This window comes from Ziziphus jujuba, chromosome 7, assembly GCF_031755915.1.
Source record: "Ziziphus jujuba cultivar Dongzao chromosome 7, ASM3175591v1".
Taxonomy (NCBI): Eukaryota; Viridiplantae; Streptophyta; class Magnoliopsida; order Rosales; family Rhamnaceae; genus Ziziphus; species Ziziphus jujuba.
The window spans coordinates 15,189,469-15,261,557 of NC_083385.1; the positions used below are offsets into that span (position 1 = coordinate 15,189,469).

Genomic DNA, 72,089 nt, shown 5'->3' on the forward strand with positions numbered 1-72,089 from the left:
AATTTTAAAAATGAACAATTTAATAATAACCATTTAATTTTGTTTTGTATTTTTTAGAGGATAATCGTTTAATTAACTTTCTTTTTTTTTTAATCAAAAATTATTATTCATTTAATATTTGAAGTTCTTGTTTGCAACCTTTTTGTAGTTTAGGGGGGTTATTTGTAAAATTATGGGATTATTATTAATTGACTAATAGTGTAGTAGGATTTTGTATATTTTACCCTTGAGAATATCACCATGAAATACTAAGTTTTAAACCTTTAATTAAACTGACATTGAATGTACGGAGAGATCACAATCACAATTATATAGAAGGCTATGCACGTGTTATTTTTTATATGTCTGTGTTATTTATTTATTTATTTTTAAACACTATAAAGGTTTTTTTTTTTTTTTTTTTTTTTTGGCAGCAAGCCATGATGACCTCTCCTCTATCCAAATTTTTAAACCATTGCACCTCAATGTAACTAATTGCTATTTCTAAGAATAAAAGAGAAAGGATTATACTATAAAAGAAACCTGCTAGATATTTAGTATCTTCTCAAAGTGGTCCTCCGCTAGCAAAGCTTAGATTTACTCTGTATTCTTCTCCCCACGTATTGCCATTGAATTAAGAATCACTTTCAAACAAGCAATTAATTCTCAAAACCCAATTCTAAATTAAAGCTCCTACGCTCTCTTATTAAAGAATCAATATAGACGTGTTAGTTAAATACAAGTAATCAAACTTTTCTAAGCTGCATTTATTGTTTTTCTTGGAGGGAAACATGTTTGGACTAAACAAATGAGTAGGTAGTAGGATACACAAATAGAAACCTAACTTTTCATATATATATATATATATATATATATTTTTCCCGTATTCATCTTTGCAGACCATTGGTATAATATTATATCATTTAAAAGCATTAGTAAAAAAGAATATATATGAAAGCATATATTGTTAGCAAAAAAATTAAAAAAAAAATGAAAAAAGAAAAAATGAAAAAAACCATAGAAGGGACATTATTTAGGTCTAACTAAAATAGTTTCTATGTTTATCTTTTCTGAGATGCAAGTCAACCGTTGGTCCACATCAAATTGCTATGATATGAATAAAGATACTTTGTGCAAGTGATTAGGAAAAGAAGAGGTTAATAATTTAGTGTTATCCTAACCTTTAGAGCGTTAGGTAAGCTGTTCACATGTGAAAAGCTACAGCGTAATTAGTACAAGTTCATGGGATGTTATATATACATATGGACATGCCAACGACGGATATTATCCTTCAAGTCTAATCTGTATGCTTTATATCCTTCTTAGGAGCATACATTTCCATATGATCATTATCACAATTTTCTATCTCTGTTTTTATTATTTTTTTTATATAATAGTATATTTTTAATAATACAGTTTTATATATAAAGAAAACCTTTGTACATACAAATCTTACGCTTTATTTGAATCAATAAATATAGTAATAACAGATATATATATAGCGTTTTTTTTTTTTTTTCCTTGCTCTGAAACAGATATATAGTTTATTGATCGGTACAAAGGGGGATGGGGGTACTATGCATGTCAGTAGCACAGTTTATTAATGATATATAAGTAAACATTTTAATTATATCATTTTAATAAATTTCCAATTGAATAATATTGAAGCCTATAGTTTTCATTATGATAAGTACTAATCAACGATTAATTAATATTTAGATCAGTCAAATAATTAAATAACACTTGACAATAAATAGAAAGATTTTATTTTAATTTTATAAGAGCATATTATTTTATTTTATTTTATTTTTTTGCTTCCATAATTTTATAAGAACTTTTATTACAAATCTGTTGCAACAAAAAAAAAAAAAAAAAGTCTATTTTACGTCACTATTAATCACCAACCCAAAACTTAACCTTGTTAGCCTATGTTATGTCTTTTAGCAAAATAAAACAAAATAAAAAAAAATAAATTAGCAGAAGGGAAAAAACAAGGCCTATGTCATGTTTCATTAGGTGGGGCAAAATTCAAAACCCCTTTTCAAAAACTTGCTTACACACGCACCAACAAAAAATGTTAGGAAATTTCTTCGATAGCGATGCTGTTTACATTCGTGTCCACGATTTTCTTTGTTGCCAAAGAAAAAAAAAAAAAAAAAAAAAAAAAAAAAAAAAAAAAAAGGAAAACGTCCACGTTCACAAATGGAAAATCCACCAAAAATAAAATAAAATAAAATACTGAAATGGCAGAAAGCGAAACCTACAAAGTAGTCTCAATAAGAGCTTTAGTAAGTGGAAAATAATAATAATAATTTGGCCCAAAAAATAAAATAAAAGAAAAAATAGCCCACGTCCTGCGTCACCATTGCCACGAAACTTACATTATAAATACCACCAACCTCTCTTCGCTGCTGCCACACCAATTCAGTTCTCACACAACATCACTTTCATTCTCTCATTTCTTCTCTCTTCCCCACTTCTTATCACTTTTTCATTTATTTATTTTTTTTAAACGAATTAAAATGGGGAAAGCAGAAGGACAAGAGCATCCAATTCCGGCCACCGGATTAGCAGCCCGAGATTCTTCTGGTGTTCTCTCTCCCTTCAATTTCTCCCGGAGGTTCGTCTTTACAAATTCATAATCATTTCAAAGTGTTTATTCTGATTTACATGTTTAATGTATCCATACGAGCTTTATTCGAAAGCCGATTTTTTTTTTTTTTTTTTGGAAATTTTGTTGTTTGTCTTTCATCTGATTGGCTGTTTGTTTTCCTTTTTATTAATTTTTTAATTCTTTTTGTCAGTTGAACCGGAATATTCCCCTTTTGTGTCAGAAATGCCCACACTTTATGGACTTTAGACTTTATTTATGTTCTAAAGACTTCATTTATGTTTTAGGATTCTAAAATATATATATGTGCGCGTGTGTTTTACCTAAAAAATATATATATATATATATAGTTTGTCTATGATACGGATAGTTTTTATGTACACTATAATATTAATGATAATTTTTTATAATATTGATGATAATTTTTTAAACAATCATCGTTAATACTATAAAAAACTATCTTTAATATTGTAATTTTTATACATATAGAATTTCTGTATATATATATATATATATAGGTGTGTGTATATATATATTATTTTTTAATTTATATAAAAAAATATTTATATATATGTGTATATTATATTTTATTAGTTTCCTTAATTCCTTTTCACATTTTTTTAATATAAAATAAAAATTTGTTGGATTTCAGGGAAACAGGAGAGAAGGACGTAAGATTCCGAGTGTTGTACTGTGGGATATGCCACACGGACTTGCACATGGCCAAGAACGATTGGGGCAATTCTATTTACCCTCTTGTCCCCGGGTACGTGTCTCTGACTCTTCCTACCCCTCTAAATCTATTTAATTACATCGATATTAAAATAATTTATACTTTTTATTCATTAAACAGGTAAATTATGATTGAAAATAATTCAATAAAACCTAAAAGCTAATACATGTAAACACATAATTTACCTCGTTTTAGCGGTCAATTAGCAAAAAGAGCCACTAAAAAAGGGGCAAAACTCAAGCCAACCCATTTAAAAAGATAATCCAAACTGTTTTAAATAATTTGGATTATTATTATTTTTTTTTATATAAACGGTTGGATTGTGTTATAATTATTAGAAAACCATTTGTTTGAATAGGATGTAAAAACCAAATTTAGAAATCAGAACATATTTGGAGACTTTTCTTTTTTATTATGTGAACTGGATGTTATGTTACAATTTAGTTGTTTCAAAACAAATACATAGGCTAAAATGATAAATTTGTATCTGGTTATAGGCTAAAATTTTAAAAGAGTCTTATTTGAGATTAGTTACAAATAAAAAAAAATAATCCCTAAACCCAAATCAATTAACCAAACCCACACCAAACTGAATATATTTAATTTGGTTTGGTTGATTTTAAAACTAATAATGATTTGAATTGGATTATTATATTAGATAAATCATAATTTAAATTGGATAATTATATTAGATAAATTCAAAATATTTGAATTAGATTTTAATTCAAAATTTAATCATTCCAATCTATACCCAACTAGAAAGAACTAATACTAGGAAGAAAAGTACGACGTAAATTTTTTTATAATATAAAACTAATGGCCACTTACTATACCATTATTATTATTATTATGACTATTATTATTTTAAGAATTATTGTACCACTATTTTTTTGTGCGGTTGTGGCAGCTCCTTTTTGAACAAACATTATCATAAAACTGACTTATATGAGTCATACAGTTAATATTTATTTATTTATTTTTCCAACTTGGTTGTAATAACTACCATAAAGACTTGGCCCCTTTTTTTTTTTTTTTTTTTTTGGGTCGAGCTAAAGACTTGATTGTTGACTGGAAAGTACCCAGTTCTTATTGTACGAGGAACTTAAATATTAGTTATGGGGCACTATTCGCGTTGACCAAGGTCCAAGTAATTAACATTGATTTAACAAAAGATAAAAAATTGTTAACATTGACTTTGACAATATGATCTATTTCACCTCTATAATTTCTAGCTACGGAGAATTTTCCAGGATATATTGGCACCTTTACAGATGTAATGTCTTATGTGTATCATTTTTGTGAATTTACACAAAGTTAGCTTGATTGGATTCCCGTGACAACTTTCTAAAAGTTGTAACTACTAAAAACATTGAACTCAATTGGGCAAATGCAGGCATGAAATTGTTGGTGTGGTAACAGAGGTGGGTAACAAAGTCCAGAAGTTCAAAATTGGGGACAATGTTGGGGTGGGATGCATGGTTGGAGCTTGCCATTCCTGTGAAAACTGCAACAACAACCTTGAGAATTACTGCCCCAATATGATACTCACTTATAGCGCTAAGTACCATGATGGAACTGTCACCTATGGAGGTTACTCCGACCACATGGTGGCCGACGAGCACTACGTTGTCCGGATTCCGGACGGCCTACCTCTTGATGCAGGGGCTCCTCTGCTCTGTGCTGGGATTACAGTCTACAGTCCATTGAAGTACTATGGACTTGATAAACCCGGTACCAGTGTTGGTATCGTTGGCCTTGGTGGGCTAGGACATGTGGCTGTGAAATTCGCCAAAGCTATGGGGGCTAATGTTACCGTGATTAGTACCTCAATTAACAAGAAAGAGGAAGCTTTGAAAAAACTCGGTGCTGATTCATTCCTAGTGAGCCGCGATCAAGATCAGATGAAGGTTTGTGTTAGAATTTTAGAAACGATTTATGTTGGATGAATTTTGGGCGAATAGTTTTATTTCAAGTGGAATATATATATATATATATATATATATTTTTTTTTTTTTCTTAATGTATTTGTGTTTTTTACTGTGAAGGCTGCTATGGGTACATTCGATGGTATTATTGACACAGTTTCAGCAGTACATCCTTTACTTCCTTTGATTGGTCTATTGAAGTCTCATGGAAAGCTTATAATGGTTGGTGCACCAGAGAAGCCACTTGAGCTACCAGTTTTTCCTTTGCTCATGGGTCAGTATATACATAATTAAATCATACTCTATGTAAGATTGCTTATATAATACTATATAAGCACTTATGTAGCTTTTGTATGACAGAATATTATTAACAAAATCAAATTTTGGTATGGCAGGAAGGAAATTAGTAGCTGGTACTTGCTTTGGAGGTATGAAAGAAACACAAGAGATGATTGATTTTGCAGCCAAACACAACATAACAGCTGATATTGAGCTCATTCCTGTTGATTATGTCAGCACTGCCATGGAACGTCTTGCGCGAGCAGATGTTAAATACCGATTCGTTATCGATGTTGGAAACACGTTGAAATCGAGCTATTAATTTAGATTTTTTGTTTTGCTCATTTTGGTATCGACCATGATCATATCTAATCCAAGAATACAGTGATGTGAGTTTTATAGTTGGGTCTTTAATTTCGTTGTGTAGTATCTCTGTATTTTGTGAAAAATGGTTCACCATCTAAAGCAATAATATGAACAAACGATAAATGTGATGTGCACTTTCTAGAAAAAGAAATAGAAGATTAAAATATTTTATAAATACATTTCCCAGAGGTACCTTGGACCATCAGACAAAGTTATAAAAAAGGGACTTGTTAAAAAATGAGTGGCTGTAAAAATAGTTGGTAAAAGAGGTTTTAAAAGGATAAAAATCAACCACAAGTTAAGTCGGTTAAACTCCACGAAACCGACTCTACCACTCTGTAAATATGTATGAGCCAACTCTTTTACCTATTCCTTTTACCAGCCCGTTTGCCCGTCTCCTCTTGCAACATATATTTTCTAAATTCTATCTTAGTTGTCTCCCACTAAGTCATCTGCCAAATAAATCCAAAAACATCCACGTGTGTCTTACCTGATTTGCTCAATCAAACCAAAAGATATATTATCCTAATAGTCAATAGCCGAAAAATTATCGATAAGTAAAGGATCAAGGTTTAAATCACCCAATTAACAACAACAACAACAACAACAACAAACAAATAAATTAATTAAATTAAATTAAATTGTTTGATGTGAGATGATATATTTTCTTTTTGATCCTTTTGGTAATTAATAAAACTTGTATATGTTGCAACTGCATAATCTGATTCAGAATTAACACTATGTTTTTGCACCGTGGAAGAGTTTTTCTCTCGGCTGCCATATAACTGTTATAAAGAAAATGGGGCAAGTGAATAAGCAGCCAATTGTTTACACTTGGGAGTTAATGGCCCCACTATCCATCAGACTTCTGTCACCTTTTTAGTAGCAATTGAAGGATTAAAATCGTCAACCACTTTGCTCGTTCCACACCAGTGTGACTGTGTGACCTGACTAATTTTCATATAGAGAGCCCTTTGCTTCTTTCACAAAGCTACCAACCAAGATTGATGTTCTAAATTTCCACATGACATGGCTTAATCTGTCTCAATCGGTCCATATGCCCTGTTCTGTCCGAAATTTCTTGGCTAATTAAGAAAATTAGTGTAGTTTGCGTTGTCTGCCCTGCCTATCCGCTTGCCTTTACTACCTTGCCGTGCCCATACTATTGCTAGATTGACAATCAAAACTGAACTAAGGCTCGTTCCATTAAAAATTTCTCCTAAAGCTTGAAAGAAATGTGGATTAGCACAGAAAGCTTGGCAGGAAGTATTTGATTTTTAAAATGGAACAAAACTCAAATTTCTGTAAATCATTAAATTGGGAGACTCTTAATTAATTTGAAGGGAATAAAAAAAAGGTCTCTAAGGATGGTTCAAAACCCTATTTTAGATAGATAGGAAAAAGGTAGATGTTAAATATCTATTGCTCATCCAAATTGACAACACACATTCATACAAAATAATAAATAAATAAATAAAAAGTGTCTTGCCCTTGAGTTTGTCTTCCTATTTACGTGCCTATTACCCATATATAGTACTGGATACCGATTCCCCATCCATATTCAAATTAAAATGTTACAAGCAAGCAGAAATTTGTTATCTTTCCATTGATTAACTACACAGCCACTAGGCTTTTAATCTGCCATTATTTTCTTGTACAATAATTCTAAATCACTGCACACACAATATAAAATATATAAATAAATAAAAATAAATATATGAAGAACACTACGATGGGAACAAAGACATCCTTTTGCTTTTAAATGTAAAAACAAATTTTAGGTTGTTTCAGAGAATATTGATTTAAAGTTTTGGAGAAATTACATTTGATTCTCTTAGATTTATCAATATTCACTTACACCCTTATAGGGAAGTATATGATTATAATTTGAAAGGTGAAAATATGACGAAGAAGGAAATAGAGTATTCTCAAACTAGCAAGGAAGTAGATGGTGGTTTTTGAAAGAAATACCTTTTCAGTTTTGAAAAGTTATATTTTCAGCTCTCAAACATTAAATGTTTCAATTTAGACCTTTAAGTTTCAATTTGTTTCATTTTTGCCCTATTGGATTTTGGGCAAATGATGACACTACACAAAAAAAAATAAAAATAAAAAAAATAAAAAAATTACTTATAACTACAAATTTCCAAGTAACAAATAAAAACTTGTCAGTGTATACAAGTTAATTGTGACAAAAATACTATTTGAGATCAGAGAATGTTGAATTTGCTATAGCTCCATATGAGGCTAAGCATGGCATGCATACCTGTCCAGCCTTGAAGTAGAATATGGTGGAATTGAGGCTGTGATTACAGAGGATAATGATCCAGTGGCATATGGTTGCCAAGCTGTAAAACCTCAACAACTCCCCTGATTGACTTATTTTTCATTATTAAAATTATTGTTTGTGTTTTATTTTGATTTTCATTGTTTCGAAGCATATTATCTTTAAGATGAATCAATGTGGCAATGGTGAAGATATAATTCTAGACAACATTTTTGACTTCATGGCTCTTAAACCTTCCTTTCAAAATTTTGATAAGGAATTGTTTACATGTGAGTTCACCGCATCACTTTGAGCTTCTTTTCGTTTGTGCTGCTTTAAAAAGTGAATGCATCAGTTAAAGCAGTAACAAAATTTTACACCATGAAAAAATTATCTCGGAAAATGAAGTTGGAATATATACCAAATAATCATACCATGCATTGTTCTTCCACTTATCTAGATTCTCATCTAGTCCCAACTTGCGCCAGCAGTTTTTCTTTTTCTGAAATTTGCATTTTTCTTTTGGAAAAATGAAATATGTTCCAAGTATCTCATCTATTTCTATAATCAAGAGAACAAAACAGCCTCAGTGACTTTTGTAAGAATAAAAATGTATTTGAATCTGCCAATTACAGGTATTTATATATCTTAGCTGGATGTGATTTTCTTCTCTGTTCTTGGGATTGGTATTGCAAAAGCTTTTGCCTTGGTGGATATTTGCAGGTTTTATAAATTTTGAATCTAGCGCCTGAAGGTTACTCTAAATCACTCATAGCAGCAGCGTCAGTTTTCCAACATGCTCAAATGTCTGTTCGTATAGATAAGGCGAGGACTATCTAATTAGAAATTGGAATACATAAAAATATTCTTCGATATAAACACATATTTGCAATTGGGAAATCTAAACAGAGGTCTTTGTATCTTCAATTTTTACATGAAGAATTGGTTTTATGGTTTTCTGTTATAATCAAGTTACATTTACATCAGATCTAGAAATTTTGGTCAAGGGGCCAGCTTAAAATGCTAATGTTTTAGCGAAGTCAACATCTATGTACTCCACCGCTAATGGGTTGAGTTTGAGACACATTAACTTGGATAGAAGGAAAAATATTATACTCCATACATTATTTATTTATTTATTTATCTATTTTATGTTAGAGGTAAAAGATATAAACTCAGAATCATTATTAAAAAAAAAAACCATAGCTTTGCCATTGGTTGTTGCCACAAGAACAAAAAAATCTTTTTCCATATAATAAGTTAAAAATATTCTTCAATTAAATAAATACAATAAAAGTAGTATTCATAGGTCTAGCCTACCATTACAATGCACCTCGAAGTCTAAAGTTCAAATCTTGAATTGGATTAATATCCCCTTTCTTCTAAGTTGTAAAATAATAATAATAATAATAATAATAATAAAACAAATATGAACATTAGTAAATCAAAATTAATTAAGATATACATTTAATGTTAATAGCACAATTATAAACAAAAACTAAATAAAATAAAATAAAAACAACAACTTGAAGTTCTATTGAAATGAAAATATAATATTAATTGCAAAGTTAAAAGGGTCAAGCAAATATATATATATATGAAATGAATTGTCAAAAGTTTATTACATAAATTTAAATTTAAATTAAATATGCAAATACAAAACTACAACATTTATTAACTATTCCAGTATAAAATATCAAATATTTTACATTATTTTTATGATAACTAAGTGATTGAAAAGCCTAAACACAAAATTTTAGAATGTCAATATATATTATATTTTAGAACTTGATTGAATAGTTTTAAAGCCTAAAATTTAAAGTTTTATTTATGGTTCACGAACTTTTAAGATTTATTTTTTCTAAATAAAATTTTAATATTTTACTAAATTTATATTAAAATATATTGATTTTTAAATCCAATCAATAAAATGATCCAAAAGTTTATAATAAAGATATGATTATAAAATTATCAAATCAATTTGATTATAAAATTATCAAATAAATTTGATGTAAACCTAACTCTCAATAAATATATTAATAATAAGTATATAGTTTATTCAGTTCAAAAAATGATTTCTGTGCATGTTAGTTGCACAGTTTATAATGATAAGTAAACATTTTACTAATGTCATTATATATTTATATATATATATATATATATAACCAGACAGACTTCTATTAGGTCTATATATGTTAGTTGCATAGTTTATAATGATAAGTAAACAGTTTAGTAATGTCATTATATATATACATATATATATATAACAAAGCATTAGGTCTATATGATTGTTTCATCAGTAGGTATTCTGTTATAAATGTTCGATTGCATACTGAAATTTAAAATTTCATTTATAGTTCAAAGTATATCTACATGGCTCATTTTCTACTAATAAGAGTTTTAGTATGTTATTAAATTCATGTTAGATATTTTTTTTTTAATTTTTAAGTCATAATTATTGAAACGACTCAACAACTTATACAAGAGGATTTAATGATAAACTATCATATTGGTCTAATATAAACTTCACTCTATATGTATATACACAATGGGGCATGTAAGGATACCTTCAAACTTTGGAAGATGAGGATAAGTAAACTCAATTATTTAGAGCCATTAAATTATATATGTTTTGATATGACATGAATCCATTGATTTTATATGATTAAATTTATGTATTCTTAATTTAAAGAATTGAGGATATTTTCAATTGAACTAAATTATATATATATATATATATATATATATGCATATAGTCACACAAAATAATTAGTGTGTGGCTGATAATAAATGATTTGTTAAACAATATTAAAAAAAAAAAGAGCTGTAAAACACACACACACGCGCATATATATATATATATATATATATATATTGTAAAAGTATCTTCAATAAGAATGGAAAAATATTTTGTGCTTCAAAAACTTTTTCAATTACAATCACTTAAAATAATAAATAAATTTCCAATTGAATAATAGTGAAGTCTATGGTATTCATTTTGATAAGTACTAATCAACCATTAATAGATATTTAGATACGTTAAAATTCAATAAAAGAATTGAATAAGATTGTTTTTTAAATTTTATTATTTATTATTATTAATGACGATTATTTATCATTATTAAATTTTGTTATTTGAATTATTTTTATACTAAAATCTTAAAAGAATCATTTTAATAGTAAATTTTTAAATTATTATTGAATGTATAAATTTTACTAATACTTATTCATCAATAATAATAAATATTATTATTTTTATTATTATTATAATTAAGGCCATCCAAATAAAAATTTGAACTTTAAATCTCAAAACGTACTTTTAGTGATTTTAATAATAGGATAAGTCTAAGAGTACAAGAATTGAATAGGACTTCGCCATAAACTTTCAACTAGAACTGAATAAGACAACTTTCTAGAAGAGATCTTTGAAAAAAAAAAAAAAAAAACAAAAAAATTTTTGGCCCATTAGTCGTCTCACCCATTACGTCAGCATTACTTGGCAGACATTTGAGCCTTATTAAGCCTACGTTATGTGTATCTTCTCAACTAAAATTGGTCGGTAACACCTTTAAATTGGTATGATTTCGTTTGCTGCCCAAGGAAAAAGAAAAAAGTCGTGGCCTACAAATGCCAAATCCACGAAGAAAATGGAAAATATTGAGATGACAGAAATTGATTATCTCCGAAGGCAAAGTTGCTTTTAAAGTAGCAGCTCTCACCAATAGCTCACGCCATACGTCATCATTGCAAAGAAACTTGTATTATAAATACCACCAACCTCTCCACTGCTGCCGTTCCACTTCTCTCTCACATCACTCTGATCCATCTCATTCTCTTCCACATTCTATCTTCACCTTTTCTTGTCACATTTTTTTTTTCTGTTATATTTTATATATATATATATATATATATTATTTGCCAAAAAAAAGGAAAAAATGGTGAAAGCAGCAGAACAAGAGCATCCGATTCCAGCCACCGGATTAGCAGCCCGAGATTCTTCTGGTGTTCTCTCTCCCTTCAATTTCTCCCGGAGGTTCGTTTTTACAAATTCAAAATCATTTCAAAGTGTTTCTCACTAATGTGTATGTTTAATATTTCAAGCAAAAAGAAGAAAAAAAAAAAGAAAACCAAAAAATATGAACATTAATGTTACCAAAGGAGCTATGTATTTGCATTTCATATGTTATGTGCTTCAAAATAATATTTGCATTTATTAATATATTTTGTTGAACTTGAAGAGTAAAAATGGTGGATTTTTTTTTTTTTGGGTAAATAAAAATGGTGGAGTTGATATTGCAAAGTATTGCTGTAAACTGGGATGAGGATTGAGTTAATTATTTTCAATTGGTTTATAACCCTTTTCGAATCAGAAATGCCTGTACTTTTTGGCTTTACCACTTTTTTAGCTTTCATTTATATTTTGGGAATCTAAAATATTCTTTGATTTATTTGTTATTTTTTCATTTATAAATTTTCTAAAATATAAAAATAAAAATTTATTGGATTTCAGGGAAACAGGAGAGAGGGACGTAAGATTCCGGGTGTTGTACTGTGGGATATGCCATTCCGACTTGCACATGGCCAAAAACGAATGGGGCACTTCTATCTACCCTATTGTCCCGGGGTAATATATCTCTCTCTACACCTTTAATTCTTTTTAATTTTTACTCATTTTAGAGAAATTAAAATACTAAAATAAATAGTCACTTATCATATAATCCTTCTATATTTTTATTCCCTATATAGGTAAACTGTGCATGGCATAAGTAAATAAAATCACACACATATACATATACATACATACATACATATATATATATATACTTAGAGACATAATTCACCTAATTTTAGTGGCCTATAAACCTGTTTATTATGCTTTTTAAAAGAAGCGAGTCAACTAGAGTACCAAAAAGTAAGATTTTGTACAGAAAATGTCAAAATTAAAAAAAATTAAATGTTAAATTTCTTGATAATAGCCAAATATTTTGAAAAATAATTTATAAGATATTGATTTTTAAAAAAAAAATTAAATACCCAATTCTCAAAAATTAATTTGTCTTTAAATTTCAATTCTTCTGAAATGAAGCCTAATAGAAAACAAATCTTCACCTACCACCATATCACTGCTATTGTGCCAGCTTCTGTTTTGATAAATATTATCATAAACCGGTTTATTTGGACCGTATATTTGTTGAATGGAAAAAACAGTGCTATGTCTGCCCTGCTTATTGTACAAGGAACATAATTATTAATTATTGGCTACAATTTGGCTTTTTTTTAAAAATAAAAATAAAAAAAATAAAAATAAAAAAGGGGCCTCCCTATCCACGTGCTACTTGGGTTTGGGTGATTGTACCTTACGAGCCTCTCTTTTCAACTTGGGTACAATGTGCATTGACGTTAAGAATTAACGTCGACTTTAGTAATTTGATTTATTTTATTGTTTTCGATTTTTTAACTTACGGGAATTTTTCTGATAAAGATTCAGTGTTGGAATCAATCCAAATCCAATATTGAAAATAATAATAATAATAAGAATAATTCTTCCGAGAATTCTCTATGGTAGGCACCCTACGGATGTATATTATTTTTGTGAATTAATTAACACACAGCTTGATTGGGTTTCCCTTGATCACTTTCTAAGTCCTAACCACTATTCAATATTGTAACTCGACTGGGCAAAAATGCAGGCATGAAATTGTTGGTGTGGTGACAGAGGTGGGTAACAAAGTCCAAAAGTTCAAAGTTGGGGACAAAGTTGGTGTGGGATGCATGGTTGGAGCTTGCCATTCATGTGAAAGCTGCAAAAACAACCTTGAGAATTACTGCCCCAATATGATACTCACTTATAGTGCTAAGTACCATGATGGAACTATAACCTATGGAGGTTACTCCGACCACATGGTGGCCAATGAGCACTATGTAGTCAGAATTCCGGATGGCCTACCTCTTGATGCAGGGGCTCCTCTGCTCTGTGCTGGGATTACAGTCTACAGCCCATTGAAGTACTTTGGACTTGATAAACCCGGTATCAATGTTGGTATAGTTGGCCTTGGTGGACTAGGACATGTTGGCGTGAAATTCGCCAAGGCTATGGGGGCTAATGTTACTGTGATTAGTACCTCAATTAACAAGAAAGAGGAAGCTTTGGGAAAACTAGGCGCTGATTCATTTTTGGTGAGCCGCGATCAAGATCAGATGAAGGTATGCATTACAATTTTAGAAACAAATTGTGTTTGATGAATTTAGGGGGATAGTTTTACTTAATTGTGCAATTTTATTTTTCTTTATTATTATTATTTTTTTCCTTATGATGTCTTTGATTCTTGTTGGGAAGGCTGCTATTGGCACATTGGACGGTATCATTGACACTGTTTCGGCAGTACATCCTCTACCGCCTTTGATTGGTCTGTTGAAGTCTCATGGAAAGCTTGTTATGGTTGGTGCACCAGAGAAGCCACTTGAGCTACCAGTTTTTACTTTGATCGCTGGTCAGTATATATATATATATATAAGCATACTATATATCAGAGAATGCTACATAAGCATTTATGTAGTTTTTGTATGACAGAAAATTATTAACAAAATCTAATTATGGTATGGCAGGAAGGAAAATAGTAGCTGGTAGTGGCATTGGAGGCATGAAGGAAACACAAGAGATGATTGATTTTGCAGCCAAACACAACATAACAGCTGATATTGAGCTTATTCCTGCTGATTATGTCAACACTGCCATGGAGCGTCTTGCGCGAGCAGATGTTAAATACCGATTTGTTATTGACGTTGGAAGCACATTGAAATCTAGCTATTGATTAATGTTTAGATTTTGTTCATCTTGGTATTGACCATGACCAATTCCGAGACAAGAGTATGGAGATGAGTTTTATAGCTGTCCCTGTTTTCATTGTGTAGTATATAGTATTTGTATTTTGTGAAATATTGTTCAAACAACAATATGAACGAGAACCAGTGTGTGAGATTTTAGATTCAAATCAGCCAATAGTACTAATAATTAAAAAAAATCAATTTGTTTGCTGTCAGATGATATATATATATATATATATATATATATTTAACTGGGGCAGAGAGGAGATTCCTCGGCTGGAAAACGAGGGAGGGCATGGATTACCCATTTCCCCCATTATTAAAAAAAATAATAATAATATTGTAAATATTTTTTTAACCAAAAAATAAATATTTTTAAAAATATATTATATATTCATAAAATTTATTCATAATTATTAGTATAATTATTTAAGTATAAAAATATATAAAATATATTTCATTAACAATATATATAAATGAGACGGACGGCAGGGAGTATAATCTCTATCTTTGCATCGACAGCGACTCCAGTATGGGAATTTTTGTTCCGTTTCCTTGTCGATTCCCCATTTAATTAGAGATTTCCCCTTTCGTTAGAACAAAGATTGGAGAATATGGGGCAAGACCCATTAATCTTGCTACCAAATTTGGTGTTTTTGCCCCTGAAGAACTACTGAATCTAAGCATAAATCATTTGAAGCTGTTTTGTTTCATTTGTCTTAATTTTAATACCCATTCAGATACACAAACATAAAGTAATCGTCGAAATGGCATTAATTTACAAAATCAATAATTAATTTTTAAAAAGGAAGATAGAATTAATCTTCAAAAAAGTAGATAGCGTTTCTCAATCCATCAGCAAAGGAAGATTTTGGTCCTGATTTTAAACCATTAATACATATATATGTTGCAAATGAAAAAAAGAAAAAAAAAAAGAGAAAAGGCCCACTGTTCGAAAAACATGGTATCTTGGAAAAAGTTGGTCTACCACCAGAACTTTTGTGCCCAATTTCCTTGAGCGTTTCAAAACTTTCAATCTCTGAATAAATAGATATGAAACTTTGGGGAACGGAAAACAGAAAGTTGATGGATGTAAAAAGACTTTTTTACCCTTACATTAAAGTCACGTGCATATGCTAACTCTTTTAAAAATTTTGACAAAATATTGAAAAAGAGCCGGTAATATGATATTTTGATAAGTTCAAAATGTAAAATGTTAAAAAAAAAAAAAAAAATTAAAGGTGCTGCAAAATACTAATTTTTACAAAATTCAGATGGAGTATACTAATTTTTTAATATTTTATAAATATATTTTCTAAAAATATTTAGATCATTAAAGAAAATTATACAAAAAATATAATACACTGTATATTTTTAAGAATTTTTTTTTTATTACAACGGATACTTTTGTAGTTATATTTTTAAATCTATCTAATTGTCATTAAGAGAAATTTTTAAAAAAATGTAATGTAATATATCCATTATACAAAATAAAGTTGCTAAAAATGAATGGCTGTAAAAATAGTTAAAGTAACATAGGTTTCTAGAAAGGCAAAAATCAACCACAAGTTAAGTTGGTGAATTAAACCACACAAAAATCGACTCTACCACTCTATAGGTACGTACGAGCTTTTGCTTATGTAATTGTACTCAACCATTAGCTACTTTTACAAAAGTGATTTTCTTATTCCTTTTCCTAACCCGTTTACGCAATCTCCTCTTTGGAAAAATTTCTAGTACTCTTCGAGTACTGACCATTCAGGACTACTGGCAGTCTCTGACTGCCACATGTATCAAATTTCCACGTCAGAACCAGCTTCCTTTTCCTCTCCGTCTCTCCAAAACGCCGTTCGTCTACTGTATCTGTTTCTGAAACAAAACCCCACCCACCAAAGAGAGCAAAAAATATTCATGTCAAAAGGGTTCATTGTTTCCCTTCTTGCTCCTTCTCCATGTCTTGCCTTCACCAAAATAGGTTTCCAGTGGAAATTTTTAATCCTATGCATATATCGTCAATTACCTAACAGAAGAATATAAAAAAGTGATAAGTGTATTTCAAACAGCTTCCTCTTTGAATCAAACAGAATTGTAAATGGCATTAGATTCTGACGTGGAAATTGATACACGTGGTAGACAGAGAATGGCAGTAGTATTGAGTGGTCAGTACTCCGGGAGTACTAGAATTTTTCCCTCCTCTTGCAACATATATTTTCCAAATTCTATCTTACCAATTATCCGATGCCAGTTGTGTCCCTCTAAGTCTTCTTTCAATTAAATCCTAAAACATCCAAGTGTATCCTACCTATTTTGCCCAATCAAACCAAAAGCTATTTTATTCTAATAGTCAACAACCCAAAAACTATCAGTAAGAAAATATTCAGGTTTAAATCACACAATTTAAAAAAAAAAAAAAAAAAATCTGATTCAGAATTTACACGTGGGTTTTACACTGTGGAAGAGTTTTTTTTTTTTTTTTTTTTTTTCTGTTCATTTTCCAAAGTCAATGTGGTCCCTCTCGGCTGCCATATAATTGCCCGTACTATTACTAGATTGAGCACCAGACCTGAACTGAGGTTCCTTCCATTACAAATTTCTTCTAAAGCTTGAAAGAAATGCGGATTAGCACAGAAAATCTGGCAGGAAGTATTTGATATTTAAAATGGAACAAAACTCAAATTTCTGTATGTCATTAAAACAGGACTCTCTTTAATTTAAAGAAAAAAGATCTCTAAGGCTGGTTCACAGCCCTATTTTAGATAGATAGGGAAAAAGTAGATGTTAGATATCGATTCCTCATATCCATATTGACAATGCACATTATTAAAAAAAAAAAAAAAAAAAAAATTGCAAAAAAAAAAAAACAGTCAAAAAAAAAATAATAATAAAGTGTCTTACTTTTGAGTTTGTCTTTCTATTATTGTGCCTATTTATCCATATGAAGTATTCTATATCGATTCTTCATATATATTCAAATTAAAATGTTACGAACAGAAATTTGTTATCTTGCCATTTATTAACTCCACAGCCACTAGGCTTTTAATCTGCCATTATTTCCTCTACAATGATCCTGAAACACCACATGCACAATATAAAATACATAAATAAATAAATGAAAAACACTACAATGGGGACAAAAACATCCTTTTGCTTTTAAAGGTAAGAACAAATCTTAGGTTGTTTTAGGGAAACGGAATGTAAATTTTTGGAGAAATTACATTTGTATTCTATAAGCTTTATCTATATTTTAACTTGACATATTAGTTTAAAAATATTCACTTACACTTTTATAGGAATGTATATGATTTTATTTTGAATGGTGTAAATGTGATGATGAAGAAAATAGAGTCTTTTGTAACTAGCAAGGAAGTCGATGATGGTTTTTTAAAGAATTAATTGCACTTTAATACTTTTCTGTTCGGAAAAATTATATTTTTAATTTTCAAATTTGAAATATTTCACTTTAAATTTTTAAAATTTAATTTGTTTCATCTTTGTTGAATTGGATTTTTCAGCAAATGATGACACCACAAAAAAACTTACTTATAGCTACAAATTGCCTAGCAACAAATAAAAATTTGTTACTGTGTACAGGTTAAGTGTGACAAAAATAGTTTTGAGTTGAATTTGCTGTAGCTCCTTATGAGGCTACTGCACAGCATGGATGCCTGTCCAGCCTTGAAATAGAAAATGGTGGAATTGAGGCTGTGATTACGGAGGATAATGATCTAGAGGCATATGGTTGCCAAGCTGTAAGAACCTCCTCACAACTTTCATTTGATGCTGATGGAGGTCTAGTACTCTACCGATTGACTTATTTTTCATTATCATTGAAATTATTGGTTGTGTTTTATCGTGATTTTCATTGTTTCCAAGCTTTAAGATAGATCAATACGGCATTGATGAAGAGATAGATATAGACTAACATTTTTGACTTTATGGCTCTTAAACCTTCCTTTCAAAGTTTTAGTAAGGAATTGTTCTGTGAGGTGACCGCATCACTTTGAGTTTCCTTTTGTTTGTAGCTTTAAAAAGTGTAACCATCAGTTGAAGCAGTAACAAAGTTTTACACCATGAAGAAATTATCTTGGAAAATAATGTGGGTCAATATACCAAATAATCATATCATGCATTGTTCTTCCAATCATCTCATGTAGTCCCATCTTGCACCACCAGTTTTTCTTTTTCTGAAATTAATTTGCTTTTTTCATTGGAAAAATGAAAATATGTGCCAAGTATCTTATCTATTTCTATGGTCATGAGAACGAAACAGCCTCAGTGGCTTTTGTAAACATTTTTGGAATAAAAATCTACTTGAATCTGCCAATTACAGGTATTTATATTTCTTTGCTGGATGTGATTTTCTTCTTTGTTCCTGGGATTGGTATTGCAAAAGCTTTTGCCTTTGTTTGTAAGCATCGGAACTTAGAACTTGTAAGTATGCTCTCTTGTCTTCTATTGTAGTTCTCCTAATGTTGCTGATGTTTCTGACTGAGACATGTTGGTCGGATGTTTGCAGCTTTTATCAGTTTTGAAATTTGAGAAGGGAAATCATTCATCGCAGCAGTTTCAGTTTTCCAACACGCTCAAATGTCTGTACGTATAGATAAGGCGAGGACTATCTAATTAGAAATTGGAACACATAAATATATTCTCATATATAAACACATATGTGCAATTGGGAAATCTAAATAGAGGTCTTATATATATCTTCAATTTTTATATGTAGAATTCATTTTATGATTCAGATCTAGAAATTTTGGCCAGGGGCCAAGATTAAAATGCTAATGTTTTAGCGAAGTCAACATCTACATACTCCCCTACTAATGGGCTGAGTTTGAAGCACGTTAACTTGGATAGAGATAAAAATATTATAATAGAAGATACAAATTATACTCCATACATTATTTATTTATTTATTTATTTTTATGCTTGAAGTAAGAGATTTGAATTCCAAATTATTGTTAAAAAAACCATGGCTTTGCTATTGGTTGTTGCCTCCACAAATCAAATTTTAAATCTTAAAAAAAAATTTATTCCATATAATAAGTTAAAAGTATTCATTAATTAAAGAAATAAATAGAAGTAGCATTCCTGAGTCTAGCCTTGTGGTAAAACCACTAAAATGCACCTTCTACTCTAAAGTTCAAATCTTGACCTGAATGAAAATCCTCTCTCTTTCAAGTTGTAACCAAAAAAAAAAAAAAAAAAATTGTAAACATTACTAATTACTAAATTAATTAAGATATACATTTTATGTTAATAGCAAAATTAAAAATATAAAAATATACATAAAATAAAAAAACAACAACTTAAAATTCTATTGAAACAAAAATATAATATTAAGTGCAAAGTTAAAAAGGTCAAACACATATATATATGAAAAGAATTATCAAAAGTTTAATTCATAAAAAAATTTTTTTAATTAAAATGCAAATACAAAACTACAACATTTATTAACTATTTCATTATAAAATATCAAATATTTTACATTATTTTCATGATAAATAAGTGATTTAAAAGCTTAAAAATTAAATTTAGAAGGTCAATATATTATATTTTAGAATTTGATGTTATCTATTTACATTTTTTTTTTTTTTGGGGGCCAACTATAATTCCATTAAAAATATGTACATAAAATAAGAGGGGGATTTCAAAACTTTTGGGGGCCCCGGTCGCCCGCCCATTGGATCCACATCTGCGCATCAGCTCCTAAAATTCTATACAAAATCTAGGTACCTAAGCTGGGCGCGCTCTTATAAGGTGAATTTAATGGTTTTACTGTATATATATATTTTTTTTCAATCAATGAATTGTTTAAGAGTTTAAATTTAAAATTTTATATAGTTTATGAGATTTTTCATGTTTATTTTTTAAATAATATTTTAATATGTTATTAAATTCATATTAAACCATTTATTAATTTTTAAATTTAACCATTAAAATGATGCAAAAGTTTATGATGTCATTAAGTCAACCTCATTAATCCCAATTTTTAATAAATATATTAACTAAGTATAAGTTTATTCAGTACAAAAGGAGTGGTCTATTTTTTTCAAATAGAATTTTAATACATTATTAGATTTATATTATATATTTTTTTAATTTTTTAATTTTAAATATTGAAGCAATTCAATGGCATACAGTGGAGGAATTAATAATAAAGCTATTAAGTTAATCTGAAATGAACTTGACTCTCTCTCTCTCTCTCTCTCTCTCTCTCTCTCTCTCTCTCTCTCTCTCTCTCTCTCTCTCTCTCTATATATATATATATATATATATATATATATATATATATATATATATATATATATATATATATATATATATATCCATACACAATGAGGCTCATCTAAAGATATTTTCAACCTTGTAAATTCAGGATAAGTAGACTCGGTTATTTAGAGCCTATGATATATAATCCAATGCTTTTAGATGATCAAGATTATTTATATTCCACTTAAAAAATCAAGAATATCCTTAATTAAACTAAATTTTATATATATATATATATGCATACAGTTACACCAAATATTTACTGTGTGGCTAATAATAAATGATTTGTTAAACCGTATTGAAAAAAATAAAAAAATAAAAAAATAACTATAAAACCATATATATATATATTACAAAATTATCTTCAATTAGAATGGAAAAATATTTTGAGCTTGAAAAACTTTTTCAATTAAAAACACTTAAAATAATAAATAAATTTCCAGTTGAATAATATTGAAGTCTATGGTATTCATTTTGATAACGACTAATGAACCGTTAATAGATATTTAGAGCAGTCAAAATTCAATAAAAGACTTGAATAATTTTTTTTTTAAATATTTTTATTTATCATCACTAGTTCTATGTGACAAATCTTAAATGGGATATTAAATTTTATTATTTTTTAAACTAAAATTTTAAAAGTAAGGTTTTTAATCATAAGTATTTAAATTATTATTTGAGATATATAAATTTCACTTTACCAATAATTATAAATAGTCATTTTTTTTATTAGTATTACAACTCGGGATCATCCAAATAAAAATTCAAACTTTAAATCTCCAAATGTTGTTTTAGTGGTTTTAGTACTGGGCGAAGTCTAAGAGTACAAGATTTGAATAAGACTTTGCCATAAGTTTTGTACAAGAATTGAATTAGACGGAACTTTCTACAATAGATCTATTGCAACCAAAAAAATATGAGAAACTCCCATTAGTTGTCTCACTCAGTACGTCAGCATTAATTGGCCCCAAACTTAGCCTTATTAAGCCCATGTTATGCGTCCATATCTTCTCAACTAAAATTGGTAGGTTGGCCAAAATCCAAAACACCATTAAATTCATGTGATTTTTTTTTTGGCTACCCAAGAAAAAGAAAGGCCCACGTCTACAAATGGAAAATCTATCAGGAAAAAAGAAAATATCGAAATGACAGAAACGAGTAGCTCCGAAGGTAAAGTTATTTTCAGGGTAGAAGAAAAAATCACATATTCCTGAGACTTTATGACCAAAAAAAAATTATAGAGCGCACAGTAGGACCCATTTGATGTATTTTTTTTTCTGTGTTTGGAGACCATAAGGTCTCGAGTGCACCAAATTTTCATTTTAGGGTAAATATCATTATAACATAAGTTTAAGGAAAAAAATATCAGTACAAATTTTTTATATTTTGCTTTTGTTTCAATATAACCCCATCATTAAAGCTCTTATACAAAAAATTAGAATTTAACTCATTTACCCCTCCTTTGCCTTTTTTTATTTTTTATTTTTTTCATTTATATATATATATATATATATATGATTTCAAAGAACATTAAAAAAAAAAAACAAAAGAAAAAAGGAAACAAACACATACATAAATATATATATATATATATATATATATGGCAAGTCTATGATGCGGATCTGCATGTGGACAGACTTTATTATAGCATTACCCTATGTATATATATATACATATTTCTTCTAAAATTACCTAATATTTAAAATATTAGTGCTGAAATCCACCTTCTCCAGTTTATCTAAAAAAAATAAAGCAGTAAGTTATATATAATAATAATGATTAACTCAAATACAAATTCAAGAATTAAGTTTAATAGATTTGAAACTCTTTATTTTCTTAAAAAAAAAGGAAAAGTTAATTATGAGTTTGATCATCTTATTTTTATTTATTAATTTTCATAATTCTTTATCTTTTAAAATAGATAAAACAAAATTCATTAAAGAAAGGATAAATAGGTCAAATTTTATCTTTATCATTAAAAATTTTAAAAAATAATGCAACATCCGAAGAAAAATGAAATATAAAATAATATATTAATATTTTTCATAATAAAAATGTAATATTAAAAAAATAATAATATATAAAGTATTATATTGATATTTACTCTCGTTTTTAATGTAGCATCTCTCACTAATAGCTCATACCATACGTCATCATTGCCACGAAACTTGCATTATAAATACCACCAACCTCTCCACTGCTGTCATGCCAATTCTCTCTCACATCACTCTGATCGATCGCATTCCCTTCCGCATTCTATCTTCACCATTTCCTATTACATTTTTTCCTGTTATATATATATATATATATATATTTATTTATCTACCATAAAAAAAATGGTGAAAGCAGCAGAACAAGAACATCCAATTCCAGCCACCGGATTAGCAGCCCAAGATTCTTCTGGTGTTCTCTCTGTTAGAATTTGTGGATCTAAACATACATAATACATTCTATAAATCATAAATTACTAATCTTAAAATGTAGCCATTGATAAATTAAATATTTAATCCTACAAAATAGAAAACAATGTAAAGTAGTACCTATGGACACACTACTCTCAAACCACTTTTAGATATCTGAAAACTCTAATATTAAAATACCGTATGGTATATATTTGTTTGCTTACCCTAGACCTTTTATAGTCTCTGCAAATCACATTTATCCATTAATTTTAACACACACAAAATACTAATAATTTAATAATATAATAATAGTAGAAAAATATGGGTAAGTCAATGGGCTTATAAAGAGAGTTGGTACTCCAGTCCAATGGGCCAGCTGAAATCTTATATAGAGTGTATGACCAAGGGCCCTATTACAAAATATTAAAATAAGCCAGTCCCATTAATGGTATAAATATGGCCTGTAAGTGAGTAAGTGATTATATTAAGTCCACAATTATTAATTTATTTAACATTCTCCTACTTGGACTGCATAATCATCATCATATATATAATCCAAACTCACTTACTACAGAATCTCCCGAACCATAATGCCATTTCGTCTAAATACATAGCATACCGACAGGGCATAACAATATACTAGACTAGGCAGTAGAGATTCTCTCAGTAAATCTCCCAAAACATGATACAATTTCAACTGAGCACTTTGCATGCCATAAACTCAGTCTAGATAGTAGAGATATACCTAACCACGTGCAATCTCCCAACACACAAATACCATTTCATCCGAGCATATTGTGTATCGATAGGATACAATAATATACCCAAACTAGGTAGTAGGGACTCACGATGGCATTTATGGATCAACATACACATATACATAGACTAATAGTCTCAACAGGCCTGTAAATATAAGGAGCAATAATATGTGTAATAAAATATCTTATAAATATATAATGATCCACATGCATCAATGTATTAAAATAATAAATAATACTTAACATGGATATTACTGCAGAAAATATAACAAACTCCCACTGACCCACAGCAGTCTCAGCTGCCTAACAATCCCATATGGGACACATTCTCCTTAAATATGCCTACAGATAAGGCCTTAGTCAGTGGATCCGCCACCATGCTATAAGTAGGCATGTAAACTACAGTAATGACGCCTTCTTCAACTTTCTCCTTAACCACAAAATACTTAACATCAATGTACCTCGCACCAGGAATACCTTTTAAATTATTGGAGAAAGATACTGCTGCAGTATTATCACAATACATCATAATAGGCCTCTCAATGGAGTCAACCGCTCCCAAGTCACGAATAAAATTCCGAAGCCAAACTACATGATGAGGAGCCTCATAACATGCCACATACTCTGCTTTCATAGTCGAGGATGCTGTCACTGACTGTTTGGCATTGCGCCAAGATACAGCACCTCCGGCCATGATAAATATATATCCAGTGGTAGATTTCTTGTCATCCACATAGCCTTTATAATCTGCATCACTATAACCAACAACATCTAGGGAGTGGGTACGTCGATATGTCAACATATGATTTTTAGCACTCTGAAGATACCTAAAGACCATCTTAACTGCTTGGTAATGAACAGGACCAGGATTGCTCATAAATCTACCAAGCACGCCCACAGCAAAAGCTATATCGAGCCGTGTACATACTTGAGCATACATCAAACTACCCACTGCTGAAGAATAGCGAACATTTCTCATCGCCATCCTCTTTTTATCATTCTTGGAACATTGATCCTTAGAAAATATTTCACCCTTTGTGACCGGTACACTTCTAGGAGAACAATTATGCATATCAAATCTTTTAAGGATTCTATCAATTTAGGCTTTTTGAGACAATTGCAACACATAATTAGTCCTATCTCGAACAATCTTGATGCCCAAAACAAAAGAAGCCTCTCCAAGATCTTTCATATCAAAATGGTTGCACAACATCTGCTTTGTCTTAGCCAACATGTCAGTGTCATTAGTAGCCAGAAGTATGTCATCAACATACAACACCAGAAATATAAAACTGCTTCCACTGACCTTTATATATATGCATCTATCAACAACATTATCCTTAAAGCCATTTTGGATGACAACCTCATCAAACTTAAGATACCATTGCCTCGAAGCCTGCTTAAGACCATAAATTGACTTTTTAAGCTTACAAATCAGATTACCATTTCCTATTTGCTGAAAGCCAACTAGTTGAATTATATATATATATATATATCCTCATAAAAGTCACCATTCAGAAAAGCAATTCTGACATCCATCTTATGCAACTCTAGGTCATAATGTGCCATAATCACCATAATGATTCTAAAAGAATCCTTTGTAGATACAGGAGAGAATGTTTCTATGTCATCAATTCCTTCCTTCTAACTAAACCCTTTGGCTACAAGTCTAGCCTTATACCTCTCCACTTGACCATTAGAGTCTCTTTTAGTCTTAAAGACCATTTGCACCCTATAGGCTTGCTACCCAATGGTAACTCAACCAAATCCCAAATACCATTTGATGCCATGGATTTCATTTCATCTTCCATTGCATCCAACAAAAAATTTGAGTGCGAACTGCTTATGGCTTCCTTATAAGCGACTGGATCTGAATCATCACTTATATCAAAATCATGCTCTTACAAGTAAATCTCATAGTCATCAGGAATAGCTGACCTCCTAGTCCTTTGTGACCTTTTCAAAGGCACATTAACATATACAATAGTTGGAATATCTTGTTCCTCAATAAAGGATTCATCCTGACCAACTACTGGTTCATTAATTACTGGATTAATAATATCTCTATCAAGAACTAAAACACTGGGAATGAATACATTTTTTTCTCTAAATTAAGGCTCCCTTGGAGCATTACTATCATCAAACCCAAAATCATCTTCAAAATAAATAACCCGGTCTGACTCTACAATTCTGGTGGTGTGAGATGTACAAAAGAATCTTGAACCCCTAGATTCTATACAATAGTCAACAAAATACCCACTTATAGTTTTAGGATCCAAATTCTTAATTTGGGGATTATAAATTCTTACTTCAGCTTTGCAACTCCATACTTAAAAATGATGTAAATTAGGCTTGTTGTCCCTGACCACAACTCAAAAGGAGTCTTAGGAATGGATTTACTTGAAACTTGATTCAAAATATGAGCTACCGTCCTTAAAGCCTCTCCCCATAAGTAATCTGGCAAACTAGAATTTGCCAACATAGATCGCATCATATCCAACAAAGTACGATTTCTCCTCCTAGCAATGCCATTCTGCTAAGGCGTACCAGGCATTGTATATTGCGCATCAATACCACATTCATGTAAATATATTGCAAAAAGCCCTGGGTTCCGTCTAGTCTCATCATATCTGCCGTAAAATTCACCACCTCTATCAGACCTCACAGCCTTTATCTTCTTATTCTTTTAAAGCTCTCCTTAAAAGAACCTAAAGAATCTGACTTCTCACATATAAGCTCAAAATGTCCATAACAAGAAAAATCATCAATGAAGATAATAAAATACATATAACCACCTAAAGCCATTGGAGTGAAAGATCCACATATATCAGTATGGATTAATTTCAAAACATCTCCACTCCTTACTATCTTATCCTTTCTAACCTTGGAAGTTAGCTTCCCTTTCACACATTCTACACAAGTCGACAGATCGGAGAAATCAAAGTTGGCAAGTATTCCATCATTCACTAACATTTTCATCTTGTGCCTAGAAATATGTCCCAAACGCTTATGCCACAACATTGAGAAATTATCATTAACTCTTGGATGTTTAGAAGCAATAACAGGGTCAACAACAGAATTAATAGAAGAATTGAGACCATTACTAAATAAATCAACTCTATATAAATTGCCACATAAAGTTCCAAAACCAACAACTTTATCATCCTTCTACATCTCAACTTTATTATTCCCAAACAAAAAACTAAAACCTTGATTATCCAAAAGAGAAATAGATAATAAATTTCTCCTAATTGAGGGTATATATGAAACTTCTTGTAATTCTAAAACATATCCAGTAACAAGCTTCAACTTGATTGTTTCTATGATATCCACTTTCACTATTGAGCTATCTTCCATATAAACATGCTGCTCAAGATTGGTTGGCCCCCTTTGCCTTATCATCCTTTTCAATGAATTAGTAACATGAATTGTTGCTCCAGTATCTAACTTCAATAATATTGGTCTCAATCATTAAAATATTATCTTTTTTCTCTTGCTTTCCCTTTAAATTCTAACACTCTATCTTCTTGTGTCCAACTTTATTGTAGTAACCATACCATCCATTGAAGTACTCTTTCTGATAAGCATCATCATACTTAGTATTATTCAAAAGGTCCAAATAATGATGTTTCTCATTCATATCAAACTTGATAAATTTATTTCCTATCTTTTCAAGAAGTTCCTTTACAGTTTCCACCTTTGGAATACTCACATAAATTGATTCATCTATATAATTCTCCATCATCACCATGCAGCATTTATTAGAATGCCTCCAAACCTCATAAAGCTTCCTATCTGCTGCACTACTCTCATCAGTTGGTATCTCTGGTGGATCTATCTCTAAAGCCAAATCAAATTTCATAAATGTCAAATTCATAACTAAAGTCTTCTTCCACTTCTGATAGTTTGTCCCATCCAATTTCATCATGGCAGTCATAGGCAGAACATTCGGGGTGCTACTAACTGTGAAAATAGCAAGCACAATAAAACATTTAATACATATAAAACAATAACTATTTTCTAGCCCCTTAACACAAAACATAAAATATCAATATCGCTAGGATCTTTGTAGCACCAAAGATATCCTTACGCGGGCCAGGACAGTCAACCAAATAACCACAATCAAATGCATTAAACTAAATCACCGACAGGACAACTCAGAACCTGCAATATATGGCATTTAATTAACTTCCACTGCCATTCCAGGCGTCATAGAAAAGCAACTAAAACTACCGACAAGATAGCCTAGTTACCCGTATAGATCCTGGTTAATAAGTGGGAGAAAAATAGCATATTGGCAATTTCATGAAATAGGCAAATATAAAACATCCCATCCACTATGCCAACATAAATTACATTGGTACACATAATGCAGATAAAATAAGTCTCATGACAGGTGAGTACTTAAAATTCCACACTACTATACCAACTAGGCATAAAGCCTATTTAGGGAAAGCTATCACAATCAAAATTTTCATGCATAGATATTTAAATTTAATTTAATAAAATTGGAATGAAATAAATAAACAAATAAATAAATGAATAACATCCCCTTTTTTTTTTTTTTTGGTTAATAAGAGTGAACAATAGATAAACAAACAACTAACCAAATAAATAAATAAACAAAATAAAAATAAAAAAGGAAAAATTTTTTTTTTCTACTGACGTCAGCAAACGACACGTCGTGCTAACATCAGCACCAAGGCTCCAAACGGCATGCCGTTTCTTTCTTCTTCTTCACCCAACCGGGTCATGGGTGACCCAATTCCAGTCCAAACGGGTCACGCGACCCGCTAATTCGACCCACCTGGAAATTTCTTTTCCGGCAATTTTCTCAATTTTTTTTAATTCAAAAAACAAAAAAGGTTTCCAGTCCAATTAAAGATGTCAAAGAATACAATTCATGACAACAACCTATTTTTCCACCGTGCCCAGATCTTAATTCGAACCAAAACAAAAAATTCATATAATCTGCACAAACTCAATATAAACCCGATATTGCGCAAGAGAAAAGAAATTAATCAATAAAATTCAAAATTAAAATTTGGATCTCCAAACAATCAATAGCCGCCAGCACAAATGAATATCACATATTGGATTTCAGGAAACAAGCATGTAATAATAGAATCACGAGGACGAGAGAATAAATATAAAATAAATATCATGTCATCAATATACACGATCAAAGCTCAATGGCCGCATATCAATATAACAACAAATTTCAAAATAATTTATTATGCATATTAACCATGTGCTCTGATACCAATTGTTAGAATTTGTGAATCTAAACATACATAATAAATTCTATAAATCATAAATTACTAACCTTCAAACACAGCCATTGATAAATTAAATATTTAATCTTACAAAATAGAAAACAATGTAAAGTAGTGCCTATGGACACACTACTCTCAAACCACTCTCAGATCTCTAAAAATCCTAATATCAAAATACCGTATGGCATATATTTGTTTACTTGCCCTAGACCTTTTATAGTTTCTGCAAGTCACACTTACCCATTAATTTTAACACACAAAATACTAATAATTTAATAATATAATAATAGTAGAAAAATATGGGTAAGTCAATGGGCTTATAAAGAGAGTTGGTCCTCCAGTCCAATGGGACAACTGAAATCTTATAGAGAATGTGTGACCAAGGGCCCTACTACAAAATATTAAAATAAACCAGTCCCATTAATGACATAAATAGGCCCTGTAAGTAAGTAAGTGATTATGCTAAGTACACAATTATTAATTTATTTAACACTCTCTCCAGTCAATTTCTCCCGGAGGTTAGTTTTTGCAAATTGAAATCATTCCAAAATGTTTATCATTTATATGTATATATATATTTGATATTTCAAGCAAAACAACAAGAAGAAAAAAAAAAAAAGAAGAAGAAAACCAAAAATATATGGGCATTAACATTACAAAGGGAGCTATATATTTGTATTTGAGATCTGGATCCTTTGCTGGTTTTTTTAAATACTTGTTTATACTAACCTTTTAATTGCTACCATTCCTTTGAAATCCATCTAATATAATGGTTTGAATCAATACTACATCATTTAAAAGCACATAATTCTTACATTATCACTAAAACCTCAATTCATGTGAAATACAAGTGAGTTTTCTTCCTGAGATTTTTTTCCCCCTTTTTTTTTTTGGTTATGTCTTTTAAGTGTAAAGTCTAAAGAGAGGAGCGGCTTCTAATCAATCCCTTGTTCTTTATGTCCGAATCTACAATATCTGCAAAACTTTGAGATTGGCAAGGCAGTTTGATACCAAGCTAGAGTTAAATCTCATACTCAAGGACCGGTTGTGGTGTGATGCCGCCATAAAGCACCAAATTTCCTCTAAACTGGGAGTATTGTTTTGAATTTTTTTTTTATTTTATATACACAGCCATAGCCATTTAAAGCATTCATTTGAGTTCAACCTAGAAGAGCAAGTAACAATGAAAGAAAAGGAAGAAGGTCTTAAGATTTGAAGCTTTTGGTGAAGGTGAACTGATAGCAATAAAGAACATCTCTAAACCCTAATTTTTTTTTTAAAAAAAAAAGAGAAGAAAAAAAAAATAAGAAGAAATGAATTACAACTTCTTGTTGTTAAAATATTAAAGGGATTTCGATGACCTAAAAAAAGAATATTAAGTATTTTATTCACTGGAGATGCCTTTAGATTCACTGAAAGATCTTTTCCTTTTTCTCCATAGAACGACTATGAATGCTTCTCCTACATGCTTTTCTTGAATACTGAGTATAAAAGCCAAAAAGAAAACTCACGTATATTTCACATGAATTTAAACTATTAGATTAAAAAGATTTGAAAGGAATGATTGGAGTTAAAAAGCAAGCATAAACAAGTATTTAAAATATATATATATATATATATCAATAGAGCATCCAGGTCCTTGCATTCGATATGTTATGAGCTTCAAAAGAATATTTGCATTTATTAATAATTTCTTGAACTCGAGGAGTTAAAGTGGTGGAGTTGATGTATCCCCTTTCGCGTTAGAAATGCCGATACTTTTTGGCTTTATCATTTTTAACTTTCATTTATGTGTTGGTAATCTAAAACGTTGCTTGTTTTATTTTTTTCATTTATAAATTTTCTAAAATATAAAAATAAAAATTTATTCGATTTCAGGGAAACAGGAGAGAAGGACGTAAGATTCAGGGTGTTGTACTGTGGGATATGCCACTCTGATTTGCACATGGCCAAAAACGAATGGGGCACTTCTATTTACCCTCTTATACCTGGGTATATATCTCTCTCAACACCTTTGTTCTATTTAATTATAATTGATATTAGAAAAATTAAAATACTAAAATAAATACAATCATTTATCATAAATAGGTAAAGTTTTTATGGAATAATTAAATAGAAACACACACACACACACACACATGTATATATATATAAGTTTATCCAAAATCATATAGACATAATTCATCTAATTTTAGTGGCCTATAACATGTTCGTTATGCTTTCCAAAAGAAAAGGAGGCAACTAGTGTCAGGACCCGTCTGACAAGCCTGAAACCCTAGACAAGCCCTGATCCCAGGGAAATACCACCGAACCTTCCAACGGAAAATCCGGCAGCACCTGTCTTAAGGGTAGGACTTACCAAAAATTACCTGCACTGAAAACACACTTCTATATTCATCTCCTTATTCCTCCCACAATACTACAAATTGATACCACAAATTTACAACACTTCACAACAATAACAACAACCCAGTGCATAAATAAAATATAAGTGTCCAAATAGTATACAGAGCTTCATGAAGTGCTAATCAACAGAAAATACAACAAAGAAGAAAGAAATAATACAGCTGAAATGAACGAGTACAAAAGTACTTCTCGAAACACGATAGTGGCGGAGAATTGGTTCGCTCCGGAAGAACGTCTACCACCCTTGCACCTAAGGGAACGGAACTTAAAAACGTGAGATGCTAATCATCTCAATGAGTGACCCTAACTACTGAACACTTTTAATAATAATAATATAACAAATAAGGGAATTTAATTAATACCAACAATTAAATAGGTAAATAAATAATAGCAGTTGGAAATAATAATTTTCCTCAAAACTCTCACTAATCACTCCGTTGGAAATGTTCCCTTTTTAAAACATTTTCACAAACCCGATATTTCCCGAAAACCAAGGGATCAAACAATTTAATAAACAATAAATAAATAAATACCCCAAATATAAATAAAGTGTAAATAAATATAATAAATAACTTTTGAACACCTTTAGGGTTTGAAACTTTATCTGAAAATTACACTTGACGCACCACATCATATACCGGTGATGCCCTCCGATACCTAGCATCCTGAGCACCGACTGGCGGGGAGATTAAAGAGAGAAACTTGCAAACGGCACTCCGGTGTCCCGACAGTACCGCTGCTGAAACCGTCATCCCGGCCAAGGAGGGGCGCGGCTGTGGCCAATATCAAACTTGTCTGCCCACGGTCCAATGGCAACTCACGGGAGACATAATACTTGCGCACTAAACCACATATACATACACCAGAACACCAATACTGTATGAATGCGTCTAAAATAATTATTAAATCAACTATACCGTTCTTTCCAAAATTACCGTGGGAAATATACCAAATTTTCACACTTACCATCCCACATATTTTCATTTAACAGACCGGTACGAAATCATCAATAACCAATAAAACCATAATTTTTCTCGTAATATGAGGTTCAACAAATAAAATACCGTGGGCATAATTATAAAATTAAACCACCAATTTAACAAATATTTTCATAAAATATTTAAACCAATTATGTAACACCCCGTCCCAAATCGCACCGGAATCCGTGCACGTTGACCGATGTTGACTGTTGACCGTTGACCAAAGGGGTCAAAAGTTGACTTTTTGACTCGGTGGGAATTTCGAGATGACTAGGGTACCATGGCGAAGTGCACGATGCCACGAGTTCGTAGACTGGTAGCACGTCGAAAACGGAGCTACGGTTTGAAAGTTATGGACGAAACAAGTTGCTGTCCAAGGGGTGCCGGAGTTGACTTTTTGTTTATGGGGAATTGAGCTTTGACTCATGCATGGTTGTGAAGTGCTCGTCGATACGAGTTCACAGACTAGCGGCACGCTCAAAACGGACATCCGGTTAAAAAGTTATGGACGTTTGAAGTTTACCGGATACCGTATTATTTTAATATTTTTTTGGTCGTGAACAGTGAAATGCCACGTGTCAGCTTCTGAGTGGTCCACGTGGCATGAACAGTGTCACGCAGGGTTTTAATTTTGAAAAACTCTCGGGGAAGAGAGAGAAAGAGAGAGAAGAGAGAGAAAGAGAGAGAGGAGAGAGAAAGAGAGAGAGAGAGCCACCGCCGGCCACCGGATTTTGCCACTGTTCCAGCCGAGTTACTGTACACGCGCCGGACAGAAAGCTTGCCCACCTCATTTCCGGCAAAACCTCCAAGTTTCACGGCGAACGGCCGCCGGACGTGCCCGGATCGGACGTCCGAAGTTTGGCGGCGATTTTTCCCCTCCACCGCCGGCCACCGCGAATCGGCACTGTTCCGGCCATTTTCCGGCCACACGCGCCTGACAGCCTTGATCCTCTCCTCAAGTCCGGCCTACCCACCAAAAATCACGGCCATCGGACCACCGACGCGCCGGGATCGGAGCGTTTTCCGGCGAGGGGTCGAAAATCTTCAAACGGTGATTTCTCCGCCGTCCGACCTCCGTTTTGCTCACCGTCGGTCCCGTTGGATTGCTCTCCTCACGATCTACAAATCTGCAAAATTTCACAGCAAACGGCCACTGTCGGAAAATACTGTTCCGGTGACGGTTGCCGGTGACGTGGCGGCCCGCCGGAAATTACTGTTCCGGCGAGTACCCGAAAATTCCGGCCAGCTCCAGTCCGCAGTGTTCGACCTCCTGAACCCAAATCCGACTTCCATTTCCGCCAATTCGCGACGGTTTGGGAGAATTGCGGAGCCGAAACTCGAAAAGCTTTCCGGCGAGATTCCGACCCCGTCGGGTTCGATCACCGGAAAGTAAGACCGAATCCGTGATCCTCATCACACGAGCTTCGATTCGGTATATAACTCGTAACCCTTAGATGTCGCTTGGTGTTCGCTCCCCGGGTATCCATTTGGGAATTACCCGAATAAAATATTAATATTTTTGGTTTGTGCACTGTGGTTGTTTAGGTGCACGCGCGAGTAGTGGAGTGGATCCTGAGGAGGATCTTAGTTGATTTGCGCTCTCCAGGTGAGTGACCCACCTTCAAAAATTATTTTGGGCAATTAATTAAATTTAATTGGTATTTAATTTAGTATTTAATTATGCTCATGTGGTGTGGTTTAATTATGATTTTAATGCGGTTTAAATTAAATTATTTGTTATGCATGAGCAAGGTATGTTTCGGTATTAATTTCACGTGGTTTCAAATGTGATTTCTCGGGCATAATTAGGTTAAATATTTTATGAAAATATTTGGTTAAATTTTATAAATTATGCCCGCGGTATTTTTATGGTTGCATTTCGTATTTCGAGAAAATTGTGGTTTGTTGGTTATCAATGTTTCGTACCGGGTTACTAAATAAAAATATGTGGGATGGTGTTTGTGAAAATTTGGTATACTTCCCACGGTGGTTTTTTGGAAAAACGGTACGGTTGGTTGTTATTGTTTATTTTTAGACGCACTCATACAGTATTGGTGTTCTGGTGTATGGTGTATGGACACGTGGTTTAGCACGCGGTTATTATATGGTTTAGCGTGCGGTTATTACTTCACCCGTGAGTTGCCATTGGACCGTGGGCAGGCAAGGTTATTGTTGCGCACAGCCGCCCCCCTCCTTGGCCGGGTGATGGTTTTTAGCAGTCGGTACTGTCGGGACGCCGAAGTGACCACTGCAGGTTTCTCTCTTTAACCTCCCGCCAGTCGGTGCTCGGGACGCTGGGTATCGGAGGGCATCACCGGTATATGGTGTGGTGCGTCAGGTGTAATTGTCGGTGTAATTGCAAATAATGGTTTAAACCCCAAAGGTGTTCAAAATTTATTTATTATAATTTATTATATTTTTATTATATATTTGGGGTATGTATTTATTTAATTGTTGTTGTTAAATTATTTAATCCCTTGGTTTTTGGGAGGTATGCACATTGGGTTTTGCGAAAAGGTTTTAAAAAGGGAACATTTCAAACGGAGCGATTGGTGAGAGTTTTGAGGGAAATCATTATTTTCCAAAGGTTATTATTATTTATTATTAATTGTTGGTATTTGTTCCACTCCTTAATTGTTATTATTTTATTATTATTATTAAAAGGTGTTCAGTAGTTCGGGTTACTCACGGAGATGATTAGCATCTCACTCTTAAATTCCGTTCCCTTAGGTGCAAGTGGTGGTAGACGTTCTTCCGGAGCGAACCAAGTTTTCCGCTGCTGTTGTGTTTCGAGGAGTTTCTTTGTACTCTTTCATTTCAGTGTATTATTTCTTTTCAGCCTTATTGTATTTCTGTTGTTTAGCACTTCTTAAAGCTCTGTATACTATTGGAATACTTCTGTTTTATTTATGCACTGGACTGTTGTTGCTTTGAGAAGTGCTGGAATTTGTGGAATCAGTTTGTAGTTTGTGGTAAGTAAATCCCTTAGGGGAGGCTCTGTCGGATTTTCCTTTGGAGGGTCCGGTAGGGTTTCCCTGGGATCAGGGCTGTCTAGGGTTCCGGGGAAGGAATTCTGGACGGGTCCTGACAAATTATGCCCAAAAATACCATTTAAAACCACATACAAATTATTACTAAAAATACCTTGCTCATGCATAATAATTAAAATTAAATCACAATAAAATAATAATTAAATTGCACCACATGAGCATAATTCAAATACCAATTAAACACCAATTAAATATAATTAATTGCCCAAAATATTTTTAAAGGTGGGTCACTCACCTTAAGCGCGTATATCAGCTAAGATCTTCCTTAGGATCAACTCCACTAGTCGCACGCACACCCAAAACATCCACAGTACACCAACCAAATATATTAATATTTTAATCGGATAACTCCCAAATGGGTACCCGGGGAAAAAACACAAACGACAACTAAAAGTTATGAGTTATATACCGAATCGAAGCTTGAGTGATGAGGATCACAGATTCGGTCTTACTTTCCGGAGATCGGACCCGAGGTGGCCGGAATCTCGCCGGAAAGCTTTCGGGATTCGACTCCTCAATTCTCTCAAACCATCGCGAATTGGCAGAAAAGGATGCGGGATTTGGATTCAGAAGGTCAGAATTAATGGACAGGGACCGGCGGTGCAACTGGGTACTCGCCGGAACAGTGACTTCCCGCGAGCCGCCGCTTTCACCGACAACCGTCGCCGGCGGCAGCGGGTGCGGTGGCTGTTGGCTGAGATTTTTGGCGGTTTTGTAGATCAAGGGGAGAGGAATCCAACGGGACCGGCGGTGAGGTAAACAGAGACCAGACGGCGGAGAGATTGGGTTTTGAAGATTTTCGGTGCCTCTCCGAAAAATGCTCCGATCCCGGCGTGTCGGAGGTCCGGTGGCCATGAAATTTGGTGGGCTGGCCGGAAATGAGGAGGTGGTGAGGGGTGACTGGCACGTGTGGCCTAAAAATAGCCGGAAAGGGGTCAAACGGCGGTGGCCCGCGATGGAGGGAAAAATTGCTGCCGAGCTTCGCCGCCTCGATCCGGGTGCGTCCGAGGACCGTTGGTCGTGAGATTTTGGGGTTTGGCCGGAAATGGGATGGCGCTCTTGTCTGGCTCGCGTGTGTAGCAAGAATCGGCCGGAAAATTGGATGATTCCGGCAGCCGGTCGGCTTCTCTCTCTCTCTCTCTCTCTCTTTCTCTCTCTTCCCCAGCGTTTTTGCCAAATAAAAGAACCATGGGTGACACTGTTCATCCACGTGGACCAATCAGGTGATGACACGTGGCGTTACTGTGCACTTAAGCCAGATATAATAAAATATTATGGTATTCGGTGAACTTCAAACGTCCATAACTTTTTAACCAGATGTCCAATTTAAGCGTGCCGCTAGTTTATAAACTCGTATCGACGAGTAATTTACAACCATACAAGAGTCAAAATAAAATTATACAACAGTAAAAAGTCAACTCCCGGCACCTTTTGGACAGTTTGCACATCGACTTGTTTTGCCCATAACTTTCAAACCGTAGCTCCGTTTTCGATGTGCTATTAGTTTACGAATTCGGAGCATCATACACTTCGCCATGGTACCATGGTCAACTAGAAATTTCAACTGGAACAAAAAGTCAACTTTTGACCCACTCGGTCAACGGTCAACCTCGATCAACGTGCACGAATTCTGATATGATTTGGGACGGGGTGTTACAACTAGTGAGTACCAGAAGGAAAAGTAGGATAGAATTTTCGTTAATAATAAGGTGTAAATGAGCCAATTTAAGTCTACTATTAGAATTTTCAAATTCGATTTATATGATTCTATGAGTATTCAAGTTCGGTTCAAACTTATAAATTTTTGAAATAACTTGTTCAAGTTTGATTTAGCTTATTTATGAAAAGTTTAAGCTTAACTTAGCTTGATTTGTTATATTATAAAAATTTAAAAACTTAAATATTAGTTTTCTTAGAATACAAATTTTAACATCAGTTATTAAGAAATTTAAGTTGTTCTATCAATTTTATTACAAAATTAATTTATTTCTTAAAAAAATATTAAATTTATAAAATATATTACTTTTGTATTATAAATATTCAATTCGTTTAAATTTGTAATAAAATTTTTATATAAATATATATAAATGACAAATTCAAACTATTTATGAACTTTATTTATTGTTAAGAATCAACTCATAATTATGGTTAAAAATCAACTCACAAATTTTATTTCTTTTTCAAATTTATTTTCTTTACAAGTTAAAATCGAGTGAATTAAAATAAAATTGAACTCGAGCTGATCATGGCTATTTGAATCTATGTAATAAAAAACAAATCTCCACTTACCACCATATCAGGATTCTTTTGTCGGCTCCTTTTTTGATAAATATTATCGTATGTCTACCCCGCTCATTGTACAAGGAAAATAATTATTAATTATTGGGTGCAATTTGCCTTTTTTTTTTTTTTTTTTGATAAATAAAAAATGGACCTCCAATAAATTCATCGCCCATGAACTATTTGGGTTTATATACCTTACTAGTTTGCTTTCCAACCCGAAATATTTTGCATTGAAGTAAATAATTAACGTTGACTTTAGTTATATGGTTTATTTTATTCTTTTTCAATTTTTTGACTGCAAGGAATTTTCCTAGTAAATATTAAGAGATAGAATTTATCCAAATCTAATATTGAAAATAAATTGCAAAAACTTAGCCCTTGTTTGGCTATGTTTTCAGTTTTTAGTTTTCAAAATATTATTTTAAAAATCAAAAAAATAAAAATTATTTTTATTTGTTTTTTGATATTAGGAGTGTTTGGCCAGTAATTTTTTAAAACAGTTTTCAAAACTAAAAAACAGAAAGAAAAAAAACATCATTTTTAACGTTTGCTAAATTTTATTTTATTTTTTAATTTGTTTTTTAAAACTGTTTTTGAAAATTGAGGTCAAACAGGTAATTTTTTATTTTGCAAACAGTTTTCTATTTTATGGAACATAAAACTATAAAACAAAAAACTATTTTAAAACCTAATGGCCAAACAGGCCCTTACTTTCTAGCTCGGAAATTTTTTATCATCGTTGAATTGCTTTTTTTACATATACTTCCCTTTTACTTTTATTTTACTTTCAAATTAACCTTTTTTTAATGAAAAATAGATAATTTTATCTAAAATTAATAAATTAAAAGACCATAGCAACTATCTAATTACAATATATTATTCACTAAAATCAAGCCATTAATAACTTTTTAAAAACTTGTATCCAAATAGTCATCATAGCTCCAAACTTATCTTCTACCAAATAAAGTCTACCATAATGGAAAATCCTAAATCAACTTCAAATCATTATATTTATTTCATATGTAACGTTTGTTATATTCTTAATCAAACACGAAAATTATGTAGGTAAAGTATATAATCAATGCGGTGTAGAAAAAAAATAAATATAATTTAACCATAGGTGAATCTCACAATCCATAATCACATTTAAGAATTGTACATACATACCAAACTTTATTTGAAAATAAAATCAAATCAAATCAAAGGAGAGAAACGGTAAGTAATTCTACCCAAAATGCTTGGCTAATTGATATGCTGCCATAGCTACTTGTTTGCAATTTTTTTGGTTCCCAAGGAATATAATATTACATTGTGAAATCCCTGTATGCGAAAAAGCAAAAAAGAAATTAGGTTAGATGAGTTTATTGAGCTTGATGTTGGATTCATCGGTTTGAGTATATATATATATATATATATATTTTTTTTTGAAGATAAAATTAGGGTTATGATAGATGTTAGGTTACAATTTTTTAAAAGTTATAATGGTAAATAATGAACTTTAAATAGATGGACAGTATAGTCTTGTGACTTGTTAATTTTTTATGAAATTATCCATTGGACATTATAGTCTTTTAACTTATTAATTTTGGATGAAATTTATATTTTACATTGAAAGGAAATAATATGAAAGGAAAAAGAAACAAGAAGCAAAGTTTCTGAAAAAAATAAAAACTCAAGGGTAGTTATGAAAACTTTTCAAACTAAATGGTAAGATTTTGTAATTATCCCCCCCAAAAAAAAAAAAATAATAATAATAATACTTCGGAGAATTTTCTAGTATAGGAACCTTACAGATATGTATTATTGTTGTGAATTAACTCAAAGTTAGCTTGATTGGGTTTCCCTTGATCACTTTCTATTTCCTAATCACTATTCAATATTTTAACTCAATTGGGCAAATGCAGGCATGAAATTGTCGGTGTAGTAACAGAGGTGGGTGATAAAGTCCAAAAGTTCAAAATTGGGGATAATGTTGGAGTGGGATGCATGGTTGGAGCTTGCCATTCCTGTGAAAACTGCAACAAAAACAACCTTGAGAATTACTGCCCCAATATGATATTCACTTATAGCGCTAAGTACCATGATGGAACTGTCACCTATGGAGGTTACTCCGACCACATGGTGGCCGATGAGCACTACGTAGTTCGGATTCCGGATGGCCTACCTCTTGATGCAGGGGCTCCTCTGCTCTGTGCTGGGATTACAGTCTACAGTCCATTGAAGTACTTTGGACTTGATAACCCCGGTACGCGTGTTGGTATCGTAGGCCTTGGTGGACTAGGACATGTGGCTGTGAAATTCGCCAAGGCTATGGGGGCTAATGTTACGGTAATCAGTACATCAATTAACAAGAAAGAGGAAGCTTTGGAAAAACTTGGCGCTGATTCATTCTTAGTTAGCCGCGATCAAGATCAGATGAATGTATATATTAGAATTTTAAAAACAAATTGTTTTTGATGAATTTAGGGGATAGTGTTATTTAACTGTGCAATGTTTTTTTGTTTCCCCCCCCCTCTCTCTCTTTAATGTTTGTGTTTCTTATTGTGAAGGCTGCTATTGGCACTTTGGACAGTATCATTGACACTGTTTCAGCAGTACATTCTCTACTGCCTTTGATTCGGCTGTTGAAGTCTCATGGAAAGCTTGTTATGGTTGGTGTACCCGAGAAGCCACTTGAGCAACCAATTTTTCCTTTACTTATGGGTCAGTATATATATAATTAAGCATACCATATATAAGATTGCTTATATAATATAATACTACATAAGCATTTAAGTAGTTTTTGTATGACAGAAAATTATTAACGAAATCTAATTTTGTGTGTGGCAGGAAGGAAAATAGTAGCTGGTAGTGCCATGGGAGGTATGAAGGAAACACAAGAGATAATTGAGTTTGGAGCCAAACATAACATAAGAGCTGATATTGAGCTTATTCCTGCTGATTATGTCAACACTGCCATGAAGCGTCTTGTGAAAGGAGACATTAATTACCGATTTGTTATCGATGTTGGAAACACGTTGAAGTCAAGCAATTAATTAAGATTTTTAGTTTTGCTTATTTTGGTATTGACCATGAAAAATGTTGGGATAGGATTTATTGCTTTGTTATATTTATTTTATTGTAAAATAATATGATTTTGTTTATGGTAATTAATAATAAGATTAATATTCTTATTTGGTTTATTTTTGAATTTTGAAAATATAAGATAAAAAAACATGTATATAATGTAATATATTTTTATTATTAAAGATATTTGAAACAAATATTCTAGACACTGATACATATTCATATCTAAATATGTAATAAGTGAAATTTTATTATAAAACAATAAGATTAATGTATGGTAATTAATAATAAAATTGATCTTCATATCAATATATCAATACTTTAAGATGAATAATGCATTTTTTTCAATATTTTCCATAAAGTACTAAATATATATATGTGTGTATATGTTAACTAAGGAGAAAACTCTTAAAAAGGTCTTATATATATGTACATATTTAAAGTTGTTTTTAAAAGGTAATCTTAGGATTATGATAATATATATATATATATATATATATGTGTGTGTGTGTGTGTTTAACTAGTATAAATATTTCATTCATCAATGTAAATTGTACCATCTTTTTAGAAAAGATGAAAAAAAAAATACAAAATTAATGATAAAAAATATTGTTTATATATATATATATATATTCAAGTTTATGGGACAAATTATTAAAGGATAATTGACATTCAATTTCTATCTTTGGATAGTTGAAAGATATTGCGGTTGAAAATTTTATTGATTTTTGGACATTTTATTGTTATTTTTATAAAATATAAATTTGATAATTTTAACTTAAATTTATCACGTAAGGGAGAAGAACTCATGTAAAGAAAAAAAAAAAAAGGATATGGTCCTTTTTCTTAATCATTAAACTATTTTTCGGTATAATACATCTATCAATTCCTTGGTCCTTACTAAAAATACTTTAAAATTATTTACATTTTTTATGTTTAAATATTCTATTTAATTAAGTATATGAAATTGTTTGCACCTTTTAGTGGATTGATTGCCTGGAATTAATAAGAATTGAAGAAAATTTTCTTCTATTTAATTGTCAATGATATTGGAAACTATGAATTATAAATTTATAAGATAATTTAATAAATTACTTTAAAATTTGTATCTATATTTATCTATATTTATATTATATATAAAAAGTAAGATAGACGGTAAAATTTTTTCCATATATCATCATTATAGAAAAAATATAATATTAATTTATTTGTTTAGGTTGATTATCTAATGTTATATTCAATTATTTTTTAAATATTAATTAATTGTCATTTATATCAATATTTTATTGTTTTTAAAAATGTAGCATCATCTTAACCAAGTGAAAAATACAATAACAAATTATGGAGAACACTTTTCAAATAAGAAAATAAAATATTAATAAATTATGAAAAAACAAATACCGTCCTTTAATACATAAGGAAAACTATATCATACAATTCATTAAACAAACTACCTAATATGCGATATTGACATTACACACGTGCAAGTCAGTTAATCATTAATTTGAAATTTTCAAATTTAAAAATGTTAACTTATATAAATTTTTTATTTTTATAAATTATGAAATTAATTGTCCATATTGAATACTCATTAATTTAAAAACTTCAAATTTACAAAATAAGGCTCTTTAAACTTTAAATTTTAAAATTAAAAATTAAAAAATTTGGCTCACATAAATTACTTATGGATATTTTTTGCCAATAGTAAATAGCCTATTAGTTTATAAGAGGCAATTTCAATATAAAACTATTTAAATTTTAAATTGGACACATTATTATAATGAGTAATTAATATAACAATAAAAAAAGATCATAATGAAATATCAATTATGATATTGAAATGTTAAAATTTAAAATTTGAAAAATTTCGCCCATAAACGAATATTATTAATCCCAAAACTTTAAAAACGATCTTGGTAACCAAGTAAAAGTTAGGATAATAAATTACAGACAAACACTCTCCAATTAATAAATTAAAAATTTTCAATTATAATCATTAAATGTCATTTATATATTGCTAATATTAAAATTGGTAACTAATTTGTATTTAATTTCATTGTATTTTTAAATATGGCAAAACATAAACATAAAAATAACCAATTATTTAAGGCATGTTGGTTCAAAACACCCAAATTGCATTTTTTTTTTCCCTTCCTAAACACCCAAATTATGATTTTTAAATAATAATAATAAATTTGGAAATTGATTATGAAATTAAAAGAGCCTAAATAAGGCTACTTTTATTTTTGGTGGATAATAAATGAATCTGAATAAAGCAAATAATATCCTTTTCAAATAATAATTATTTTTTTAAGCAAATAAATCTTGAATAATGCTAATTATTTATTTTAGAAATAAATTTTTTTTTCCTTCAATAAATAAAGGCATAAATAAAGCTAGTTTCATAATATTCAGATTGAGAATGGTGGTGATCATATATGGTTATTTTTTTAAATTACTTCAAATAGTGAAGGAAAAAGCTTTAATTTAGAACAATCGCTTGATTTTAAAAATTGGAAAAAAAAAATTAAATTCATCATTAAAAACAATATTTGTATCTTTATCAAGTTTCGAAGTTCTTCACCTATAACTACGCAATGCATTAGGTGATCTTTTAACTCTAAATCAATAAGACATACGATTATAGAACAATGCTTCCTCTTCATGACAGGACCTGTCCCGGAAATCCTCCTAGGATCTCCCAGGTGGTCCCGTCTAGTGAAGTCCCACTGGATAATCCTTAGAAAATATCGAATGGAATCTCACTTAAAACGTAGACAACGAACATATGCATTGTTAATAATACCTCAATATATAAATATAATTAAATCCATAACAGTACAAAGAAAACAACCGACTTATTATACCACATACTATAACTACAAATATAAATAATATGATCTCTACTGAGTCCAATAATTAGATTAGAGCATTCTAAAAATATTTGCAAAGTTTAAAAATACAAATAAATAATAAATAACTCTAGGAAGCTAAGGATGGATAAGAAAGATAGGTACTGTTGCTGCTATGAAAAAAATGAAGTGGCAAGCGATGAGCGAGGTAGACTGCTACTAACTGCATGGACCTAGGGGAATGAATTTAAAATAAATAAAACTTGAGATAAAGAAATCTCAGTGAGTGACATAGTTTAATAGAAAAATAATAATTTATTTCTGAAAAATCTTTCTCTAAAGACGTCTCGTTTCACTCATGTGAAAAGTTCCTTGTTTAAAAATTATTTCACGAAATCCAAACTTGTACCCTAATTTAATATCATAAAACCGATGTTTAAAAGTATAAATGAACGATCATTGTAATATTATAAAATGTTTCAATCAAGATATAAATATTTAAGCATAAAATATAATAAACAAGCTCCACAAAATTAATACGAAAGTGTAGTAATAACCACAATATTTGAAAATCAACAATGTACTCAAAGTGTATACAATGTACCATTCGATATATCAACTATAAACTATGGAATATACCCACTTCATGACTCTCAATATACGAAAGGCATTGTGAAAATAATAAACTTTCGGGACTTACCCAACCACACAGTCTGTGGCAATAAATATCCTGTGGGCTGAACTCAACCTCACGATATCGTGGCAATAATAACATGTGGAATAAATCCAACCTCACGGTTCGTGGCAATAATATCCTGTGGGTTAAACCCAACTTCACGGTACCATGGCAAAACCCAGCGCGTTATAATATAATATAATATAATATTGATCCAAGGTATTGGCACTACATGGTACACCAATTTAAAAATAACCAATACAGTATCCTTAAAATAATCTTGTAAGGCCATGTATATTTTTCCCAAACGATACTGTATCATAGAACATAATTTAATATTTAAATTCCACCGCTTATTTACATATTTCAAAATTTTCAAATCATTATTTAATGAGAAACCAGAAATACCATAGTAAAATATATTCAATATAAAATGATTTTAGGCACCTAAAAATTTATAAAATATTTGAACATGGTTAAAATCATATAAATTTTCAATCTGTTTTTCAAATCAATTATTTTCCAAAATAATTTAAAATCTCAATTTACATATCAGGATATTTAATTAACATAATTCACAAGTTCACTATGAACTCATCAAAAGTAAAAATCAATAAAAATTTTATTTAAATTCACATAAAATGATAACTCATATAAGTGAAAGCAGATATTGTATATGTATAAAGCAATCCTTTCAATAAATTTGTATACACATAAAATATCCAATCACACATATATATTATTCTATATACCCAAAACATTTTTTTGAAAAAATAATAACAACTCAAAGTATTACAAATGCTTACTCCTACTCCCCTGCAGTACCATTTCAAACTCAGCACAAGTATCTGTAATATAATAAAATATTTTTTAGACTCCAACAACTAAACCAAAGATATTTTTGAACATTAAATGTCTTAAATTAATTTGTACAACTATAAAATTATGCAAATTGAACATTGACCGGTCCAATTATACTGCGTACCCTTAGAATCCAGTACCTAAAATTGGGGATTTTCACCCGAAGACTTATCTTTCAAAATTGAACTTTCTAATGGGTCCTAATAATATCTGATTTCACTAATCCAACTCCAAGTTTAATAAACTTGATTAATTTTGTCCAAACACAGTCCTAATTTATCCGATAATTAACTAATTGATCCAAAAATGAAAAAATTATCAAACCACATCCAACATTTACAAAATTTATATCCACAGAAAGCCCAAGAGACAAGGAACACAGCAGTATACTCATCTCAGTCCAAAAGTTTCTCCGATGGCCGGAAAATGCGATTGGAGCTTTGACAGAACTTCCCATTATTGTATCTCTCAAACGGTGAGGAATCTGGAAACAATAACCATGGAAATGAGCTCAGAGGGTCCAAAAATTATAGGAAAGGTCTATGGGTTGGCCTGAAAAATTAGGCGACCCACCTCGTCGGCCACAGCCACCTTCTCCAGCAAAATCCCGGTGCGTCTGGCCGTTTTTTGCCATGAAATTTCACTGTCATGCTCACCGCAACATGGTCTTCCTCCCTGGATGGTGCGTGTAGCATTTTGATGGCCGGAATGAGCAAAAACAGTGGTGACCCAGTTGACCATTAGACGGGTCGAAACAACCCAGTTCTAACCCACGGGTTTGGGGGGAGGATTTCTTAGATTTTGGGGATGAAATAGGTATTTTGGGATTTGCTTTTCTGTTTGGCACGCTTACTGAGGCTTATATAGCGCCTTGAGTCACTAACACACAAAAACTATTGACTGGTTTGAACACTTTGGCACGCTTACTGAGGCTTATATAAAGCCTTGAGTCACTAACACACAAAAACTATTGACTGGTTTAGACAGTGATATAAAACTTATGCTTAAAATTTTTCACAACTATAACTTTTTATCCATAATTTGGAATTTGGCATGCCGCTAATCTATGAACTCATATCGACTATATTTACACAATAATACCTCGATCAAACTAAAAATATTGACCATTGAAAAAGTCAACTTGGACCCACTTATTGTTCATTTGATTAAACCTGGTCAAACTTGATCAACTTGTTAAAACATGTGTATTTTTTATGTACGGGTTGTTACACTTTAATTTCAATTTTTGTTGTAATATCTTTTTGTTCTCTAAAAAGGTTATTGTTATTTTTTGTTATCTCACTTAGTTGACTAAATTTATATTTAAAATCTTTTTTGTTATAAGGCATTTAATAATCTTTAATTTGTTTGTTCTCAAATTAGTATAATTGTCTAATTTATGTCAGATTTATTTTATGTAATTTTTATTATTTTATTATCAATTTTTTTTATTTCTCTAATTGAGTTTAGAGTGGTACTCCTGCATCCATTAAAAGAGACGTTAAAATTGTTTAATTTTTGCAAAACTACCAAACAATATCAATAAAAATTGGAAAATTGATAGCCAAATATCAATGGTTTTTAATCTTTATTCATTAAAAATGATATAATTAATTAATTTTATTTGAATATAATTAATTTTCAAAATCATTTATTGTGGTTACATATACCGTATATCGCACAAAATCGATCCGAGTACATATATATGCGTATAATCACACCAAATAATTAGTGTGTGGCTAATGATTTGTTAAACAATATTAAAAAGATAAAAAGAAAAAGAACTATATATATATATATATATATTGCAAAAGTATCTGCACTTAGATAAGTACTAATCAAAAATGATAAATAAACTTCCACTTGAATAATTTTGAAGTCTGTGGTATTCATTTTGATAAGTACTAATCAAACATTAATAGATATTTAGATTAGTTAAAAATCAATAAAAGAATTGAATAAGATTTTTATTTTTTGAATTCTGCTATTTATTATTATAAATGATGATCATCAGATAAATTTTAATTAAATAATTTTTTATTCTAAAATTTTAAAATAAGATCTTTAATGATAAATATTTAAATATTATTTAATATATAAATCTTATTGATAGTTCTTCACCCATAACAATAAATAATATTTATTATTATTATTTTAATGTACTTTTAGTGGTGTTAATATCAGGCCAAGTCTAAAAGTACAAGAATTGAATAAGACTTCGGTATAAGCTTTCTACTAGAACTGAGTAAGACAACTTTCTACAAGAGATCTGTTGCAACCAATAAAAAAATTTAAAAAGTACGGCCATTAGTTATCTCACCCAGTACGTCAGCATTAATTAGCAGCCCAAAACTTAAACCTTATTAAGCCTATATTATGTGAATCTTCTCAACTAAAATTGGCAGGTAACACCTTTTAAATTCATGTGATTTTGTTTGCCGCCCACAGAAAAGGAAATGTCGAGCTCTACAAATGGAAAATCCACAAAGAAAATGGAAAATATTGAGATGACAGAAATGGATTAGCTTCAAAGGTATAAAGTTGTTCTTACAGTAGCAGCTCTCACTAATAGTTCACGCCGTACGTCATCATTGCAAAGAAACTTGCATTATAAATGCCAGCGGCCTCTCTTCACTGCTGCCATACCAATTCTCTCTGACATCACTCTGACCGATCTCATTCTCTTCCACATTCTATTTTCATATTTTCTTGTCACATTTTTTCCTGTTATATCATATTTACATATATATATATATATATATATATAATCCGTCTACGATACAGATAATTTTTATGCGGATCATAATATTGATACGATTTTTCATAATATTGGTGACGATTTTCTAAAAAACTATCGTTAATACTATAAAAAATCATCACTAATACTGCGATACTCATGCGAACCTTCTTCACCGTAGAATTTTGGTATATATATATATATATTATTTACCAAAATGGTGAAAGCAGCAGAACAAGAGCATCCAATTCCAGCCACGGGATAGGCAGCCCAAGATTCTTCCGGTGTTTTCTCTCCCTTCAATTTCTTCCGGAGGTTCGTTTTTACAAATTCATAATCATTTCAAAGTGTTTATAATTAATGTATATGTTTAATATTTCAAGCAAAAGAAAACCAAAAAATATGAACATTTATGTTACCAAAGGAGTTATGCATTTGCATTTGATATGTTATGTGCTTCAAAAGACTGCCTGCGTTTATTAATATTTTCTTGAACTTGAAGAGAAAATGGTAGAGATTTTTTTTTTTTTTTGGTGTAAAAAAATGGAGGAATTGATATTGCTAATTATTGCTGTAAATTGGGATGATGATTGAGTTAATTATTTTCAATTGGTTTATAACCCTTTTTGCATCAGGAATGCTCGTACTTTTTGGCTTTACCACTTTTATCTTTCATTTATATTTTGGGAATCTAAAATAACGTTTGTTTTATTTTTTTATTTTTCATTTATAAATTTTCTAAAATATAAAAATAAAAATTTATTGGATCTCAGGGAAACAGAAGAGGACGTAAGATTCCGGGTGTTGTACTGTGGGATATGCGATTCCGACTTGCACATGGCCAAAAACGAATGGGGCACTTCTATTTACCCTCTTGTCCCTGGGTATATATCTGTCCCTACGCCTTTTATTCTTATTAACTATTACTAATTTTAGAGAAATTAAAATACTAAAATAAATATAATCACTTATCGTATAATCTTTTTATATTTTTATTCACTAAATAGGTAAATTGTGCTTGCAATAAGTAAATAAAAACACATACATAAACACACACACACACACACACACACACACACACACACATATATATATATATATATATATACATACATACAGAGAAAGAGAGACATAATTCACCTAATTTTAGTGGGCCTATAAACCTGTTTTTTATGCTTTTCAAAAGAAGCGAGTCAACTAGAGTACCAAAAAGTAAGATTTTGTTTGAAAAATGCCAAAACTAATTAAAATTAAATGTTAAATATCTTGATAATAGCCAAATACTTTTAAAAAAATTTATCAAATATTGATTTAAAAAAAATAAATTTATGAATTATTAATTATTGGGTACAATTTGCTTTTTTATTTTTTTAAAAATAAAAATAAAAATAAAAAATGGGCCTTCCCATCCACGTACTTACTGAGGTTGGATTATTGTACGGGGAATTTGGCCCAATACCCCCATAGGACTGAGCTTCATGAATTTTGTCCCCTCAATTCATTTCTTTTTTGATCTATCCCTTAATATCCCTTATAACCCTCAAACAAAAAACAATTACTTACATATCCTTTTATTTTTAAAACCAAACAAAAATCAACTATTCCTTTTCTAAACGTCTTTACACTTTCACAAATACAAAAATACAAAAAAAGCAAACAAACGGCTTTATACACGAACACACAAATACAAACAACCAAACCGAAGCTGTCGTGGAAAAGGCAAACATTAGGATCTCATCTCAGCACAAGGAATAAGGTAATTGGTTGAATCTTTTTCCTTATTTGTTGCCGTGGGACCGGTATGGGTTGTTTTTGTGTGGATTTGGCTTTATGTTTATTTCTTTCGTTGCCGTGGAGTGGGTTTTTATTTATAATTTTTGTGTTTATATTTTTTGAAGATTTAGGATAGATTGATATTGGGCATTAGTAGGAAATGAAGAGAGGAAAAAAATGGGACCGGTTTGGCCTTGATCAGTGGCCGGAGGTGGAAGAAATAACCCGGTGAAGAATCGGATCGGTAGTGGTTTAGGCGGGTTTATTTTTTGAAGATTTAGGATAGATTGATATTGGGCATTAGTAGGAAATGAAGAGAGAAAAAAAATGGGACCGGTTTGGCCTTGATCGGTGGCCGGAGGTGGAAGAAATAAACGGGTCAAGAATCGGGTCGGTGCTGGTTTAGGCGGGTTCGGGTCGACCCGGACAAGGGTTGAACATGGATTGAACGACATGTCGTCTGGGATGAACGACACCCAGACGACACGTCGTTTTTTTTTTTTTTTTTTTAAATTTTTATAAAAAATGTTTTTTTTTTTGGGTATAGATATATATATAGAATTGAAGATAAGAGAAAGAGAGAAAGAGAGAGAGAGAGAGAGAGAGAGAGAGAGAGAGAGAAATTAATTAGAGAAAAAATGAGAGAAATACTTTATGATTATTTTTTTGGGTATTTTTTGGGAAAGAATGAGAGAAAGAGAGAGAGAGAGAGAGAGAGAAATTAATAGTAATTCATAAAGGAATGTAATACCGTCAAGAATTCCCTATTAGATTTTTTTCCTTGTATTCATATACAAAATAATGAAATATATTATGAATTTTGTGTCACAAATATGTATGAAAACTAGGATGGCGTTTATTTGATCCAAAAAGCATAAAAGCATCCTGTCTAGATAAAGGTAATATGTTTTAACGGTTGTTGACTAAGACCAAAAGGACCCTTACAAGCAGCAACATCAACATACCCATCCTTTCCACAAATTCCAACACATGCTGAAACCCTTAAATTACCATAATATATATATATATATATATATATATATATATCAGAGAGAGAGAGAGAGAGAGAGAGAGAGAGAGAGAGAGAGAGAGCAAAAAGAAGTGAGGTCGCCGACTACTAGAAGACTGCACTTTGTTCTACAAATAAATAGAAAAGAAAAAATGCTTATACATGTCAAAACTCTCCAATGGGGAATAAACTGTACAGTATCAAAGTGCTCTTCCTCTGCTGGCTGATGCTATTGCTATGGATATGTTAAAACTAAAACCTCTCAAGTGTGCATATAATCACAAGAAGCACCCTTCTTGCAATGACCACTCTCATGATACTTGCAAACTTTCTGTCCCTTAAACGGAGGCCTTGAAGAACCTCCCCCTCCCCCTCCCCCTCCATTACCAAATGATGATTGCCTGTTCCAAGGTTTATTACCCCCACCATAACCAGAATCCCCACCGTGAGATCCTCTATCCCTCTGATTTGAGTATCTATCTGCATTATGATTCCGTTCGCTTCCCCATTTCCCTTGGTTCCCTGTTGGTGCGCCCCAACCCGGATTTGGATTTCCTGGTGGTGGCCGTTGACCAGGAGAAAAGAGAAAAATACTTTATGATTAATTAGAATTGAAGTTGAGAATTCCAGAGTTAGTACTTTCTAAAGGTATAGATATATATATATATATATAGAGAGAGAGAGAGAGAGAGAAAGAGAGAGAGAAGATCGATGCATAAAATTTTAGGTACATGGTTAGCTAGAAGCAAACACGCAAACACTTTATCCCCACAAAAGAAAAAAATAAAAAATTAAAGAAGAAGAAGAAAGAAAGATTTAGATGGCATGCACACTGCTATACATTAAATGTTCAGTAAATGTTATGGCATGCACAATATCCTTAGGAAGAGAGCGTATGAAATTGAGGATTGCGGATATTTATACATGTATGTATACATAGTTGACAATGTTGTTAAAGGTAGATAAAAGTTTATTAATGTTGTCAATGTACATTTGTAGGTTGTACTTTATAATGGCACCAAAGAGGAACTTGCGATGTCAACCGAAGAAGGGAGTTAAGAAGGTGGAAAGTAAGAGACGCGGTGGTAGCACAGCAGCAGCACCCGACTCTAAGCGTCAACGTACTACTAGGCAGAAATCCAAATCTGAGACGGAAAGCACCAAACTTCGAGGGCACGTTCCACTTTCCTCTCCCCCATCTGATACGGTAAGTTTTATATTCATTTAGGTTGTTTTGTGTGGTAAATGATAAGACATGTGACAGTATTTATTCATGAATGTGAAAACTGAAGAAAAACTTCACCCGATGGCCATCGGTAATTGCCGATAGGCCATCGGGCTTTTTTTTTAGTTCATTGTAGGTTGATTACCGATGGTTTCATCGGTAATTACCACTTGTACAAAAATGTGAACCCATATGTCTTAAGATTTAGTTGGAAATTATTATTATCAAGTTAGGGTGGAAAAATAGGGTATGATTAAATCGTTGATGTAAGTTCCATTTATGTAATTCATATTGCAGCCCATCGATGCTCCAAAGGAACGAATGTTGCAGGATGCCGATATAAATAAAGGTAGGGCACATTCATTCGGGAATCCAATAGGGGCGAACAAAGTAATTACAAGTGTCCTCACAAGTGAGCAGCTCGAAAAGTATAGACAAACATGTTTTGGACACTTACTTGACATGAAGAACCTCTGGTTCTCTGGTCAGTTAGTGCATCACCTGCTTTGCAGACAAGTTGAGTCCAACAATCCAGAAGTACTGGAGTTTAACTTCGGTGGATCTGCAGTGCGGTTTACGAAGTGGGAATTCGCACTCATTAGTGGGTTAAAGTTTTGTAGGTACCCTTCGATGTATGATATGCAAATTTCCAAAGGAAATGAGCTGCGCACGAGGTTGCTAGATGACAGGAGTGACTTGAAACCGCCCGAACTGGAACGACTATTCAAGGATACACTTTTTGTGGATGATTGGGATGCTGTTAGAATTGCGTTACTATATTTCTTAGTTCATGGTGTACTCGGAATGGATCCGAAGGTTCAAATAAAAAAAAAAATCATTGATTTGGTTGCTGATCTCGACGTATTTAATTCCTACCCTTGGGGCATTCTGAGCTACAAGGAGACGATCAACTCATTCCACAATGCATTCCAGCAACGAGGACGAGGACATGCAGTAAAGAATATATCACAGTATTATGACTTAAAAGGTTTTCCATTGGTGTTTCAGGTACGGTAATATATTTAATACATGTAGCGTTTACTTAAAATTTATATTTAATAACCTATAATTTGTATTTTGTAGGTGTGGGGGTTTGAAGCAATCCCTGATTTTGGTAACCAATTTGCCGACCGGTTGGAAACCCGTTGTCCGAGGATCCTTGGATGGCATACTCCAAGGCAACCGAACCATTTTGATGTCCATAATTGGTTCTCCTCCAATAGCAATGTAAGGCAAATTTTGTTTAGACTACATGGTACGACTACATTCAAGTTACATTACCATAGTCAGTTTCCAAATTTACTTTTTTTTCCTTTCTTCATTGCATGTAGTATGTTGTGCACTGGACGTTAGATGCTACCGATGAGGAGAAGACTATGGATTACTGGCAAACAATAGCAGTTGACATACATGAAGTTCGCTACACGTCACCTCCAATTGTAGCACCAATAGTTGGCGCTAAAGATGCGTCCAAAGCTGGGGAGCATTCTAGTGGCCCTCCAGATTCTAATTTCAGGGTATGCAATTGTTACTTGCACGCAAATTTGTATTTCATATGTTGTACTAATATATGTTGACTTATGTTTTGGATATTGATATTGATTAGCTTGCTTGCTTGGAGGCAAAAGTTGATGAATTAAATAAAGAGATGGCAGCGTTAAGGAAGATGCTTAGTTCTGTTATTGACCAACAAAAGCATCAGGTATCATTTAGACAACTTAGTATACTTTACTTTAGTGCTTCAGCATTATTAAATTACATATTGTAATTCAGCAATTATTTGTTGTTAGAGTTTGGGAATTGCAAAAATAATCATTGTGTTTTGCAGGCCGAGCATCATATGCATAGCCATTCACCGTCATCTTCGGTTAGACCATCATCCCCTGTGGCACCGTATGTTGGAGAGCAAGCTGAAGAATTTGATGCACCCATAGATGGTTCCAATGGTAGGAAGGAGGATGATGATTGTACTACACCGTTTGAGCCTATCGTACCTGGAGGACCCTATGTGGAGGATTCCTGGGCTTTGGTGCCATATCGGCCTTTACATTTCGGGTGGGATATCGGTGCTTCAGCTGACAGTCCACATCATGACCAATCAGCTGAGATTGAGGTGGAAGATCGGAAGCATAACGTTGGTGATACAAGCCGATTCGGTCGAGTTTACCACCAGTCACATCAGTCATCTCTCCTTACACTGACCCATGTAAAAAGAAGGTCAAATTTAATCTTACTCGACCTATTGATGCATCAAAGGAGAGGGCGTTCGATGAGTGGTATAGGGTGGCACCAAAGGAAGCAACCGTGTGTACATCTTATATGACGGTGGGAAAGGAATTTTTTGCTGAACTACTGACCGATGAAGGATGGTTGAATTCCGATGTAAGTTATATGTTTTATGTTCATGCAAAATCATTGTGGTCCTATGTTTGGAATGATGTTTTATTTATCACCTCGCACTTGTTACTTATTTCCTTTAATGTGGTTTTGCAGCATATTGACACTATTTTGTATTTCATACGAAAAAGATGGTTTGATAATGAGAAGATGTTCACCAACACCTGTGCCATATTAGACATGTTATTTCGGGTAAGATGATGGGATGTTACTGCGTTGCTTAATGTTATATTGATGATATTTTATATTGTATATATTTCATTATTTGGCAGTCATCCATCAAAGGGCGTTATCCCATATGGAGGGCATCTCGTAGCACATATTCATGTGATGCGACCCTTTGTAACTATGTGCTTGGGAGGTCACCCAAACCTAGCGTGTCGTGGCGGATATGTGATATGTAAGTCCATACATATATTGAAAAAAATTCTCACTAAGTTTCCCATTTTGTGGATAATGAGGTTATGTTCTAATTTGCAGGTGTACATCCCTGTCAACAATGGAGGCGCGCATTGGTTGGCAGCATGTGTGGACTTGAAGGCCCGGCATATTGATTTATACGATCCAAATATGGGAAATAAATATGTCCAGAATAGAGAGTTGAAGAATGCGGAATGCCTTACGTATATGCTGCCTTACCTATTGAGGGATGGGGGATATTACGGGAAGAATCCGGAGGTGTCTCCCACTTTAGATCCATTCACGATGACCATGATCAAAGATGCACCCCGCCAAGATAATGGGTATGAATGTGTTGTCATTTCAAACAACTTGTATTGCTGCTGTTTTTTATTGTGGTTACGTGTGAAAATACACGTAGTTGGTTTTCATTAATGCTAATCATTAATGCTATTCTGCAGGGGTGATTGTGGCATCTACGCTCTGAAATTTATTGAGTACATGAGTAGTGAGGAGAACCCTTCATTTGGTCCGCAAGACATTATGTTTTTTGGAAAAAAATATGCTGTTGATTTGTACTTTAATAAACTTTCAATGTAGATCGTATGTTTAATGTTATGACGGTCTATACTAATGTTATACTAATGTTATCTTAATATGCTGAACCTATCTTTACTAATGACAACCGTTGAAAAAAAAAAAGATAAAAGATAAAAGATAAAAAAAACCCTCGGTTGTGGTAAAAATTAAAGGAAAGATGATTATCGATGGTGCATCGATAATTCCCGATTCACCATCGGTAATTACAGAAACGCTTTTTCGTAACCAACAAATAAACCCTGGAAAAATTACCGACGGTTTCGTCGGTAATTTCCGAATGTGTACAGTCCATCAAGTTTTACCAATTTGTTGGGCCCCACAAGTTCCATAATGTGTGTTGAATGCAAAAACATGGCAAATAGGGATTCTAAAATTGTACTAAGGAGAGAAAATCCCAAAATTTCATAAAAGTATATCAAATTTTGTAAAACAATTTATGACTGTTCACCCTCGGTAATTCCCGAGGAAATCGTCGGTAACCACTAAATTCCTTCAGGAATAATTACCGACAATTTCGTCAGTAATTCCCGAGGGTGTACAGTACATCATGTTTTGCCAATTTTTTGGACCCCACAAGGCCCCTAAGGTGTGCTGAATGAAAAAACATTCAAAAAATGGATTCTATAATTGTACTAAGGAGAGAAAATCCCAAAATTTCATAAAAGTGTATCAAAGTTTGCAAAAAATAAGTATACTGTTCACCCTCGGGAAATTACCGACGAAACTGTCGGGAAACAACAAATGCTATCTGGAAAAATTACCGACAGTTTCGTCGGTAATTTCCCGAGGGTGTACAGTACGTAATATTTTGCCAATTGTTTTTACCCCACAAGGCCCCTAAAGTGTGTTGAATGAAAAAACATGCAAAACATGGATTTTATAATTGTACCAAGGAGAGAAAATCCCAAAATTTCATAAAAGTGTATCAAAGTTTGCAAAAAATAAGTATACTGTTCACCCTCGGGAAATTACCGATGAAACTGTCGGGAAACTACAAATGCCCTCTGGAAAAATTACCAACAGTTTCGTCGGTAATTTCCCGAGGGTGTACAGTACATACTATTTTGCCAATTTTTTTTACCCCACAAGGCCCCTAAAGTGTGTTGAATGAAAAAACATGCAAAACATGGATTCTATAATTGTACTAAGGAGAGAAAATCCCAAAATTTCATAAAAGTGTATCAAAGTTTGCAAAAAATAAGTATACTGTTCACCCTCGGGAAATTACCGACGAAACTGTCGGGAAACTACAAATGCCCTCTGGAAAAATTACCGACAGTTTCGTCGGTAATTTCCCGAGGGTGTACAGTACATACTATTTTGCCATTTTTTGGACCCCACAAGGCCCCTAAGGTGTGTTGAATGAAAAAACATGCAAAACATGGATTCTATAATTGTACTAAGGAGAGAAAATCCCAAAATTTCATAAATGTTTATCCAAGTTTGCAAAAAATATGTATACTGTTCACCCTCGGGAAATTACCGACGAAACTGTCAGGAAACTACAAATGCCCTCTGGAAAAATTACCGACAGTTTCCTCGGTAATTTCCCGAGGGTGTACAGTACGTATTATTTTGCCCATTTTTTTTTACCCCACAAGGCCCCTAAAGTGTGTTGAATGAAAAAACATGCAAAACATGGATTCTATACTTGTAGTAAGGAGAGAAAATCCCAAAATTTCATAAAAGTTTATCCAAGTTTGCAAAAAATACGTATACTGTTCACCCTCAGGAAATTACCGACGAAACTGTCGGGAAACTACAAATGCGCTCTGGAGAAATTACCGACAGTTTCGTCGGTATGTTGCCGAGGGCGTACAGTACGTAATATTTTGCCAATTTGTTTTACCCCACAAGGCCCCTAAGGTGTGTTGAATGCAAAAACATGCAAAATTTGGATTCTATAATTGTGCTAAGGAGAGTAAATCTCAAAATTTCATAAAAGCATATCAAATTTTGCAAAAAAATGACAACTGTTCACCCTCGCTAATTACCGAGGAAATCGTCGGTAATCCCAAAAAAAACCCTCTGGAAAATTACCGATTGTTTTGTCGGTAATTACCGATGGTTTACAGTACATCAAATATTCCAGAGGTTATTACGGACGAATTATCATGCACTGTAGACCCTCGGGAATTACCGACGAAACTGTCAGTAATTTTTCCAGAGGGCATTTGTAGTTTCCCGACAGTTTCATCGGGAATTACCGAGGGTGAACAGTATACTTATTTTTTGCAAACTTTGATACACTTTTATGAAATTTTGGGATTTTCTCTCCTTAGTACAATTATAGAATCCATGTTTTGCATGTTTTTTCATTCAACACACCTTAGGGGCCTTGTGGGGTAAAAAAAATTGGCAAAATTGTACGTACTGTACACCCTCGGGAAATTACCGACGAAACTGTCGGTAATTTTTCCAGAGGGCATTTGTAGTTTCCCGACAGTTTCATCGGTAATTTCCTGAGGGTGAACAGTATACTTATTTTTTGCAAACTTTGATACACTTTTATGAAATTTTGGGATTTTCTCTCCTTAGTACAATTATAGAATCCATGTTTTGCATGTTTTTTCATTCAACACACCTTAGGGGCCTTGTGGGGTCCAAAATATTGGCAAAATATGCCGTACTGTACACCTTCGGGAATTACCGAAGAAACTGTCGGTAATTTTTCCAGAGGGCATTCGTAGTTTCCCGACGATTTCGTCGGGAAGTACCGAGGGTGAACAGTATACTTATTTTTTTGCAAACTTTGATACACTTTTATGAAATTTTGGGATTTTCTCTCCTTATTACAATTATAGAATCCATGTTTTGCATGTTTTTTCATTCAACACACATTAGGGGCCTTGTGGGGTCCAAAAAATTGGCAAAATATGCCGTACTGTACACCCTCGGGAATTACCGACGAAACTGTCGGTAATTTTTCCAGAGGGTATTTGTAGTTTACTGACGATTTTCCCGGGAATTACCGATGGTGAACAGTCATCAATTTTTTTGAAAAATTGGATACACTTTTATGAAATTTTGGGATTTTCTCTCTGTAGTACAATTACAGAATCTCTGTTTTGCATGTTTTTGCATTCAACACATCTTACGGGCCTTGTGGGGTCCAAAAAATTGGTAAAATATAATGAACTGTACAACCTCGGGAATTACTGACGAAACTGTCGGTAAATTTGCCAGAGGGAATTTGGTGGTTACCGATGATTTACTCGGGAATTACCGAGGGTGAACAGTTATTAGTTTTGTTGCAAAATTACCGATGATGCATTGGTCATTACCATTGGGCAGTAATATCATCCATGCAATAGTAAGAAACATACAAACAACTGAACCAAAAATTGAAGACGGAATGATATGTTATCAAAACAATATGACAGATGAATTTGACAATAAAAGAACACATAAAGCCAACGTCTATTACGCCAAAACACATGTTACGCGGTTGACCAACTAATTGCATTCCTGACTACATTTCATACACACGCATACCACATAACATGGCCTCATTGTCTGAATATAGCATCATGCGATTGATGGGAGTTCGTTTCAGTGGTGCTGTTGGTTGTTAGTGCTATCAAGAGGTACGGCGGCGGAGCATGATCGGCTGGTGTGACCAACCTGTTTGCACCTCCCGCATCTATATTGATGACGCTCCTCTCCTTGAGATTGAATCCTCTTCTTTCTCGGTCTTCCTGACTGTTTGCTAATTTGAGGTGGAAGTACAACCTGGTTTAAGACATCATTTGGAGCATGCCACTGACATTTATCTCCAAGTGGATATATGGTTTCCGAATATGCATAACGGAGTGAGTCAACTGAGTAATGCGCCGAGCAAAGGAAATATGGAGAAATATGTCGATGCTTACATGCTGCAATTTTATGTCAACTGAGTAATGCGCCGAGCAAAGGAAATATGGAGAAATATGTCGATGCTTACATGCTACAATTGCATGGACACAAGGAAATCCATCAATGTCAAATTCCTTGCATGAGCACGTCTTATTTTCTAAGTTAACAACTCCAACGAACATGCCATGGCCAACAACTTGAAACTCATATAAGTTCATTGGCATAACACGTAAGCCTCTGCCATTATTTGAGCGGTCCTGCATGATTTTTTCCAACCAATTAGTAACAGGAGTTTGCATTGCAGCAGCGTTAGTTCGAGGTTCATACCACCACCTTTGCAAGACATCACGAATGTGATCTAGTAATGGCAAAACAGGTTTATCCCTAGCATCAATAAGCACAGAGTTCATGCTTTCTGCAATGTTAGTTGTCATTATGTTGTATCTATTGCCCGGAAAATGTGATCTAGCCCATTTTGAAGGACTTGCATCCTTGAGATATTGTACAGCTTCAATACTAACCCCTTCTAAAAGCTGCATGGCCTTATCAAAATCCTTAACAATATATGCTCTAGTTGCATCATTAAAAGTTGATATAATCGCGTTGACATTACCTTTAAACTTCTTAGCACGTAAATTTGTACCAAGATGATATGTGCAGTGGCCATGGTGATTATTAGGGAAAACTGTACGTATTGCTTTTGCAATGCTCTTGTGTCTATCCGATATAAAAGCTATATTCGGATCATCCCCAAATGCTTCTTTAAAGCTCTCAAAAAACCATGTGCAAGCCGCATCCGTCTCCCCAGGGCCTATTCCATAAGCAAGTGGATAAATTTGATTGTTCCCATCCAAACATGATGCAATATATAACAAACCTCTATATCTATTCTTCAGTGTAGTTCCATCGACTACGACTCTCCGCATATGCTGGAACCCTCTAATGCTAGCTCCAAGTGCCATGAAAAAATATAAAAATCTGTTTTGATCATCAGTTTCAATTCGAGTAAACGTGCCCGGATTTTTGCTCTTCAAAATGTGACTCCATAAAGGAAGTTTTGCATATGAATCTTCTGGCGTGCCCCACAAACCCGATAGTGCAACTTCTTTAGCGGCCCATGCTTTGTTGTAGCTTATGTTTACTCCGTAATTAGAGCGAATGTCATGCACGATATCTCGAGGTTTGTATTGCCTTGAAATCCCATCAAACATTGGCTGGATGATGTCTCTGATAACTGAACTTGTTGCTTGACGATGATCCCTTTTCATGATATTTAAAGAGCAAATATGCTCATCTTTGAAGGCCCTAATCATGAAGGCCTTTGTATTATCACCATGTAGTTTGGTAGCACGCATTCGCCACACGCAATTGTCGTTTGCATATACAACCTCATATCGGACTCTATCCGACTTCTTGACCTTGAATTCAAAATTTCTCCTTAGTGCATAAAGACTAATCTTCTTCTGTAGCACATTCTTACTCGCAAAGATTTGGTTGATTCGAATGATTTCATGGGCATTGACGGATGAGAAGCGATGGTTGACCCTACGTTCAGCCATGGTTGCCGTCGAATCCTGTCGAATGTCCAAATGGTTTTCGGTACAAGGAGAGGCAAGCACATAATCATTCACATTATCAATTGGAGTACTACCATAAGGAGACTCACCATGTCGACTATCACCAGCTGAAAGTCCCGAATGTTGGGTATGTAAAATGTCTCGTAACCCATCTTCACTATGATCAGTGTTGACCTCAACCTCAAATTGTTCATCTTGATCATAATCATGTCCACGATATTCATTCAAATCATTAATTTCGAAGTGCTCGTTATCATGATCATGTTCCGCAGATTGCACATTGTTTTCACACATTTGATTTTCAGAGAATCCAGGTTGAGTTTCCGGCACATGAATTTCGGTCGCTGGGGACTGCATGTCGGCATCAGAGGTACAAGTAGCTATCTCGGGAACTGCAGATAGTGGGGCAATAGTCGTAAATCCTGAACTTGTAGGTATCCTATTCACCACACATCCAGCAGTATCAATACTCTTTGGAACCCTGGATAACACATCAACAATAAGTGGAGATCTGTCTTGAGGTCTGTGTGAACTATACTCTTCTATAAAACTTTGTAGGTCTTCATCATTTTCCACAACGTACGGCTCACATGACAAACACACATGGTATATGAACTTGAAGATTAATTGATGTTGTGTAGAATCTAAGTTGAGAGCGTTGTAGACAACATCTTCAAGTTCGGCCAACGTACAATTCCTTTTGATACGTATAATCTTCATTCTTTGACGTTGGTATCTCCAGGTACCTTCAGAACATACACTCCATGTTCCATCGTAGAACAGTAAAACTGAAATTTGTGACATTGAGCACAAAGAGTTTACCAATTCAAAACATACTAAGTATCTACTTCTGCAATTGTAGAATCTTTGCTGGAAGGTTTAACTATAATCCTGAAGCAAAAGTAATGAAAAAATACAAATACATTTTTAGTAAATGAGTACATAAAATAAGCCAAACAATTATGTTATTAACGCCTACTGGAATAGCATTTTAAATACAAATACAAATGCATTTTCAGTAAATGAGTAAAGATAAAATAGGAATGCATTTTATGTAAATGAGTACAAATGCTGATTAAGGGAAAAATGTTGCCATATATGTACACATTTTTATATTTATAACACACCCTGTGAAATCTGATAGAAGGTACTAGCTGCTGGATAGAGAAGACAAACGAGTTTTGAGGACCCTACAATGAGAACATGTTTCTTGGTACTAAAGTGCTACTAAAAAAGGAACCCTATTACCTAGCTTCGTAATCTTATACAATCTGAGATCTAATTACTTGAAGATGACTGGCTTTTTTAAATTTAGTATTTGTAATATTTAACATAAATATATCGTTTTCATGTAGGTATATGAAATTGACTGATATGAAAATTGTAAAAGAAAGGAAACAAATATGGTAACAGTCTTTCCTGAAACAAAAATATGAAAGCCAAAAAAAAGAAAAAGAAAAAAAGTCATGGTTTGCAAGCCCCAATAATGAAAATTACACTCATTAAATTTAAATGAAATTTTGTGTTCCAAAATCCAAGTCCAATTGAGTCATCCAAAATCTTGACTGGAAACCAATGATCTTATCTTTCCTATAACCCTGAGGTGTTCCTTGTCAATTTGTAAATTGTCCCGCTTCACTCCTCCCAAATTCATTGTGAATTTGCTACACTTTAAGCCAGAAGTACTTGTCAACTCATAAATCACACTCTCTGTCTAATAATTTCGCTCTGCAACTTTATTCTCCCATCTAGAACAACAACAAAAAATAATAATAATAATAATAATACACGGTTTCGGTGAATAATCCTTTTTGTGGAAATTACCAAAGTCATTTTTATTTTATTTTTTATTTTTTATTATTTTTTTTTTGTGGTACAAAGTTTTGACTTAAGGAGTCTTATTATTCGATCCTTTCCAATGCAGAAGGTACATATCCATGCTCCTTCGGCGAATTTTCACTTATCTGGTTAACTGGACAACAATTTTTCACCATAACTGAATTGGAAATAAATAAATAAATAAATAAATTATGGGTTTGAAATTTGAAACCCAGCTGCTTTAGGGAAAAAAAAAAAAAAAGAAAGTTTTGTGGTCTTTTGGAGATGGTCCAGGCGAAAAACCTTTGCTCCTTTTCTTTATTCATTATTAAGTGGAGCTGTCAACAATGACCTTACATGTAAATTGGTAGGAAAATAATGATCACTGAGACCATTTCCATATGAATTCTAGTAAATGTTATTTTTTTAATACAATATTGACTAATTAAATTCTTATTCTTAGGCTAATATATTTGACTTTATCTATCACCTATACGTAAAATATATTTTAGGAAATTTTTTTCGTAAAATCAATTAACAAAATTAATATGAAGTATATTGTATTTATTTTTTGGCTTACTTATTAAGCCATTTATGTTTACTATTGGGAGTTCATGATTTCAAAACATTAAGATGGAAAAAATTTATTATAAATGATAAAAAAAATTATGTAAAGAAGTAGCATAAAGCCAAATTATGTATATATATCCACATACCAGGTAATCGTTAACTCCGATCTGCAAAAACGTACAATTTAATTACATCCTTTTGAAGTGTATGGGCTCCACAATGAATATTTTCAGATGATGCAGGGAGAGTGAACTGAACTGAAGAGATTTTGGGATTTTCTGCAATGTTCGTCAATGCAAAGAAAGAAGGCTGAAAGGTACCCAACCAACAAAAGAGAAAGAGAGAGGAAGACACAGTATACATTTAATGTGGTAGCAGGACAGAAGTTAATGGGGTAGATAGAAATGAGGGATGGTCAAAAAAGTTGTTTTAATATTATTACCTGTATTCGAGACAGTCAATGAGAAAACTGTTATTTTTACTTGACACTTTCATAGGTATCCATGTATTTAAATAGTTTACAAAAGCCAGACAATTAATTCCCTCCTAACAAGTCTCATTTGGACATACTACCATGGAGCCATTCATGTAAAAGTGATTGATACCATCCATTTAAATTATCATCCTTCCTTACACATCATATTGACACGAGAATCAAGTACAAAAACTAAAAACAAAATCTGAATATGGAAGAAATTGGATCCTTTCACAAATATGGAAGTTTCCTTTTTTTTTTTTTTTTCTTTTTTGTTTATTACATTTTGGTATCTTTTTTTCTACGAAAATCCAGCTGAACACAACTCTATAATTCCTATGTTCCAAGATTATGTATAAGATTCGAAACATATTGGATACAAAGTCCTATAAGGTAGCAGACACGGCAAGACTTTGCTGGCATACCTCATGCTGAACCAGAATCCTGATATCCCAAACAAAAATATATAAAAGAAAGAAAAAATTTGTGAAAAATTAAGTGAAAATTCAAACTCCAATGCCTGTTATCAACTGGCCCAGCGTGAAGGATTCTTTTCACATATACCAGGTTAGGCCATCTGCCTCTGTGCTAATAAGCCTTTGCAATTCAAATTTTTTTATGATGCTGAAGAATGATGCCTAAAATTCACACAGCAGCATGCATCTCTAGCCGTCTTCGTGCTAAGATTTTCAAATTTGTTCAGAATGCTTTGAAGCAACCTGTGTGTCCACCGTTCTTGTGTCATGCTTTCTCTTGCTTCATCTCTTTGATCTAGATGTGCGGGTCTTTGTAGGATGCTTTACAGCATGCTCTTGGATGCCCAACACTACATTTTCATTGCTAGGGAGTTCAGGAGGGGCATCAGGCCATGGTGTGCGTTTTGATGGTACATTGACCTCCAGAGGAGGATCAATTATCCATCTGTAAAGAGACCACACTAATGTCAAATGCATGTGCATAGGAAGAGATTCTGCTAAATGAATTTTAATTAAATAGGCAATTGACTGTCATGATTTTTGTGTGTCAATGATATATATTGAAATTTAGATGGCTTGATGAGGGGTGGGGGGAAAAAAAGCATTTCCATATGACAAAATTATTGACTAAAGGTAAAGATTTGCTGAACCAAAGTAAAATAAAAAGAAGCATGCTACATAAAATCATAGTACAATTATATAAGTCAATTGTTTAAAGGATTGTAGTCAAATTGCAAGTAAGAAAGCCCTTGGGAATGAGGTTAGAGGATTGAACAGAAATACATTGAAATGCCACACCAATACCACTTGACCACTTGAAACAATGCAATGACATTCACTTGAAAAGAGAAGTTGAGCATCATTGTCACATTCACAGGTAGGTTACTAATTTTAAGTTCTACCCATGTGTGATATTCAAAATCACAATTTCACAGCCACAATTTTATGCTTTGAAAATAAATTAGAGACGCATAGTACTTAGAAATTGAAGGATATAACAGCAGAAAGTTTAACATGACAAGATTATTACAAAACATTTCTACCAATTGTATATGATCATTGGCACTGTTGACTCCATCTATGCTTCAAATTTTTTAAACAACCATGACAGCTTTCAGAATGCAAAAACCATATGCACTATAAAATGGAAAATGGATTGGAGACACAATAGGAAAGAAGATATGGTACCTGTAGGGCCAAACCATAACCGCCATTCACATCTTGCTCGAAATAAAGTAACTGGAAAATAAAGCAATTAGATTATAAATTTAATGTCACACCAGCAACACAAAAGAAAATGCAGATGCAAAGCAAGAGAGAGAGAGATAGAGTTCATAGTCATCAAACATGGTATATAAACAATTTAAATGCAAAAATATGAAATATACATACCTTAAATTTGCTTTGTGCATTTGAAGTAACTCTTTCTATAATACCACACTCGGCTTGTTGCTCGTTGATTGTAACACCAAAGAAATGAGCATTTTGCTTATCCACCTGCAACAAAACAAAATCAATCAAACGAAAAATTCCAGAAAGAATGAAAGTCCATGATAACAAACATGAAAGCACCTTTCCACTAACTGATGACAGAATGGAATGTATCCCTAGTTGGCTGTACTCCATCCAGCATCATATCATCATACATATCTCTTAGCAAGAAATGCCTACCACCACCGTTATTAAAAAAAAAAAAAAAAAAACCAGAACACAACTTTCACAATTTCTCTTTCACAATTTCTCCCAAAAAAAAAAAATTCCCAACACCACTAAAAGAAAATCAAAATTAGAGCTGTTGCCTACCTGTTGCTTCTGCTTCTGCTCCTAGGGCTCTCTAAAATCTTGCAGTTTTCTCTCTGAGTCGCCTCTTCACCATCTCCTTCAAAACGCGCAGTCTCCACGCTTACAATCCGGCCGATTCATGAAAGGAAACAGAGGGCTCCTAAGGTCTGGTTATGGATAAAGAGATGGAGGGGAAAAGTCGAAGAAAGGAAAGAAAAAAACATATAAAAAAAATAAAAATAAAAACACATAAGGGTATTTTGGAATTTTAAAAGATTGGAGGGGTAGATCAAAAAAGAAATGAATTGAGGGGGTAAAATTCATGAAGCTCGGTCCTATGGGGGTATTAGGCCAAATTCCCCTTATTGTACCTTACTAGCCTCTCTTTACAACTTGGGTACAATCTGCATTGACGTAAATAATTAACGTTGACTTTAGTTATATGATTTATATTATTGTTTTCAATTTTTTAACTTTCTGGAATTTTTCTGATAAAGATTCAGAGTTGGAATCTATCCAAATCCAATATTGAAAATAATAATAATAATTATTATTTTTGCAAGAATTCTCTGTGGTAGGCACCCTACGGATGTGTATTATTTTTGTGAATAATTTAGAAATTAGACTAATATGGAATAACTTTTAAGTTGAAAGCCTAAATTTGTAGGCTTTAATTTTGAACGTTCAGCATGTAATTTCATCAAAATAGTATTAAAATGCAATTTTATCTTTAATTTTTTTCTTTATAAAATTTGATTCATTGCCAATGTTGGCATACCAATGGTCTGAAAAAGCTAATTGGGTTATGTTGGATGGCCTTCGATATTTTGGAACTCTTTGATTCACGTTGCAATATTCCTCAATAGTGGAGAATGTAGATTGCTACTTATATAATATTATAATAAACATCGTTTAAATTTAGATAGCATAAATATATAGAACATTTTAAAATTATTTTCTAATATTAATGTGCAAAATTTTATTTATGGCCATTAATTAATTTATATATTTTATTAAAAAAATTTCTTGAAAAAATTGACTTTTTATTGAAAATTCTACTTTTAAATAAGTTTCACAATGTTTGATAAAGTTTTTAAAAAAAAAAAAGGTCAGCTTGATAGTTTTTATTTATTTATTTATTTTTTATCAGATAAGTTTGACAGAATATGTAAACAAAATCATTAGAAACATTTTTTTTGAATGTTTGTCTATTTTTTTATGTGATTTAAAAATAAAAAAAAAAAAAAAAAAAAAAAAAACTAACAGCAGACAGAATAATTGGAGGCGCTATTGGATCTCAAACGTGAATTTTTAAGCTTCTTCTACCTTTCGTCCCTGTCATTGTCCTTTTTTGGCATATACATCTATTTTTTTACTGGATTTTGGCACATACATCTATTGTCCTTTCTTAGATATGGTTTGCTTATTAATTTGGTCCTCTACCGTATTCCGTTCACGCATGTGTGCTCTTCTCGTTATTTAAGGTGGGTTAGGTGTAAGATCGTGGGAATGAAAGAGACACAAGAGACGGGTGATTTGCAGCCAAACACAACATAACAAGAGCTTTTTCATTTGTGACCCTCCAAATTTTCAAAATGGATAATGTGAACGTTCATAACTGTGGACCGACATTTTTTTTTAATTTTTTTATTATGAATGTAGATGTTAAATATCGATGCCTCATCTGTATTGACAACACACATTCAACAAAAAAACATAAAAAGTCTTGCTCTTGAGTTTGTTTTCCTATTTATGTGCCCATTACCCATCTGTTGGGTGCATTGGCATAGTTTTTAATAACCACACAGCATAGTTGCTATTAGACTAGTGATTATTTTCTCACGTAATGATGATAAATTTTCACATTATGTAAAAACGAAGAAAATTTTACAGTACAAACCACACCTAAGCTGACATCAGCTTAGGTGTGGTTTACACCTGAAACTACTTATAAAAATAAATCTTTGGTTGGTTGGGAAATCAAAAATTTAAAATTTTGAAAACAATTACATTGATACCTCTAAGGTTTATCAAAATTTCAACTTGCTTATAGTTTCCGAAATATTCATTTACACTCGTGTAGATTGTAGAGTATGAATGATATTAGTTTAAAGAAAAAAATGCAATTTCTCAATTGAGCACCAATGAAATCCATAAACTCTATACTCACATTGCAATCCTCAAATAAAACATATAATTACGAAATTAGATCCGCAAATGTGAATCAATGAGCTTCTTCTACCTTTCGTCCTTTTCATTGTCCATTTATTGGCATATGCATTTATTGTCCTTCCTTAGATATGCGGCTTGCCAATTAAATTTCTCTTCTGAACGAGTTTGGTCCTGTACTCTATTCATGTATGTTTGCCTCGATCTTGTCGTTGTTTGAGGTGCTTTTTGTTTTGCAATGTATATGTGCCGTTTTGTTTCTGTTCCACGAGATCTTTGAATAATAAACACAATGAGGTGAACTGTTGATGTAGCAGCACGTGGCAGAAATCTTACGTCACAGGCATTCTTGGCCGCCTAATTATAAAGTTTTGCGATATTTTCTTCAAAATTTTAACTTTGTCAAATTAGTTATGAAAGCATGACACTCTTTCTTAAAAAATCCATAGCTAATTTGACTCTGGAATATTGGCAGCTTATATTTCGTTTGATTGTTCTGTAAGATAATTAATTACGAACGAAATGAACATATAAGTACACGAGCAAAAATCATAAGATGGTAAATTAAACGCAAAAGGGAAAAGAAAAAAAAGAAGCAGAAACGTATGAAATTCAAATTTCCCAAGAAAAGAAAGTCATTTAAAAATTATTTGGAAAAAAAAAAAAAGGAAACATATCTAATTCATTACATCAATAGAATTAATTGAAAAACAAAAAAAGAGTTTAGTTCATATAAATTATAAATTAAAATTTCAAAAATTGAGTAGGACATTATTATCTTTCTATCCATGTTAAGCATGTCATGTTAACATCTTTCAGGGAAAGATGGAGCATTATAGTAAAAGAAAACATAAAGAGATGCCTTAAGGAATAGAAAAATATGATAGGTATAAATAAAGTGTTAGTTAATTGATTATTTTATTGACAAAAATCGTAATGTTTTAATTAAACTCGGTTTGAATGGATGAAGAGATAATTGTATCAATCGAATTCATATGGAAGGCATGTAGACGTGTTAATTAAAGACAGGTAAGCTGCATTTATTGTTTTCTTGGACGGAAACATGTTTTGAGTCTTGACTAAACAAATGGGTAGGTAAAGGATATGCAAAGAAAGACCTAAGTCTTAATTTATTATTATCGGTCATTATTATTTATCTAAATCTTATATCTCATTTTTTTTTTCATGCCACAATATTTAAAAATATTATAAAAAATATTTGACTGCAATACAAGAGCCATCGTTCACCTGAAAACAAATAAAATAAATAAATAAAAAAGAAGGGACATTGCTATTTTCGTTAAGGTCTAAATAACTTATTTGCGTTGTTTATCTGTTTTGAAAAGGAAGTAAGCCGTTGCTATTCCACTTCAAATTGCAAAAATATGATAAAAATAACTGAATTAAGTTTCTTTTCCTAATCACTCAAGCCAAAAATAAAGAAATTAAGAAAGTTAAAAAATTAAAAACCACTTTCCTGACCTGTAAAGCGTTAGGCAAGAGCAGTCCACATGCACAAGTGTAGAGAGAAATTAGTTCCAAGTTCATGGGATGTTGTCGTATGAACATGCCAGCGACTATTGTTCTTCAAGCCTAATCTGGATGCTTTGTATCCTTCTTACGAGCATGCATTTCCAGGCGACTATTCTCGCAAATTTCTGTGATCTCTGTTTTTATTTTTTATTTTTTTCATATATATATATAGAGATATATATACACGTTATAGTGTGTTTATAATAATGCATTTTTTAATTTGATATGAACACATATAATGAAAACAGCCGGGCAACGGCTTCAATTTTTATATAGAGAAAACCTTTTTTACATATCTGATTTTGAATGAATAAATATATTAATCACAAATATATATTTTTGATAAATATAACCGATATATAGTTTTTGCTTTTTTTATTTATTTGCATTTTATTGAATATTGACTGATCTAAAATATGTATTATTCAACCATTAATAAATATTTTAACTCAGTCGATGTTCAATAAAATAATAATAAAAAAACTTATGCATTAAGTATTGAAATTTTTTTTTCACATAAAAAAAAGTTTCTTTTTTTTATTTTTTTATTTTTTGACAAGAAGTTTCTAGTAGAAATTGGTTACAACCGAAAAAAAAAAGTGTACGGACCATTAGTTACCTCACCCAGTACGTCACATCATTAATTACCATCCCAAAACTTAGGTCGGCAAAAATTCAAAACCCCTTTTTTAATTGTGAGTCCGCACACACCAACAAAATTTAAGGAACTTTCAACGGTAGCTGTTTAAATTAATATTGTCCATGATTTTTGCTTGTCACACAAGGCGAGAAGAAAATGTCCACGTTTACAAATTCAAAATTCTCCAAGCAAAAAGAGAAAATTTTGGAAGTGACGGAAATGGAAGCTACAAAGGTAGAGTTTGTTTTGAAAATAGTGGCGCTCAATAATTAGCTCACATACTAAGTCACCAAAGCCACCATAGCCATGAAACTTACATTATAAATGCCACCAACCTCTTTCTATTGCCGCCTTAACCAAAATCTTGCAAATTGATCAATCTCACTCTCTCCCTCATATCTTCCCATCTTCTTATCGCTTTTTTCTGTAATATTTTTTTCTTTTCGATTTTTTCACAGACGAAAATGGTGAAAGCAGCAGAAGAAGAGCATCCAATTCCGGCCACCGGATTAGCAGCGCAAGATTCTTCCGGTGTTCTTTCTCCTTTCAATTTCTCTCGGAGGTTCGTTTTCACAAATTGAAAATCATTTCAAAGTGTTTATCATTAATATTGTATATATTTACTATTTCAAAAAAAAAAAAACAAATATATAAAAACCGAAAACATAAACATAAACCTTACCAAACAAGCATCTGCTTTTGATTTTTTTTTTTTTTAATTTTTTTGTTAAATCAACTTGCTTTTGGTTTGTTTTGTGTTCCATAAGAATATTTGTATTTATTAATAACCCTTTTCGCCTTACAAATACCCGTACTTTTTTTTTTTTTTTAAAGATTGATTTATGTTTAGGAATCTAATATATATATATATATATTATTCGTTTCATGATTTTTTTCTAATATAAAATAATTTTTTTTTTCAATTTCAGAAAAACAGGTGAAAAGGATGTAAGATTTCGGGTGTTGTACTGTGGGATATGTCACTCGGACTTGCACATGGCCAAGAATGAATGGGGCACTTCTATTTACCCTCTTGTCCCTGGGTACGTATATATATATATATATATATATCTACTCCTTTCGTTCTTTTCAATTATACAGATATTAGAGAAATTAAAATACTAAAATAAATTTAACCGTCTTTTATATGATATTTTTATAAATGTATCCATTTAATAGGCATATCA

General features: G+C 32.2%; 4 protein-coding genes and 1 long non-coding RNA gene across 7 annotated transcripts in view; 4 read left to right on the forward strand and 1 right to left on the reverse strand.

Moving 5' to 3' along the window:
• Positions 1-2,291: 2,291 nt before the first annotated feature.
• Positions 2,292-5,928, forward strand: LOC112492598 (probable mannitol dehydrogenase; the record flags this gene model as incomplete). The annotated part of the gene is made up of 5 exons (XM_048478833.2): positions 2,292-2,599; positions 3,243-3,356; positions 4,717-5,230; positions 5,369-5,522; positions 5,644-5,928. Coding segments are annotated over 5 exons (1,296 nt in total), but the record flags the coding sequence as incomplete, so codon positions are not given.
• Positions 5,929-11,962: 6,034 nt separating this feature from the next.
• LOC107425070 (probable mannitol dehydrogenase) lies at positions 11,963-15,199 on the forward strand. The gene is made up of 5 exons (XM_048478424.2): positions 11,963-12,192; positions 12,670-12,783; positions 13,850-14,363; positions 14,497-14,650; positions 14,766-15,199. Exons 1-5 carry the CDS (start codon positions 12,095-12,097, stop codon positions 14,969-14,971), a joined length of 1,086 nt encoding a protein of 361 aa, XP_048334381.2. The 5' UTR covers positions 11,963-12,094; the 3' UTR covers positions 14,972-15,199.
• Positions 15,200-23,593: 8,394 nt separating this feature from the next.
• Positions 23,594-41,447, forward strand: LOC107425062 (probable mannitol dehydrogenase). Of its 3 annotated transcripts, none has more exons than XM_060818699.1 (7): positions 23,594-23,671; positions 25,334-25,337; positions 30,196-30,211; positions 31,572-31,685; positions 40,317-40,833; positions 40,962-41,115; positions 41,242-41,447. In XM_060818699.1, exons 1-7 carry the CDS (start codon positions 23,594-23,596, stop codon positions 41,445-41,447), a joined length of 1,089 nt encoding a protein of 362 aa, XP_060674682.1. The 3 variants fall into 3 exon arrangements, with proteins under 3 accessions (XP_060674682.1, XP_060674683.1, XP_060674681.1); XM_060818700.1 differs by lacking the exon at positions 25,334-25,337 and adding an exon at positions 28,662-28,665; XM_060818698.1 differs by lacking the exon at positions 25,334-25,337 and having other exon boundaries at positions 23,594-23,661; positions 30,182-30,211.
• A 23,122-nt stretch (positions 41,448-64,569) lies between these two features.
• On the reverse strand, positions 64,570-66,245 carry LOC107407386 (uncharacterized). Its single transcript, XR_009639727.1, has 3 exons — positions 66,171-66,245; positions 65,967-66,017; positions 64,570-65,223 (listed from the first exon to the last, which is right to left on the reverse strand). It is a non-coding gene; the product is annotated as an uncharacterized LOC107407386 (long non-coding RNA).
• Positions 66,246-71,013: 4,768 nt separating this feature from the next.
• The window catches only part of LOC107425065 (probable mannitol dehydrogenase), a 3,051-nt gene continuing 1,975 nt past the window's right edge, over positions 71,014-72,089 (forward strand). The window contains exons 1-3 of the mRNA XM_016034997.4: positions 71,014-71,136; positions 71,361-71,464; positions 71,832-71,945. Coding sequence (XP_015890483.4) covers positions 71,059-71,136; positions 71,361-71,464; positions 71,832-71,945 — 296 coding nt within the window. The 5' untranslated portion in view covers positions 71,014-71,058. The remainder of the gene's footprint in view (positions 71,137-71,360; positions 71,465-71,831; positions 71,946-72,089) is intronic.

Coding starts and splice junctions, on each gene's coding strand:
- LOC107425070 (XM_048478424.2), top strand. CDS start 12,095: ATGGTGAAAGCAGCAGAACAAGAGCATCCGATTCCAGCCACCGGATTA. Junction 12,784..13,849: donor ATCTACCCTATTGTCCCGGG/GTAATATATCTC, acceptor GCAAAAATGCAG/GCATGAAATTGTTGGTGTGG. Junction 14,364..14,496: donor GCGATCAAGATCAGATGAAG/GTATGCATTACA, acceptor CTTGTTGGGAAG/GCTGCTATTGGCACATTGGA.
- LOC107425062 (XM_060818699.1), top strand. CDS start 23,594: ATGGTGAAAGCAGCAGAACAAGAACATCCAATTCCAGCCACCGGATTA. Junction 31,686..40,316: donor ATTTACCCTCTTATACCTGG/GTATATATCTCT, acceptor GGGCAAATGCAG/GCATGAAATTGTCGGTGTAG. Junction 41,116..41,241: donor AATTTTTCCTTTACTTATGG/GTCAGTATATAT, acceptor TGTGTGTGGCAG/GAAGGAAAATAGTAGCTGGT.